The following is a 72,089-nucleotide window of genomic DNA, read 5'->3' on the forward strand; positions in this document are numbered from 1 at the left end:
AAAAGGAGGCCACCTAAATAACCAATGAACATATGGAAAGGTGCTCAACTTTATTAGTAATCAGATAAATGCAAATTAAAACCATGAGAATACTGTTCTATTATCAGAATATTAGAATCCATAACACTTAAAAAAATACCCAAGGATGACGATGATGTGGAGCAGCAGGAATTTGCACACACTGATGGTAGGCATGTAAGTTAGTTCAACTGCTTTGAAAAATAATTCGATATTGTCTCCTACTGTTGGAGATATGTATATCCTATAACTCAATAAGTATTTTTCCAACAGAAACACAAGAACGTGTGCTATAAATAACATGTCTAAGAATATTTATAGCAGTATTATTAGTTATAACCCAAACCAAGGAGAAACCCAAATAACCATCGCAAGTAGAATGAATGTACAAATTATGGTAGATTCATAGAATGAAATTTCTTTATAATAATGAAAATGACTGAATTATATCCACACAAATAAGCATGAATTAATCTTATGAAGCTGAGCAAAGAAGGCAGACTAAAGAGAATATATAATGTCTTACTCCACTTATACAAAATTAAAAAACAGGCAAAACAACTGTGGGTTTAGAAGTTGGGATAGTAGTTGTCTTGTTAGAGGAGTGAAGAGTTGTGATTGAAAGGGGGCACAAGGGAGCCCTCAGGGGTGCTGGCGTTTTAGTTCTTGACCTGCTTGTTGGTGACAAGGGTATGTTTGCTTTGTGATCATACACTGAGCTATGCACTTACCTGAATGTGTTTTACCTCCATAAAAATGCAAATTAATGAAAAGAACAAATTGGATGATAAAAAGTAGCCTGCAATATAGACTAAATGTAGAGATGAAGACATTCATGTCCAATGTGTGAGGAACATGCATTCTTTTCAGCAGTGAGAAGCAGTATTATATCCTTGCATTCGTATTGCTGTCCACGTCCATGTCAGATCCAGGTTTTGGCTGATAGTGCGGGACCCACAGGTGGGTTAGCTCAGCTGGGCAGCAGACACTGTGAGGCAGGCTGGCAGGTGGGAGCTGGTATCTGGGAGGCCTGGCAGTGGTCGGCAGGCAGATGTCCTGGCTGGTGGGTTAGGGTTCTCAAGCTGGCAGCAGGCAGGCAGTGAGCGTCCAAGTGGTCAGGTGGTTGGTGCAGGGAGCATGGGTAGCAGGTAGTACTGACCATGCCAGGCAATAGGCTCAGGAACTGGCATCCGTATCAGGAGAGGAAGGGGAGGAAAAAGAATCCAAATCCCGCAGAAATAGGAGACAAGGCAGGAAATCAGGTTGCAACTCAGTTCATGAAAATGGGGTACAATGTGGAGTTTTGGTCATAGAATCTCAGAACCTGGAGATATTTTGAGTCTACAGGCGCGAGTCTAATATTTGTCCTATGCAGCTTGGTGGCTAGGAGAGGGCACCAGGTTGGTAAACAACTAGTATCCAGGGGAAAAGAATAGAACATAAATGTTAGCACCAGAAGAGAGCTCCACATTCACCTAATTAAACTCCTTCATTTTACAGGGAAGGAGGCGAATATTACCAAACACCTGTTAATTGCTTTTTACAAGTGAATCCATTTGATCTTGTAGCCCTCCTGTGAATTAAATAGTATTATCTTTATTTTACAACTGGGTCAGAGGAGTTAAGTCACTTCCTTTGTGTCAGCACTGACATGCTATTTCCACTTCATCATATAGCAAGCTATGGCTGAGCTGGGTTCTAAAATTCAGCTTTTTTGACTTCTAGGTTTATTCTATTTCCAATACGACAGAAATGACTGTAATTTTATTTACATGGATTGACGGTAACATTTCAATACCTCTCCTATCTCACTTGAGCTGAAACATGGGTTGGCTGACAAATTACACGGGAAGCATTGGTTTCCTGTATTGGAGGGTCATTGAAAATCTGATGTGCACCTGAAATGGCCTCGAATACAGAGGGATGCTTAAATGGATCAAATTGTATTTTCAGTTTCCAGTTGAATTTTCCTATGTACAGCCTTAGTTCAGGAAAACCAGAGCATGCAAAGTAAAAAAAAAAAAAAAAGAAAAAAAAAAAGAAAGAAAAAGACCAAATAGAAAACTTCTAGTCAACCGTTCAGAAGCTCTTTGTGGATGAGAGGTTAGCTGATGGACTGGGGAGAGGCTAATGACACCCTCAGAGCCTACTATCACAGACCTATTAGCCCTGCGGCTGGAGTGGGGAAGACAATGGAAGCACTCTGCTGGGAGAGAGGAGGAGGCATTGCCAAAGCCACCTGAGAAGCGAAATAATTAGAGAGTCCCCTGAAATTCAGCCAGAATCGTAGCATGGACAAGTCACCTAGCACTTTTATTCATCCTGTCTGAATTGCAGATAAAAGCTTTTTATCTACCTACCTTACGAAGACATAAGAATACATGTAATTTTTGTTGTAAGATTCTTTCAACTATTTCACAAAGAATCCTATCTCAAGACAATGTATTGTTATTATCAGTTCTTTCTGCTCTGTGTCTAGGGAGATTCTGAAAGATGCTACAAATGGATTAGGTGAGTCAGGGACAATACAGTCCCCATCCTCCAGGAGGTTGAAATCTGTAGATGGAAAACCATTTTCTCCCCAGCACCTACGTGTAGAAATGAAAAGGAATGCATATCAATATGTATATAATATCTAGAGATGTTATTGCATTGTTAAATTGTTTTAAGCAGTCTTGCATTAGTCATATGAGGTTTCTTATTCTCTGTCTTGCTATATGTTTTGTCCCCTTTCCCCTTCCCCTTCCTGTCTATCTCCGTCCCTCCCTCCCTCCCTCCCTCCCTCCCTCCCTCCCTCCCTCCCTCCCTCCTTCCCTCCCTCCCTCTCTCCTTCCCTCCCTCCCTCCCCTCTTCCCTCCCTCCCTCTTTCCTTCCCTCCTTCTCTCCCTCCCTCCCTTCCTCCCTCTCTCCCTTCCTCCCCTCCGCCCTTCTCTTTTATTTTCTCCCCTTTAAGGCATTTATTGACTGAGATGAGAAGTGAAACTCATGGATGTTTTCCTTTTCTATGTGATGCAAAATATCTAAATATTCTTAAACATCTGCAATTTGGAAGAGTCTGGATGGTATGTTACTGAAAAACAGGTGGGCATTCTATCTCAGTTCAGTTTTGAAATGGGTGTCATAAATAAACAAAATATCCAGGGTTAGGGAACACATAGTTCTCTCAGTCCAGATTTCATTTTCTCATGTAGTGAAAGATACTCATAGAAACACGTCCATGACATGAAAAAGAGACTGTGCACATGCACGCTCGATGACAAAGAGCTACTGTTGCGCTGAGTGGGGTCTGAACATAAACTGTAGTTATTGCTCACCACGTGGAAACATGGGTCCAGTTTAGACATATTTCAAATTTTCAAGGAAATTCAGAAATTCTCATTGTTAATGGCAATATCCCCCTTCTCAAATACTGGTATGGATTAAAATTTTTTTGAAACACTCTTTGGGGCAAACAAAACATGTTTGTGGGTCAACTATTCACAGGTCCTAGTCCATAGTCTTTGAAGTGAGATCTTGAAGAGAAATGTGGATTTTAATATGCATGCAATGGGACATCATTGAATGGTTTCAGTAGCAGTAACATAATCTAATTTACATTTCCAAAACCCCTCCTGTGACTGGAGATTGGCCTCTCCGTGTGCCAGAGTGGAAGAAGTTTGTTGCTGTGGCCCGAGGGAAAGATGCTGGGCCTTGGTATGCGAAAGTGTCAATGGAAGAGGAATTTGGAAAAGGCAGAATCTAGGATGTCACATAGATATGGGGCTGAAGCAATTGGGAAGATGGTGGTGATATCTATTGAGATGGTGACAAGGGGAAAGGACTAAGTTCCAGGTAGAACTAGAACTTAATTTTGAAAAAGTTCTTTCTTTAATTTCTTACATTGAATGCTTAGTTCAGTTATTATTTCTTTAAAAATTGATAGCATTTCTGTTTAACCCTATCAAGATTGTCTATTTTATTTTTTGGTAGTTTCCCTTCAACAGTCTATTATATTTTTAAGTTTTCTTTGTGATCCAAATTTGTTTAAGAGAATATTTTAAAATATCTGAATCTCTGGCTTGGTTATTGGCTTCTTTTATTGCATTGTGGTTAGAAAATGAAGCCTGTCCAAATTCTGCTTTTCCAAATTAATTGAGATTTTTCTTTGCATCTAGTATAAAGTTGGTTCTTTTGGAAAAGGAATCTATTTTATCTCAATTTCATTTTACTAAGGTTTTAACACCTCAGAAGGCCAATCAAAGTTTCTTATCCAGACTACTTCAAAAAGAATTCTTCTTCTTCTTAAACTAATGGTTGATTTGCTCTGTCAGTGAAAAGAGCTCATACAACATTAATCTCATGAGAAGGGAATGCCATCTCATTTTTTACATATAAGTGTTCAAGTGAACACAGTGAACATTTGCTACAGAAGCATCTACTTTAGATCTGACTGTGACAAAAGGCGAGTTCATTTTGGACCTTGTCCAAGGGAGCTTGACCTCTTCCAACGGTTTTAAGCGACTGAAGACCAGCGAGTTACAGAGTGTCTCCGGGACTTTCTCCAAACATAGCCCTGTTCCAGCCCTGCTTGGCCTGCTAGTTCCGGGGGCCTGCTGCTCTTCCCATCACGGATGCTTCTTAAGTGTTCACTTACTTTGATTCCCTCGTATGCTCTCAGCTCCTCTTTCCCAAACCCTCACTTCTGTGAGTTCTTTGATAGCATCTAAGAAGTACTGACTCTCATGCACATACATTTCTTAGGACTTCACTCTCTGAAATACTGTGCAGCTGCTCTGTGAGAGGGATAGTCTTGTTCCTGCCACCTTTACAGGCTATTGTAGTTTCATTTCTCTTCTTTAAAAAAAAATTTTTTTGTTGTTGATTTCAAAGAGGTAGAAAAAAATCAATGATGAGAGAGAATCACGCCTCCTGCTGGGGATCGATCCTGCAACCCGGGCATGTGTCCTGATCAGGAATCGAACCATGACCTCCTGGTTCATAGGTCGATGCTCAACCACTGAGCAACACTGGCCAGGCTCTCTTCTTTTTAATAAGTAGTCAAGCAGAGAAAAACCTTGCTAAACTCCTATTTCTCATTGTAGTCATCTGTTTACTCATTTATTTTTCAGTTTTTCTTTCTCTGTAGGTCCCTACCTAAAGCTACTTGGGTAAGTGTAAAGTGTGTATTTCACAAGCATAAGGTAATATTTTTATACTAATAGTTATTACTAGAGGCCTGGTGCACAACATTCATGCACTTGAGGGGGGGGGTGGTCCCTCAGCCTGGCCTACGCCCTCTCACAGTCTGGGAGCCCCTGGGGGATGTCTGACTGATGTCTCCCTGGGGAGAGGGCCTAAGCCGGCAGTGGGACATCCTTAGTGCTGCCGCGGAGGTGGGAGATGCTCCCACCACTGCTGCTGCGCTTGCCAGCCGTGAGCCTGGCTCAGGGATTTCTGGCTGAGCTGCGCTCCCCCTGTGGGAGTGTACTAACCACCAGGGGGAAGCTCCTGCATTGAGTGTCTGCCCCCTGGTGGTCAGTGCGCATCATAGTGACCGGTCATTCTGCCGTTCGGTCGATTTGCATATTACGCTTTTATTATATAGGATATGTATACTTATTATACTTACTATAATAAGACTAGCGGCCTGGTGCATGAAATTCGTGCATGGAAGGGGGTTCCCTCAGCCCAGCCTGCACCCTCTCCAATCGGGGATCGGGCCTAAACTGGCAGTTGGACATCCCTCTCACAATCTGGGACCGCTGGCTCCTAACCGCTCACCTGCCTGCCTGCCTGATCACCTCTAACTGCCTCTGCCTACCTGCCTGATCGCCCCTAAACTGCCTCTGCCTGCCTGATCGCCCCTGACTGCCCTCCCCTGCTGGCCTGATCTCGCCCCCAAGTGCTCTCCCCTGCCAGCCTGATCTCACCCCCAAATGACCTCCCCTGCTGGCCTGATCTTGCCCCCAACTGCCCTCCCCTGACGGCCTGGTTGTCCCCAACTGCCCTCCCCTGCCAGCCTGGTTGCCCCCAACTGCCCACCTCTGCAGGCCTGGGTCCCCCCCAACTGCCCTAGTTGGCCTGGTCTCCCCCAACTACCCTCCTCTGCCTGCCCGGTCACCCCCAACTGCCCTCCTCTGCTGGCCTGGTCACCCCTAACTGCCCACAACTGCCCTACCCTGCCGGCCATCTTGTGGCAGCCATCTTGTGTCCACATGGGGGCAGCCATCTTTGACCACATGGGGGCGGCCATCTTGTGTCTTGGAGTGATGGACAATTTGCATATTACTCTTTTATTAGATAGGATAGTCAATAGTAAACCTGCTTGTCTATTCTACACTATTTTGGACTTCTATGTACACATTTGTATATTGCCTTATGAATAGTTGAGCTCAACTTTCAGTAGAAGGAAAATATTGAAAAGAAGTGCATTACAGCCAAAAGCTCTTATAGGAAGAGGGCCTTTCTTATGCAGTTTCTGAGATATCACCAAATGAAGGTTGTGCTAAAGGTGAAGCAAGATAAAAATAATTAAATTTATATTCTTTCCCAAATGGTAGGAAATATTTCTAGTGCACATAGAAAATAAACTAGTCTACCAGTTACTACGTAGGCTTGAATATATTATTATAGGAAGAAAATGATATGGGACTTAAGTGCCAGCTCCGAAAGAGAGAGGCCTAGGCTAGCTTTCTCCCTCCTCTGGTCCCCATTTAGCTGCAGCTTGCTTCTAAAAGAAGCAATCAGCAGTGGTTTATGATGTTCAGACATTTCTCTGATGCACACTCCCTGAAAATCATTGATGTTTCTGCTTTAACTAGATTTAGCAACTTTGAGTTGAAAGCGCTGCGCTGCCTGAAATCCCATTTAACTAAACCCACCAGTGGGTCGAACCACCGAGTTCTTCAGGAAAATTCCGTTGCACAGTGAGGGGAAGCTGTTAATTACGGCTACCATCAGCTCTACCTTAAAGGTACAGGAATCCTGCCTGCTCCAGCTATCTTTGCATCCAGCCCATGTGGTGTCATTCAAGTGGTACCATGTAGTTTAGCCTCTTTTGATGTGTTTCCTGGGCTCTTATGATTTTTGTGTCCCTGCAAAATGCTTAGCGAGCAAGGCCACGGATCTTTCAGACATATCCCTCCTTTTCCATTCCTGAGATTCCAGGCGTTTCCCACCCGCCATCTCCCCCTCCCCTTTAGCAGAACATCTACTTAAGAAGTAAATCTAAACAGCCCCACACTTGATTATGTATAGAAATGGCCCCGTTGCACAGAATATGTTACCTTGGGAACTGAGACAAATTGTAGGCTTATGGATTCTAAAGATTTTTTTTAACCTTAATGAAAATTTAATTTGTTATGAATGGTTCATCATAACATATGCCAAGAAGAGCGTGCCAGAAATAACAATCTGAAGGAGCACACGGGATCTAATGCTTCCATACTTTTCTGAGAGTGAGAGAGATCACTGAAACAACACATGTCAGATGCTATTACTGTCATATTGTTGAGGCCATCTGTTAAAAACCAAGATCGGGACCTGCTGCATTCATTGAATTTGCAGTACTGGAAAGGACAATGTCAAATGAAATTAAGTTGATTCTGTTAAGAAGAATGTACCTGAGGGATTAAACTCCTTTTTCCCCTCTAGAAAGATAAGCTCATTTTATTTGTGTAGATGTCCATAAAAACATAGCAGCCTTTTTAAAAAAAGCACTAAAATTCATATCATGTGCTATTCAGTTTTTAAAACACAAAATTGCAGTAATCATTTGTATATTTAGATATTTGAATGTATGCATGTAAAGATGCAGAATATGGATACATATCCAATAAAGTTGGCATTTAGAATACTTAGGGGCTTCCAGAATAAATCAAGGATGACTGCAAAAGAATATCTGATAGTTTATAAATGAAAAGCATATGCTGTTTCCTTTGATATTCTGATGAGGCCTGAAAAGTGGAATTTAAGAGTGGATTTTAATGAGATGCTTGCTCACTTTTCAGCCATTCTTGCTTTTATATTGAAACATCAAGCTGGTTTTATTAAACAATAACTATGTGGGCCCCCTTTTTTGGGCAGTATTTCAAGTGTCCCTGCTAACATTCCATTTGTCTGCATTCTATGCTTCCCCCCCACTTCTCCCCCAATCCACCCTCCCCTCACATAGATAACAAAAGAGTAAAAATTTCCTTTCTCATTCTATTTCTTAACTGTGACCAAGCTCTGTGGCTGGGGCTTTTTAGTAAAAGCATATTTGCCTAATGCATCAGCTCTTAACTAGTGGCTAAATGCATTAGGCAACTCATAGGCAACCCTTTGATCTTAGTTTCCTCATCTTTTAAGCTCTTGGAGTGGATTTAATGATCACTAATGCCCTTTCTATCTCTAGAAGTCCAATATCCTAGGGGAAAGGAAGTCCTGTGTATAGCTATAACATGCCATATAACATGCTCTATTTTAATTTTATATCAGCAGATGATACAGTGTTAATGATATATAGCAACATTGCCAAGAAAATCTAGGACTTAGAACAATGTTTGAAATAAATTTTACTCACTGTAGATGAGGATATTATCTGAATAATTCTCTAATCTTTCCTTGTTTTTTTTTTAAAATCTTATTCCATGTTTTACCACAAATTCACATCTATCTATCTATCTATCTATCTATCTATCTATCTATCTATCTATCTATCTATCATCTATCATCTATCTATCTATCATCTATCTATCTATCTATCTATCTATCTATCTATCTATCTATCTATCTATCATCATCATCTTTGAATGAAGTTTCTTTTGAGATCACTAAGCAGCGTAGATGCATGAGGCTTGTTCCTCACTTATTTTCCCTGTGGGAAGCTCAAGGCTGTCCCATGTTATAAAATGTTCCCATGTTCTAAGCCCAGGGAATTGTTCCCAGTCTTCCCTTGCATGGAAAATAAGTCGGAGGGGAAAGGAAGTGGGCTTGGGGACCAAGATTAAATGGATGTGAACCCAGATGGTGAGAACGGATATATCAATGCCAAAGCAGTAAGGGTAGCTTTATCTAAGAGCATATTTCCAATTCCCTCTCACCTGATGGTTGACCAGCAGGGCAGACCCAATCTGACTCACCTGGTTATAAACTGAGACTTAATGTCTCTAATTTCACTCTCATGATCCTGTCCACTTGTGAAATGGATTCAGGGTCGGTCTCAGGCTCTGAGTCATCTCTGGTAGCATTTCATTCCTTTGGTGGGCTTTGGGAATGTTGTGGAGATGTGGGATTTAGCTAGCAAGGAAGTGGACAGTGGTGGAAGATAGACAGGTGTTATCCCTGTGGGCAGAGCAGAAGTACAAGGAGAGCGGCAGGAATGTCGCCAACTCCAGTAGTTTATATATAACTAGAGGCCCAGTGCGTGAAATCGAGTGGGACCTCAGACCTGCAGTGCAGCCGCGGGGCAGGACCCCAGACCCGCCATGCCGTGAGACCCATCAATGCACCTCCTGGTGACCGTCGTTTTGGTGTTATGGCCACAGGCCTTTTATAATATAGATAGCAAACATGACAAATTTGGTTGGTTGCTCACCTTCTTGGTTCTACATATGACTCTCAGGAAACCTGTTGCCACTCTTCCATACTGTTATGCAAATGGGTATTGGGGATCAGGATGCTTCATGCTTCTGGGTTTTATAATTCTAAGAGGAATCTGCTTATGTGTTTTATTGAAATTTTCTCTAAACCCATTTTATTCGAGTGACATTGTAAGATGCTGATTCATTATGACTTCATAGATTATGAGAGGGTCCCTAACCTGTTGGGAAGGTTTTAACTCTGTTTTGCATATATTTGATTAGATGGAACAAAAGAGCATTGTCTACTATAAACAAAGCTCTGGAGGGTTCACACATGAATTCTTTGCTCTTCAGGATTTTACAGTTTGGTTTAAAAATGTTAAAACTATACTTACTGATCCTAAGATAAACTAACATCTCTAAATTTGGGGTTCTTCTTATAGTGGATGGTATGATATAGTTTAACTGGCTGCATTTAAAATTTCTTGATGGTAAATAAAATTACATGTCTTATAGTTAATGTCTTTAGGTTCAATGAGATGGCAGCATACAAAATTTGGGCAAGTCTACCTGCCATTGTACTTGCTAAGCACATGCTGTGAGTGATTGTGGTTAGGAAATAGGAATCTGTTGTTCTGTCGGTTGATTTCAGTTTCCATCTGCCTTTCATTGTGTGAGCATTGCACCAGCTGAAAGTGATTCTAGGGTTGCTTTATTTTACTTCTTCTCCTATTCTTCCTTCTGCTTCCCTCCCCATCTGGCAGCCTTAGGGTCATATGCTGATGACTCCTACATTTTTATGTCTAATATAGACCTTTTTCCCAAACTTCAAACCCATATATTTACCTGCTTATTAGACATATCCCTTTGGATGGCCAATGTACATCTTTATTTAACTCAACATGTTCGAAATGGAAATCCTCAACTATCCATCAAACCTGCTCTACCCACAGCCTTCTCCACCTCACTGATGGCAACTCTATCCAGTTGCCAAGGCCCAAACATTTGAAGTCATCCTTGTTCTCTCTCTTCGACTCCACATTCACATGTCTCTGCCTAAAGAAATATCCTGAATCCAGCCACTTGTCACAACTTTGGCTGCCACCATTCCGATCTGCGCTCACCTCCTGTCCTATTTCTAGCATTGCCCTGTGCTGTCTTTTCTCCACGTAGCTTGAGCTTGCTAGAGAGATCTTTAAAAATGTTAAGTCAGGCCATATCACTCTTCTAGCACTGTCCAGCAGATTCCATTTCTCTCAGAAAGTGAATGTCCTTACAAAGGCCACCAAAGCTGGATGTGACCTCTACTCCTTTACCTCTTTGGCCTCATCACCCACTGCTCTCCTCCTTCCCACCCTGCCACAGTCTGTTTCTTGAACAGGTCATTTATACTCTCACTCCTAGCCTTTGTTGCTGACAGTTTTCTCTTCCCAGAATGCTCTTCCTTCAGGTGTTTTCTTGGCTAACTTCCTTGCCTTCAAATCTTTGCTCAAATATTACCTTCTCAATGAAGCCCGTGCAGACTATCCCACTTAGCAGTGTACTATGTACCAGTTCCCCTATGGCACTCCCAGCCTCCTAACCCCACTGTACTTTTTATTGTCACCTCCTTACATACTATATAATTTACTTATTATGCTTATTTTCTATTGCTCATATCTCTGTGCAATAAAAAATCTATATGAGCAGTGTCTTTACCTGCTTTTATTATTAATGTATATTAAGAACCTACTATGGAATTTAGCAATAAATATTTACTGAATGAATAAAACAATGAATAAATGAATGGATGACTATAAAGCTCTTTCTATATGCTGGAAATTATACTAAGTACTCCATTAATGCTACCTGTTACTGTTGCTATGTTTTAGTTGGGGGAGATGAATGAAGAATAGGTTCTAGAAAGGTTTGAAAAAAGGAAGGAGGATGGAGAGGAAGACTGTTAGGTTGACATAGGCTAGAAAGTGGATTATGACTTTAAAATAAACCCTAGCAGCGCGGCTATTGTGGTTCAGTGGTTGAGCATGGGCCCATGCACCAGGAGGTCACTGGTTTGATTCCAGTCGGGGCACATGCCCGGGTTGCAGGCTTGATACCCAGTAGGGGGCATGCAGGAGGCAGCCGATTGATGTTTCTGTCTCAATGATGTTTCTATCTCTCTCTCCTTCTCCTTTCCTCTCTCTGAAATCAATAAAAACATAAAAAAAAACCCCTAGCAGACTATTGGTTTCTCTCTAAGAGTTCTCTGAAAGAAGGCACCTTGGGGAGAGCATAGTTAGGAAATAATTTACCCAGGGATAATTATTACTAGCAGGAATGAGTCTTTTCCTATTCTGACTCACCAATGGAGACTACTTTTAAGTAATTACCTTGGTTAAGTTTTATTAATCTTTTGGCACTGAGCACAGTGGTGCACTTTATTGGAGGACACTGTTCGCCACTGAGGGTTTAAAGCTCTTGAGGGAGCATTTGAATGAGAATAGAATTTGATAGCAGGATTGACTTAGGAGTGATTAGTCACATTTTCCTTACTTTTCTTTTTTTTATATCTTGAATGTTTGCACAATTAGTGAGTTTAAGAGAAAATTGCAAAATTTAGTTCAGAGATTCTGAGATTTTTTGATTACTTTGAGTGAGTTTTTATGCCTTTTGAATTTTGATGCTTCCTTCTTCTACTGCCCATTGATTTAAATATTGAAATGGCTTAATTGCTATGTTGAACCTGGGAGTTTTATGGTTGACTAAAGGATATAGTTAGATATTTTTTTCCCCTTAAATTAACCTTTTGTACAACTGACATAATTCATGTTCATCATAATGTAGACAAGGCACAAAGAAGAAAAATTATCCTTTTCACCAGAGATAACCATTGTTAACCTACTGGTATATTGTGTATGTTCTACCTTGAGTCATTTCAAAAGTTGGGTATATTTCCCTTGGAACTTGTTCATTAGGCATCAAAACCACCTTACAGTTTATGAGGCAGTGATTTCTCACCCTATTTTGCATTATGGACTCCTCTGAGAACCTAATAAAAACTATAGATTCCCTTCCCCCAACTTTGCATATTATCCTGCATACAAATTTTGTGTTTATTGTTAGGGGTTTTATGCACAACCTAAATCCTATAATAATCTATGTATTCTAAGTTAACATTCTTAATATGAGGCAAAAACCCCTCTTAAAAAATTTAAAATCTGATAAATATTGAAAAATTAAAATGTTTTCCCATAATACTCACACTTGTTCTAGGGTAACGACAGTGAATGTCTACTGCTTTTACCTGCCTAGCTCCCATTTTATCCCTCTCTTCTGGTAACACTGTCCGATCACCTTCTTACAAGGATGGGCATATAACCTAGCTTGCAGCAAGAAGAATGTCTGACCCTAGAACAGCTAAAGTTGAGTTAGAATTAAACAGAGACTGCCATTATATCAGGTATGTAGCAATCTATGTATCTGAATTTTTTTTCTATTGTAATCACTTTGGGAGGTTTTATTTCAATTATACTGTCATGGTTCAAAATATTAGTGTATAGCTCCTCTGGAATTTCCTTTAAACAAATTTATGACCTACTTAAGCAAGTCACATGATTAAACTTTTGATTGAAAACCTCATTTAAGTGATTTAAGCAATATCATGTCATCAGGATCTCGTTAGTCTCCTTGTTCCCGAGTCCTGCTTCCTTTGTGTGGCCTCCCTTCTCAGACAGGCTTTTCCTGCATGGTGGCAAAAGTGGCTCTAGCATCCTTTCAGGCTCAAGTCCATCAGAAGCCGAGCATCATTTCTGGTAGCTCCCGAAACTTACACTGCTGCCCTCCGTGAAACCATCCCTGAGGCCAAGGGAAGGAAATCTGGTTTTTGGTTTAGTTCTGGGGTATGTGCTTCCCCATGGAGTCTTAGTTCCACCCAATATGCATGGGCTAATTAAGAGTAAAAATAGGAGGGTATTGTTGGAAGAAGGGTAAAAGGATACTAAGAATACTCATTCTACAGTCACTATGATTTCTTTTATAAAAGTACTAGTGGCCCAGTGCACAGATTCATGCACATTGAAAGGAAATTAATTAGAAGATTCGTGTGATAATTATGTTATTGCAAAAAATTACATGTCAAAATAGTATATATAATATAGTGTTATAAAATTAAAATATAAAATATTTTAATATTGCTATTTGCCCTTTCTCTATAATAGAAGTGTCAGAGATGAAAGAAAATTAGTAAAATGTATATAAAAATCCTCTCTAATAAAGGGTAACATGCAAATTGACCGTCACTCCAACACACAAGATGGCCACCCCCATGTGGTCAAAGATGGCCGCCCCCATATCGATACAAGATGGCTGCCACAAGATGGTCGGCAGGGGAGTGCAGTTGTGGGCAATCAGGCCAGCAGGGGAGGGCAGATGGGAGGAACTAGGCCTGCAAGGGAGGGCAGTTGGGGGAGACCAGGCATGTAGGGGAGGGCAGTTGGGAGGGACCAGGCCTGCAGGGGAGGGCAGTTGGGGGGGACCAGGCCTGCAGGGGAGGGCCATTGGGGGGAACCAGGCCTGCAGAGGAGGGCAGTTGGGAAGGACAAGGCCTGCAGGGAAGGGCAGTTGGGGGTGACCGGGCCTGCAGGAGAGGGCAGTTGCGGGGGGGACCAGGCCTGCAGGGGAAGGCAGTTGGGTGGAACCAGACCTGCAGGGGAGAGCAGTTGGGGGTGACAAGGCCTGCAGGGGAGGGCAGTTGGAGATGACCAGGCCTGCAAATTAACCCAACCAAGATGGCTGTGACCACAGAGAGAGCAGGAGGCTTGAGTTGCCCCCGGCGACGGAGGAAGCCAAGCTTTCTGCCAAGTTTCCACCCATTCTGGCCTGCCTTGGCCTCCACTCAAGGCAACTGCAGGGGAAGGCAGTTGGGGGGAACCAGGCCTGTAGGGGAGGGCAGCTAGGGGCGACCAGGCTGGCAAGGGAGGGCAGTTAGGAGTGACTGGGCCAGCAGGGGAGGGCAGTTGGGGGCGACGAGGCCTGCAGGGGAGGGCAGTTAGGGGTGACCAGGTCGGCAGAAAAGGGCAGTTAGGGGCAATCGGGCCGGCAGGGGAGCAGTTAGGCGTCGATCAGGCTGGCAAGGGAGTGGTTAGGGGGTGATCAGGCTGGCAGGCAGAAGCAGTTAGGGGCAATCAGGAAGGCAGGCAGGCAAGTGGTTGGGAGCCAGCAGTCCTGGATTGTGAGAGGGATGTCCGACTGTCTGTTTAGGCCCAATCCCACTGGGTTCAAGCCCAAACGAGAAGTTGGACATCCCTCAAGGGGTCCCAGATTGGAAATGGTGCAGGCTGGGCTGAGGGACACCCTGTCCCCCTGTGCACGAATTTCATGCACTGGGCCTCTAGTAATATATAAATTGATTAGTAAATAAACAATAACAATAGATATAAAAACAACAAAAACATGTTATAAAAACATTGATAAAAACAATGACTGATAAATTGATTAAACTTATTCTAATATCTCCCTGTATACCACATTAAGAGTAAAAACACTTTCAGAGTGCTTGACTAATTTCCCTTGTGATGAAGTATTTACAACTTTAACTTTAATGTTACACACTCTTTGAACTCAAGAGAAAGCAACATATAACTGACGATGTCTAAAAATGGGTTCAGGTTAGGAATATTCCTACTCTGTATAGAGTTTGTCCTTGTGATTTATTAATAGTCATTGCAAATTCTGGCATCACGGGAAACTGTTTTCAAATTAATTTAAATGGGAGGCCTGTGTCAGATGAGGACAAATCAATTCTTGGAATCAGAACAACCTCTCCTTCTGCAGATCCTGTTAATATTTCAGCCTCAATTATGTTAGGTTGCAATCTTTTAATAATAAATCAAGTACCATTACAAAGACCCCATTTACTATTAAGATTTCTCATAGCATGATGATTGCACCTATTTTCTGAAGACATATTCTGTTGATGACATCACTTTCTTTCAGCTTCAGAGGTATGTTGTGCCAATAGTTAGTCTTCAGATACATTCTGGCATCACGTGTCATTGGCACCAGCGAGAGCTTTATATGTATCACACATGTGTGAGTCAACATTTATTTTTAAACTAGTGGCCTGGTGCATGGATTTGTGCACATTGAAAGGAAATTAATTAGAACAAATATTTTAATATCGCTTTTCGCCCTTTCTCTATAATAGAAGTGTCAACCAAATTCATGATTGACAATGACAGATTGAAACACAGGTGTGCGATTGGCACCAGCCAGAGCTTTATATGTATTACACATGTGTGAGTCAACTTAGTATTTTATCCTATCTAATAAAAGAGTAATATGCAAATTGACTGTACCTCCGCTATAAACACAAGCCACGCCCACCATCCAATCAGGAGTGAGTATGCAAATTAACCCAACCAAGATGGCTGTGGCCACGGAGAGAGCAGGAGGCTTGAGTTGCCCCTGGCGATGGAGGAAGCCAAGCTTTCCGCCCACTCTGGCCTGCCTTGGCCTCCACTCAAGGCTACAAAGTTTCAATTATAGAAGATAAATAAATCCCAACAAAAATGGCAGCAGCCACGGAGCTGGAGAGAGCAGGAGGCTTGAGTTGCCCCCGGGATTGGAGGAAGCCAAGCTTTCCGCCTGCCCTGGCCTGCCTTGGCCTCCGCTCAAGGTTACAAAATTTCAATTATAGAAGATAAATAAATCCCAGATACTAGGGCCCCCGCTTTGGTCACCGGGGAACATGGCCGGCCTGCAAACCACCACAGGCCCCACGCCCAAGCTGTCCCATGCCCCAAGGGAACCCCCACCCTGATCCGGGACACCCTTCAGGGCAAACCAGCTGGCCCCCACCCGTGCACCAGGCCTCTATCTTATCTAATAAAAGAGTAATACGCAAATTGACCATCACTCCAGCACACAAGATGGCTGCCCCCATGTGGACACAAGATGGTTGCCACAAGATGGCCAGCAGGGGAGGGCAGTTGGGAGGGACCAGGCTTGCAAAGGAGGGCAGTTGGGGGCGATCAAGCCTGCAGGGGAGGGCAGTTAGGGGTGACCAGGCTGGCAGGGGAGCAGTTAGGCATCAATCAGGCTGGCAGGGGAGTGGTTAGGGGCAATCAGGAAGACAGGCAGGTGAGCAGTTGGGAGCCAGCAGTCCTGGATTGTGAGAGGGATGTCCGACTGCCCAGTTAGGCCTGATCTTACTGACTGCCTGTTTAGGCCCTATCCTACCTGGATCGGACCTAAACGGGCAGTCGGACATCCCTTAAGGGGGTCCCAGATTGGAGAGGGTGCAGGCTGGGCTGAGGTACACCCTCCCCCGCCCCCATGCACGAATTTCGTGCACCGGGCCTTTAGTATATATGGAATAAACTTGCTTAATTAGTCCTTCTTTCTGATTTAGCTAAACTTTTTCCAGCCCAGTTAAGCACCCCAACTTCTCTTTGAGGTAATTGTTAGCAACACAGCAGTAAATATCCACATGAAGCAGATTATTATTGTAGATCATGCAGGGAGAACAAAGAGTAAAATATTTAACTGGAGCAGTGTTTGACTATACTCAAGTTGAAAGAAAATAGTATTCTACCGAGTCTCCTATCTACCTACTCCAGGACTTTTGTGAGGATCAAATGAGATGAGGCATGGGAAAACGCTTCACAGATATTTGGTTAAAGTATAAAATGTTTCTACCTGGCTATAAAGCAAGTCATGTTCCTGGGCTAAAGAAACTGCAAGGAGGCTAGTCGCTAGAGAGAGGAAGCCAGGTGTTGCTACGTGATGTCATTACTCGGTGCCCACAGTGACTGTTTCCGGGCTGGGCTGGGCTGTGGGCTGCATTTTGTGCCAGGGATCTTGGCAGCATTGGCTGCGATTTGGTGGGCTGTTGCTCTGGGGTAGTGGCGGGGCCTTTGTCCCATTTGGGGGAAGCTGAGTGTTGCTTTGTCAGCGCCAGGTCTGTGATGTTGTTTCTTTGTAAATGGCCAGTGCATGTCACAGCGGCTCCTGTGTTGAGTGTCTGCCCCCTGGTGGTCAGTGCACGTCATACTGACCATTCGGATGGTCAGAGGGACACTTAACATATTAACTTTTTATATATATAGATTGCCAGTGTGTGTCATATATACTGACCAGTTGGTTGGTCAGACGGACGGACGGTTGGTCACTTATTAGCCTTTTATATATATACTAGAGGCCCAGTGCACGAAATTCGTGCACAGGGTGGGGGGAGGGGTGTTTTTCAGCCCAACCTGCACCCTCTCCAATCTTGGACCCCTTGGGGGATGTCTGACTGCCTGTTTAGGCCCGATCCATGGGATCGGGCCTAAACAGGCAGTCAGACATCCCTTTCACAATCTAGGACTGCTGGTTCCCAACTACTCTCCTGCTTGCCTTCCTGATTGCTCCTAACCGCTCTGCCTGCCAGCCTGATCACCCCCTAACCTCTCCCCTGCCAGCCCGATCAATGCCTAACTGCCCTCCCCTGACACCCTGGTCACCCCCAAATGCCCTCCCTTGCATATTCCCTCTTTATTAGATAGGGTTTTTTCTTTAGCATATTGGACAGCTCTAACTGGTTTGGCTCAGTGGATGGAGCACTGGCCTGCAGATTCAAGGGTCCTAGGTTCGATTCTGGTCAAGGGCATGTACCTTGGTTGGGGGCACATACCCAGTCCGGAGTTTGCAGGAGGCAGTTGATCGATGTTTCTTTCACATAGATGTTTCTAGCTCTCTATCCCTTTCCCTTCCTCTCTGTAAAAAAATCAATAAATATATATTATAAAAAAAGAAACATTTAAGATTCCTCCATATCTGCCTGGCTGGTGTGACTCAATGGTTGAGACCCCAGGATGCCACTGCTGAAGGGGTTCTGGCCCTGGCCAGGCTGAGACCCCAGCCCAAGGCTGCCGCCTCAGCCCACCCAGATGATACCCCATCTCAGCCTGGCTGTGGATAGCCCGGTGGGTGCCTTCCCTGGCCTGAAGATCACACATTGGGGGTGCGCTGTGCTGCTGGCCTGACACCCCAGCCCCAAGCCCCACGGCCCGCTTAGCCCCAGAGGGCGCGCGGCCTGACACACCAGCCAAAAGCCCTGTAGCCCGCTTCGCCCCAGATCCCGCGTGGCTCGGGGGGCGGGTTGCTGCCCGTCTGACACACCGGCCAAAAGCCCCGCGGCCTGCTTCGCCCCGGAGGGTGCACGGCTCGGGGGAGCGGGTCGCTGCCGGCCTGACACACCGGCCAAAAGCCCCACGGCCTGCTTCGCCCCGGATCGCGCGTGGCTCAGGGGCGGGTCGCTGCCCGTCTGACACACGGGCCAAAAGCCCCGCGGCTTGCTTCACCCCGGAGGGTGCGCGGCTCGGGGGGGGCGGGTCGCTGCCGGTCTGACACACCGGCCAAAAGCCTCGTGGCCTGCTTCGCCCGGGATCACGCTTGGCTCGGGCGGCGGGTTGATGCCAGCCTGACACCCCAGGCAAAAAGCCCTGCGGCCTGCTTCACCCCGGAAGGCGCTCGTCTCAGGGGTGGGTTGCTGCCGGTCTGACACACCGGCCAAAAGCCCCACGGCCTGCTTCGCCCCGGATCGCGCAGGGCTCGGGGGGCGGGTCGCTGCCAGCCTGACACCCCAGGCAAAAAGCCCCGAGGCCGCTTCGCCCCCATCACACGCAGCTCGGAGGCGACTAGCCAGACACCCCGGACTGCCACCACTGGGCAGGAATTGCTGTGTGTGGGGTGGGCGCCTCCCAGCTAGATACCCTGGACTGCCACTGCTGGGCAGACTTAGGGACTCCGCTGGGGCTCGGGGCTAAGAGGACTGGGCGCCGCCATCTTGTGGCCATGGGCGCAGCCATTTTTGTCGCGGAGTGATGGTTAATTTGCATATTACCCTTTTATTAGATAGGATAGATAGTTGACATATTAATTTCAGATGTACAACACAGTATATTTATATACCTTACAAAGTGACCACCATGATAAGTCTAGTAACCATCCATCACTGTCCAATGTTACTATGATATGATTGACTATATTCTTGATGCCAGACATTATATCTCTGTGACTTATTAATTTTCTAACTGGAAGTTTGTATATCTTAATCCCCTTCATCTTTTTGCCCATTCTTGCCCCCTTCTCTCTTGAAAAATCAATTTATTCTCTGTATCTCTAAGTCTATTTTTTATGTTTATTCACTGTTTTTTTTTTAAATTAAATTTTTATTGTTGAAAGTATTACGTATGTCCCCCTTTTTCCCCATTGACCTTTCCCAGCCCGTCCCCACCCCCCAGCCCAGACCTTCACCCCCCTATTGTCTGTGTCCATTGGTTATGCTTATATACATACAAGTTCTTTGGTTGATCTCTTACCCCCGCACCTCCTGCCAAGCCTCCCCTGAGAGGAAGGGAGAGGGAGAGAGAGAGATAGAAATATTGATGAGAGAGAAACATTGTCAATCAGCTGCCTCCTGCATGCCCCAAAGTTATCTTCTTCCTAAAGAACATGCTCAAGTATGTTTTTCAATAAGACCCTATGAGTAATAAATTTTATTTCTTCGATTAAAAAAACAACAACAAGACAAAGAATGTATTTCAAATTATAATATCTACTCAAAGGGAGACAGTTGTCATACCTGGGAAAATAAAGTTTACTCAGAGGAGTTATCTACTAATTTAAGTAAAATAGAAGGAATAAGAAGTAAGACAAATAAATCATAAAATAGCATGTAGACATGTTGACTTATAGCCTGTATTTTTGAAGACCCTGTCCTAAAAAGTGATTATGAAATTTTTAATGGGTGTCTACAATATTGAATTACAGACAAAATATCTACCTAGTAAATACTAGTATATTAAGTTTTGAAAAATGTACTAAAATATGAATTGTTTGAGTATTCTTGTGGTTACAAAAAATTATATGCAATCTGTGTTACTGGTTATAATGTTCTATGTGATCAAGCTTACTTATTGTGGAATTTATACATTTTCAACTTGGCTTTTTTTTGTCCTTTGGTGTAGCACTTTCTGAGATGAATATGTTAAAATTCTCACAATTATTGATTCAGTTATTTATCTTTCCAAAATTTTCAGTGACTTAAAAAATATACACCTTTCAAGGCTACATACATACATATATCCTTACTTCCCACAGCTCATTACTCCAACAAACATGTCAAACACCTATCATGTGTGAGGCACTTCACTGAGTGAAGTGACAAGCACAAAGGATTTGTTCCTTGCCCTTAGGGGATTTGTAGTCAAGTAAGTCACTGGAACAGCCATGAAATAATTTTGATTCAGAGCATCCTATTCACACTTCCTCCTTTGTACTCTATTGGCACATCTTCTTTGTAATACCTGCTTGCCACTTGTACATGTTGTTTTTGTCCCCTTACAATGTATGTCTCTTAGCATGTACGGCTCCTGTCACTCTCTTATTAAAAAAAAAAGTCTTTATTTGTAGCAAGAACACTTAATATGAGATTTACCCTGTGGACAATTTTTTAAGTTTACAATCCAGTATTGTTAACTATAGGCACAATATTGTATAGCAGATTATTTGTATTGTGTAACTGAAATGTGCTTGTTGATTAGAAATTTCCCATTACCCCTCCCCCTAGTCCCTGATAACCACTATTCTACTCTCTGATTATATGAATTTGATTAATTTAGTTACCTCATATAAGTGGAATGATTCAATATTTGTTTTTCTATGACAGGATTGTTTTGCTTAGCATAATGTTTTTAAGGCTCATCCATGCAGGATTTCCTTCTTTTTAAAGGCTGAGCAATATTTCGTTGTATGTATTTACTACATTTTCATTGTCCATTATTCATTAATTGACATTTAGGTTGTTTCCACATTTTGCCTATTGTGAATAGTGCTGCAATGAACATTGGGGTGATGATAATCAGTTTGTGATCCTGATTTCAGTTCTTTTGGATAAATACCCAGAAGTGAGAAAACTGCATCAAATGGTAGTTCTAGTTTAATATCTTGACAATTCTGCATACTTTTTTGCACAGCAGCTGCACCATTTTGCATTCCCATCAACAGTGTAACTCTATTTGATTTTTAAAACATGAATGTGCTGTTACAGGAATTACAGAGGATAAAAGAGCATTGCTGGGTTGCCAAGAATAGTGAAAATGCTATTTGAAGTGAGTTACTCTTTGGTTTTAACTCAAATCCTCTTTCCTCAGGTGTCCTTTCAAACCTTTTGATCACCTTGAAATATCTTTTCTCAAGAACACATCAGCTCCAAGGGAAGGGCTAAATGTTTTCATCATCCTCCATGTCTTTTGGATCCAATGTGTTTTCCATTGAAAAAAGCAAAACTTGCCGAAACCGGTTTGGCTCAGTGGATAGAGCGTCAGCCTGTGGACTGAAAGGTCCCAGGTTCGATTCTGGTCAAGGGCATGTACCTTGGTTGCGGGCACATCCCCAGTAGGGGGTGTGCAGGAGGCAGCTGATCGATGTTTCTCTCTCATCGATGTTTCTAACTCTCTATCTCTCTCCCTTCCTCTCTGTAAAAAATCAATAAAATATATATTAAAAAAAAAAGGAGAAAAAAAAAAAAAGAAAAAAGCAAAACTTTCACCTGATATAGCTGAGAAAACCTGTTCGTGTGGGCTGCCTCTAGCAGTTCAGTGTTACCTTGGCTAGGCTGCTGCCAACACCCACGGACCCCCGTCATTGCTATTCTCAGCAGCACACGTCCCACTTTTATTTAAATAGCAAAAAGGCTGGAGCTAGAAAAGAGAATAATATCCAGTTTGGCTTTTAAAGTAAGCATTATAAACATAGACTGAAGAGGTTGTAGAAAGGTGCAAGGTTGGGGTCCTGATGAAAGAGGAGATTAGAACCATTGACTGTTAGAAGGTGCCCTGCAGGTCATTAGCTCTACTCTCCTCACCCTAGAGATAAGGAAACTGACATTCAGGTTGGTGAAGTGACTTGGTTAAATTAGCAGCAGATCTGTAACTGCATCCTGCCATATTTTAGGGCCATGTTCTTCCTGCCATATTTAACTGCACGTTCTGTGTATTTCAGTCAATGATAGTGTGCTGGTAGAATATTTTTCTATAGATCTGGATTTTGTAAGTGGAAAAAAATTTATATTTGATAACATGGAGACATTTGCTAAGACTTCTTCCTATACCTAGTGTGATGGCTAATTTTATGTGTTAACTTGGTGGAACATGGTGCCAGATATGTAGTCAAACATTATCCTGGATGTTTCTGTGAGGGTGTTTTGGATGAGATTAACATTTAAATTGGTAGACTTTGAGTGAAGTAGGTTGCCATTCATAGTGTGGATGGGCTTATCCAATCAGTTGTAGGCCCATATTGAACAAAAGACCAACAACCACCCTCTCCTCTCCTGAGCAAGAGGAAATTCTGCCAGCAGACGGCCTTCGAACTTGAACTGCACTATTAGCTTCTCATGGGTCTCCAGTGTGATAGCTCGCTTTGTAGTTTTAAACTTGTCAGTCTCTCTAATTCCTTAAAATAAATTTCTTAACCTTTTGCACTCGGATGTCAAGTGTGACTCCACACGGTTAGCATTAGAATAAAGGAATCAAGAAAAAAGCAAGCGAGTGCAAAGGGTTAATATACACACACACATTCTATTGGTTCTGTTACTCTGGAGAACTTGGACAGACACTTAGTAAAATTTTTGTTTCTTTAATCCAGTATTTGGACCTTAAGTATTTGTATGCAGAACATATTGTCTAATATTTTGGGTCACCATGTGCTACTATATCTCTCTCTAATGCTCTGCAGACACAAAGATACTTCTCATTTATTTTGGTACTAAAAGAAAACCTTTAAACCTTATGCTCTTGTTTCTTCCTCAGTATTGAAGATCATTTAATAATAGAATCCTGATGTTTCTTTGTCAAATTCTGAGAGCATTGCTGTTGGCTCTACCTGGTGAAGGGTGAGGCACGTTTTTGGCTTACATGCCAGAGAAGGCAAGAAAGCAAGCACACAGCAACTCAGTTTTCATTCTTTCTCTGAAAAACAGGTAATTATTCTGCTGTCAAGCCCTCCATCCGGCTTTCCTTAGACATTCCCAGAAGTATGTCTAAGTATGCCCCTGCATACTCTTCCTTCATATTGGTCAGAACACTTTCAGTCACAAATGCAGCAACCCTGCTTAAACTAATAACTCCAAGAATAGTACTTGCTTTTGTGATAAAGTCTGAGGGAAGTTATGGGGTAGGTGAATTCAGAGCCTCAAATATTGTCATCAAGACCCAGTTTCTCCCCATCTCCCCAGCTTGGCTTTGTGTGTTCATGCCATTTTCGGGCTAACTTATCCTTCGTATTGGCTAGATGCAGTCAGTAACTCCTAGCTCCCATCCTGTTCACTTGCCACCACAGGAGAAAGGAGAGTGCCTCCCAAGAGTTGTAACAAAGGTCCTGGTCCTGACTCTCATTGGTCAGTTAGGTCATATGTCTGTCCTTGAATATGCTGATTAGCTGACTCCCAGATCATCTGCCCATCTTTATACTGAAGTTAGTGCTGGCCTCAATCCACCCACATGTACAAAGAACAGGAAGAGGCAGTTTTCTTAAAGAGAAGGAGAGAATGGATGCCATGTAAACAAAGTAATAGAATATACTGCATCATCCTTGTCAAGTTTAAGCAGCCAGATTGTGTTTGACAGGTGGGTAAAGAAATGTGGAGAGGAGAACTAAGGAGCTGTCTTGCATAGTTCAATACTTTTTAATCTTTAAAAAATTTAACGTATTTTTTTAGCTTTATTAAAGTATAATTCACAAATAAAGTTGAAATATATTTAAAGTGTGCAATGTGATGAGCTGATATACCTATACATTATACATATACACACATATATACAAGTATATATATATGTGTGTCTATATATAAGTCCGTGTGGAATATCTTGTGGTTCTGGATAGGTGAGTTGTGGAAACAGTGAAAGAAGACCAAGCTACAGAGCCTCCTCAGTATTTTAGGAACAAATTACATTTCCTGGAAGGTTTTAAAGTTCTAGAATGGAGGTTTTGAATACAGTTAGTCTCTCCTTACCTTATAGTGCCATTTTCTCATTGACTATTTTTTTTGTCAGCTCCTGGTCTTTTCCTTTTAGTCTTTTCTGTGGTTTGTTGTAATTTTCAGAATGACATGTGAATTGCGTCCAGCATGGCCAATGGTGAACCTGAGGAGGGGTGGTGAAGGATTAAAGAAAACAGACAAGAGAATATAGTTGGGGCCAGGTGGATCACTGCACCTGGATGAGGACACAGTGACCCCACCCATTAGCCAAATCTTCATTTTATAGTCAGATCACACAAAGCAAAACAAAGGAGTGGTCAAGATATTTACAATGTTCTTGTGAGTTTCAAATCTGCTTCTTTCCTGTTATTGCAATTCTCTGAACTCTATCAAGCTTTGTTTTGGCAGCACTTACTGTGCCTCCTGCAGCCCACATCCTTCAGCTAACTAGGACCACAAGGTTGGACTATAAGGTCAAGCTTACATACACCATAGCCTTTGGCTATAATTGTGCTGGTAGGGCTTTGCCCTCCAAGCTGGGACTTGTATGTGGCTTTGCCACAAGAGGACCATGTCCTCTCGGCAGTCTGAGGCTTGATCCTGTCTAAATGCTGTAGCCGCTCTCCACAGACATGTAGAAAGTATGCTCCATGAAGAAAGGGCTTTGGTCCTTTTGCTCGTTGTTAAACATCCTTGGCCTAGAAGAGTACCAGGCCATGATAGGCAGCCAAGCATATTTGTTGAGTAAATGACTTGATAAATTACATGTTATTTTATATTTGGTCTCATCATGGATTGGTAAAATGTCATGGTAATGAATTCTGCTTTGTTTACTGTGCTCTTTGTAATGACTTTTCCACTTGATTTTTTTTACATTAAAATTTTAATTTGAGATAATTGTAGATTCATAAGTACATGTCAAAAATAATAGAGAAATCTCATGTATTCTTTATCTTGTTTTCCCCAAGGTAACATCTTGCAAAGCAATAGTATAATATCACAAGCAGAATACTGAGATGTTGACACTGATATAGTTGATCTGGGTGACCGTGTACGTGTGTGTGTGTGTGTGTGTGTGTGTGTGTGTGTGTGTGTGTGTGTTAATTTGTTTCATGTCACAAATTCTTCCTATCAAATATACGTGCTGTTTTGAAACATGACTTTGCTGTTCCTAAATCCAGAGGTAAAGTCTCTTGTTCCATCCCCTTGAATCTGGGCCAAGCCGCCAGAAGTTACCTTGTGTGAGTCCTAGTGCCCCGGCCTCAAATGGCTTCACATCTTTTACCTTCTCTCTCTTGCTATGTTGCCTGAGACCCCCATTTGAAGAAGATGGCCTAGTCTACTAGAGGATGAGAAACAATGAGGAAGCAAGTTGAGGTACCCCACCAACCAATAGCTAGGACCAACTGCCAGAAATGTGAGTGAGTCTGCCTACTATCTCTAAATGCATGAGTAAGCTCTGGTGAAACCGACAGAATTGTGAGAAATAATTATTGGTGCTTTAATTTTTAGAATATTTGTTACATATTAGAGGGTAACTGAGATAGCAGCAGCTCACACTGAGAGTCTTTGGGTATGCACACTCAGATTTTATTCTTGGACTATGATATGGTAACTAGCAGGTAAAGATCAGCTATGTGTACCTTCAGTTTTTCCCCCTTTAATACATTACCTGATGGTTGTTTTTTTTTATTAAATTCTTTATTGTTTAAAGTATTACATATAGTATTACATATGTCTCCTTTTCCCCCCATTGATCTCTCCCTGGCCACCCCCCCCCCATAGTTGTTTTTATCTTGTCATGTTTCTACTCAGTTACATAACAAGAAAACCTGATTAATAACAGCCTTACTTCATCTCCCTTTTTTGTTAGCATGCAGAATTTTTAGTGGATCTGACAAAGCAATTTAATTGTTTCATGTAGATATAGGCCCAAATCTGGTTTTCTAGGTTAATATTTATGGAGACTCAAATCTAGCCAAATAGATGTTTCAGTAGAAAAATCCACATTACCATATTGTAAGATAAGTACTGAAACCCAGAGTTCAGACTCAAGAAGATAATTCAAAGACTGTTTATATTTCTGAAAAAACATTCAGTTCCTATCACTCTCACTTTTGTGTTGATCCCAATGTTAATACCAATGATAAATCTTTAACTAGATATGGTCTGAAAGGATACATTATTTTAGAAATCCCAAGAAAGTATCTGGACATATAGAGTTTTTAATAGCTAGTGAAAATATAAATGCGTTAATATTTACTGGTTCTTTACAGCATTTCTCTCTTAGATATATTAAAGCTAAATAAAATAATCTAGTGAGTAGATCTCTCTTTTCATAGTGGTGAAGAAATCAGTCTGAAGTTAGACTCCTGGGTTTAAAGTTAATTATATCATTTACTGTATATATAACTGTAGGACCTTGGGTTGCTTAATCTCCTTGTGCCTCAGTTCCTATATCTGGAAAACAGGGATGATAATAGTATCTATCTCAGGTTTGTTATGAGAATTAAATGGGAAAATACTCAATCCCTACCAGACACTAATCACTCAAGTTTCACTTAATACTATACCTCCTTTTTACTTCTTCGCCTCTGATTGCTACCATAATAACTCTTTATTCTCTCCTTTGTTGACTACTAATATGGACTGCCTTATTCCTGGCGTCTCATAATGCTGGGACTCTGAACATTTAACACAAAGCTAACAACTTGTTGCCTGGTTCAAGCTTGTGGTTGTTACAACTAATGGATGTTTATAATGAGATCAGCCAGGTGCAGAATGGGAGAAACTCCATAGGAACAACTGGATCACCATGGTGTGTTTGTTGTTGTCCTACTAATTTCTTTTTCCTGGATATCCCTCTACTTTCCCTGAGGAAGCAGATAAATAAATAAAGATTTATGAAAATTTCTGCCTCGTAGTTCCTTTGGGATCTTTGTAAAGGAAATTACCCCCTGGCTGTACTGACCTCTCCAAGACATATTGCAATCATGACCTGTTCATTCCACCGAAGTTCAAGGCTTGTTTCATTTATTGAATTATAGGCTGGGTCATTGACCCCTCTCACATACATGGTAGGGTTGTATCAGTCTGGGAATCGATGACAGCTCAGTTCTTAACAAGAGTCCTCATTCTTTCTTCTGCATAGCCATGATTCTTTCTGGCTGCTCAATTCATCACAAGGTACATACATTCTGGGTCTTCTGCATGCAAATAAAGCTGCATGGGATGTATCCAAATTCAAAAGTAAATGAAGGGTAAAATGGTATGCTGGTGTGACTGCAGTTTGACTAATTTGGATCTATTTGCCCTCCATCATTTCTGTGGCAGCGTAGCCATACCAAAGTGGATTCTGTGAAGCTGATTGAATCACAGCATCTAGGAGTTTAATAAGCTGCTGAACTGTAAATACTGACCTGAGGAATTTTGCATGGCTAATGAAGTAGGAGTTTAGTGTCCATGATTATATTGCACAGCTTTCCTGAACACAGCCAATAAATGTTTACAAATCCATTTGATCTACTCAGTTTGCCTGCTCACAATATAGGTGGGGTGATTCTATTTCAATAAATACTTAGCTCTTTCAGGGAGAATGACATAAAGGGAATGAAGCAGTAGACACAGGATGAGTGTCTGCGTTGAGCCCGGGTTTTAAGGATGGTTGATGAACAGTTCTTAAAGTACTCTGTTTGGTGATTACGATATCGTCTTTATGAGCAAGGAGCTTTCTGCCAGTAAGTGTTACAAGTAATTTCGGTTCTGAAGAAAACAGAGGAGAGTGGGGAAAAGAGAATACAAATGCTTTGTGCTACAAATGCTAGATCTTTCCACCTGAAATCTGTAAATACAATATAGATTTTCCTGGCATTGAATTTGACTTGGCAGATCCTTCATCCCATTGATCTTGAGGGTAATAATATTTATCATAGTGTATTCCTTTATTAGAAGCAAAAATACTTTTGACTGAAGAGATGTTCCAATTACTCATGTCCCTTTGTTATTGTGATATTATATTTATGTTTGCTTTGTCTGACTGTTTTGGTGAAAAGAGAACAGACTGAGAAAAATGTGGAATTTGAAATGGTACAGCGTGAATACCCTAGAAAATGAGACATGCACACGTAATTTTTTTTTTTTACTTTGAATTAGAGTCAAAGTTCATTTTCAAACTAAACACATAATTAGCTATAATGACAGCCTATTTTGTTTAGATCATTTAAAATTTCAAAGTGTGTTGCCAAATGCACAGACTCTTTCTTTTCACGTCTTCTCCCGTGTGAATCTTCCCTTAAAGCAAGGACCTCCATGATGGAGCAGAGGGAGTCTTTATGAAGCAGTAATCAAGCATAATGAACACAATTGGGAACTTGGAGACTTGGTACAAATTATGCTTTTCACAGCCCTCAGGTGTATTTAGATAGCTGGACATGCTTAACTCACATCCTGGGTGCTAGGCAGTTTGGGTGCCCCACCTCCCCCCAGATAACAGCAGGGCTCTGAGTAAGGCATTCGGAGAGGGACAGAGTGACAGCTTGAGCTCAGTTGCCTCAAAGGAGCTTTCTCTAGGGCAGACAGGCTCAGTCATCCAGGGACCTCCCCAAATGTGGCAGAAGGGTCACAAGAAGTGCCAGTAATTAGATGGGCCTATTGAATACTCAAATAACTTGACTGTCTTTGAGAATGGAACCTGATGGTTGGACCTGACTCTGGTGGGCCATCTGATTCTATGTCTCAGACCAACACTAATCCTAACCTAAATTTAATTATTTATGCCATTAAATTCCAATCTTGAACTTTAACTAGTTCAGCTGATAATAGGCAGCTCATGGGATACCAGGAAGTGTGGTTAGAGATTGAATTTATTGGCAAAAGCTTTGGAAGTTTATGGGGAGGAGAAGGGAAGACCATGGGGAGTCACTGACACTGTAAAATTCTCCAAATTACAAAGTTTAGAAAATGCTCCTGTGAAGGAGGCCACCAGGCTAAGAAATTAGGCAAATCCCAGGGTATCATGAATTGTGGAATGCATTGTCCAGATCCCCTTTTAGGGAAAGGCTTGTTGCCTTAGCTGGTGCGAGTGCTCTCAACAGAGCCTGCAGGCATCGTCTCAGCAGCAGAGGACCCACTGCCTTGCCCAAGGCTGCCTTCTTGGGCAGCCCATATCTAATGACTGATCTGGACTTGAACTTTTGGCCCAACACAGGACAACTCTAGCTTCTGATCTCTCTTTGACATTGACCTGCTTTACCATGTGACTTCTTCCTCTTCCCAGTCCTTCTTTCTTCTCCCTCTTTCCAAATGTGCTATCTGCACACTGAATTCCATCTCAGAATCAGCTTCCCAGAGGGCCCAACTCGAGTCACTATTGAAAATACAGCTAGAGTTTAATGAGGAAGCGTGAAAGGGCCCTGATTTGAAAGGTAAAGAAGGTAGAAATTAAATCCTTTGCTCACAGATCCTTTGCTACAGTACCTGTGTCAGGTACAGTTTTTGAAAGCATTTTATCTTAGAGAAGTATCACACTAAAATATCACCAAAGAATTATCTTTTTCAATAAATTCATGCAGAAGTCTACCACTTGTAGGAATCCCACTTTAGGGGAGAGAGTTAAGAAGGCCCCAACCTGTCGCAGGGAAAAGAGACCAGGATGGCAGAAGGGAGCTAAGCATTAATAGCAGAAGAAATAAAAGACAAGGCCTACAGCATCCCCTGTCTGAAGCCCTGTTATGTGATTTCCATTTATGGTGAATCCTGTGGTTGGAGAAGTTCTTACAGTCATAAAGAAGAGAAGCATCTATCTTTCTGTTTCCATAGTCTCTACTCCTCTATTAAAGAAATATTATTTGCAGGCTGGTCTTTCCCACTAGAGAGTAAGTTCTCTAAGGGCATCATCTTAGTTTGGATTGCCCTGAAAACAGAGCAGTGAATAAAGATTTGAATGCAAGTAGTCCTCCCCACTACCCTGGGAGATACAGAGAACACTGACAGGAAGTGAACAAGTATAGAGCAAAGAAGAGGAGGCCAATTAAATGTCTATTATTAAGTTGGTTATAGTGGGCCACTCATGTGTCTCAACATAATGCCCCTCATGTGTCAAAGGAGCTGGGGTATTTATGCACCCTCTCCTGTTATTCACTGGCTGAGGGGTATGGAGGACAGAGCGATGGAAAGCTGAGGAGGCACAGGGAGGTGTTAGTTCCCTGGAAATTCTGGCCTACTGTCCTCTGGAAGAGCCACTTTCTAGCAGAACTCCAGGCTCAGGGATATAGATACCAGCAGATGGAAATTGGAGCACACCAAATTGGTGAAGTCCAAAATATCTGTGTGTGGGGGAGAAGCTGATAATGGCTGTCAAGCATGAATTATATTATACTATATAATAAAAGCCCAGTGACCGAATGGCAGAATGACAGGAATGACCAGAACAATCGCGGCCCCTCACCCTGGATGGCTCCGCCTCCAATCGGCCCCCATTGGGGCGGGCTGACTGGACCCCACCAGTGCATAAATTCGTGCACCAGGCCTCTAGTTCATTGTATTTCCCCTGACCTGCTCTGTGCTCAGTTGTTGTTTTTCGAATTCCTTAAAGATGAGACCAAGCTTAGCTATGTGGTCCTTGTGGGTCAGGGTCTAAGACCCACAGCCAGCTGGCGCTGTGGCTCAGGTCATCTCTTATGTCTGGAAGAGAGAATGAAGAGGGCCAAACACACTTAGGCTCAGTTCTTAAAGATTAATGCAATACTTGGATTCTCTGATAAGCTTTAAATTAAAGTTGGAAATTGCCTAATGCAATTCACAAAGGTGCATACGCAAGGAGGGAGAAAAAATTCTGATTACGGTTTTATTTGCTGACACTCCTTAACAATTTATGTTCAAGTGCTATTTTGCTAATTAATGGCTGCTCAAGAAATGCCATGTGTCAGCAATGAATCACTTAATTTGGTTGCTCTTCAATGGTATATGGATAATGAACAAGGACAAGTCATATAATTAAAGCTGAAAATAGCCTGGCTGTGGGACAAAGGCCTGTCAATAGGAAAAAAAGATATTATATTTGCCAGTATCCACACCAGGCTAACAGTTATACTTGTTAAAAGCATAAGAGGGAACTTTATTGACAAATAAAACTCAATAACCAAGGCACAGAGGACAGGTAGCATTAGCTTCAGGAATATTTGGGACCAGAGAGTAGAGTCCCATCCAAATTCCCACTTTCCATCCCTTATCTATGCATCTTTCTGTGCTTCCTTCATTCTCTCACACTAGCTTTTACATGGGTTTGGGGTCATGACTCTTGGTAGCTTTGGGCTCACAACTAACACCTCTGTGCCAGACAGGGAGAGGGCTCTTCTCCACTCACACTTAAAGTACTTCAAGGAAGAGCTAACTGGCTGTGAGAGACATTGACCCAGGAAGTGGACCCCAGTCTTTAGAGACCTTCCTGGAAGAAGGGAGTTGCCGCATGGATGAACAAGACAACAAACTGTTAAGTATAAACAGCACTACAATTGAGTTTCCAGGTAAACAGTCTCAATTAAAACTGCCATTATAATTCTGAGAAGGAGAAGAGGATGGATCCAGTGTTTGGGGAGGTGGGACTTGAACTGGAATGTGATGAATGGGTAAATAGGAGAGAAAAGGGCATTTTAGATAAGTGATGCTAAATAAATAAGGCACATTCAGGATTGAATGTAGGGCATTGAGGAGACTGGTCTTGTAGGAGCAGAGCTGGTCTGTGCTTGGGAGTAGAAGGGAAAATGTAGAAGAGAGATTCTGGACAGCTCTGAATGTTAGACAGGAAAATCACACTAGTTTGAGCTAGAGAGTAATTTGATAATAATAATGGTAATAATAGCAAATACTTCTATAGCACTTACTCTGTCTGGGTCAAGGACTATTTTAAGTGCTTTATATAATATAGTGTTTAGATAACCCATTAGGTACACTTATTCTCTTTTTGCAGTGGAATAAACTGAGGCACAGGCCTTATATGTTCAAGGTCATGTAACTAATGAGTGGTAGTCTGGCTCCAAAGCCTGTGCTTTCACTGCTATGCTACAGCATTTAAAAATCATGCATCTTAAGCTGAAAATGTAATAACACTAGCTATTTATAAAATGTTTTAACACTACAAAGCACTATTACTTAGATTAATTCATTTCTGTTTCATAACAATCCTGTGAATTCAGTAAAATAGGTATTTATTTCTACCTCCATTTTAATTTTGAGGCCATTGAAATACATCTCTCTCATCCCATGCAATTTCTCTAAATTCACATGACTGTTGAGACTCTAGCTCAGACTAGAGTTCAGAGCTCCTGAGTCTGGCTGGTGTTTTTGCCTCATTGCCTGAACATTAATGTATTGTGGGTAGACGACATTGTAATGAAGGCATGGCAGGAACCAGGGTGTACAGATGATCCAGGAGGCTGCTGGGGACATCCAGTGGAGATGTGGTAAGAGTCTGTTATAGTAATTCTGTTTACTTTGCAAATCAGAAGGCCAAAATTTTGTAATTTAAAAAATTAAACTCTGTGTTTATATTTCAATAAAAATTTATGAAAAATTAAACTCAATGTCTTCTGATTTTCTCAAAGAAAAACCCAATCATATGCAAATTTTTGTTGAGGAAAGACCATTTATAATATTGAAATTGCCTATTTTAAAAAGTTGAACATTGTAAACCTAAGATTTAAATCAATGAGTGTGAAAAATACTAAAAAATATTTTTCAGTTTTTAATTAATTTTAATTTAAAAAAGCAAATAAAAGGAAATATCAAAAGTAAAGAAAAGAGGTGAGTCAATAGGAAATGTACGTTGAGAGAATAACAGTGGGAGAAAGACATGAGAGGAAGGCAGAATGAATGAGATTATATATGTGAAAGAAAATAGCACAGACCCTGGTGCACACTATATCTATCTATCTATCTATCTATCTATCTATCTATCTATCTATCTATCTATCATCTATCAATCTAAGCTCAGTACATTTAGAGATGTGCTTTGGCCTGCAAAATTCCAAGAAAATGATTTTTGTCATGTTTTTAAAAAATATATGTTTTTATTGATTTCAGAGAGGAAGGGAGAGGGAGAGATAGAAACATCTATGATGAAAGAGATTCATTGATCAGTTGCCTCCTGCATGCCCCCCCCCCCCGCCCCAGTGGGAACTGAGCCTGCAACCCGGGCATGTGCCCTTGACCTGAATCGAACCCGGGACCCTTCAGTCCACAGGTCGATGCTCTAGCCACTGAGCAAAACAGGCTAGGGCGACTTTTGTAATGTTGATTCCTCAGAGATGTTTGCTTATTTGAACCCTGAGTATTTATAGGTCCTAATCTTAATATGATAGGCAGAAGGAGCCAATATAATAGACATTTGCACATTGTGAAAACATCGATAATTTATTCACTCTATTCACTAATTAATTAATTCATTCAGAAAACCTCTTCCATTTTCCATATACTATCCTAGGTGGTCCTGGTCCTCACTGAACTCTCAGTTTAGCAGAGAGAAAACTTCAGGTGTGTAGCCCTATAGAAGATACTTCCTGATGTGTTATGTCATCAACCCAAAGGTATCATCTTCTCCAAATGACAGATGAGGAACCTGAGATTTGGGCCTACAAATTGGGACTTGAATTTTTAAAGATCTACTCAGAGAAATATTACTCTGACTAGAGGCCCAGTGCACGAAATTTGTGCATGGGGAGGGGGTGTCCCTCAGCCCGGCCTGCACCCTCTTCAATCAGGGACTCCTTTGGGGATATCCAACTGCCGGTTTAGGCCCAATCCCTTCAGGTATCGGGCCTAAACCGGCAGTCAGACATCCCTCTCACAATCTGGGACCTCTGGCTCCTAACGGCTAGCCTGCCTGCCTGCCTGATAGCCCCTAACCGCCTCTGTCTGCCAGCCTGATTGCCCCCTAACCACTTCCCTGCCAGCTTGATCACCCCCAACTGCCCTCCCCTGCTGGCCTGATCGCCCATTAACTGCTTGCTCCCCCCTCGCCAGCCTGATCTAACCCCTAACTGCTTGCTCCCCTGCCAGCCTGATTGCCCCTAACTGACTCTGCCTCGGCCCCCACCACTGTGGCTTTATCCAGAAGGAAGTCATATGTTCGGAAGATGTCCAGTCGACCCAGTCTAATTAGCATATTACCCTTTTATTAGTATAGATACTGAAAGAATCAGGGCAGGTGCTGGAACTGGTCTGTTTGTATATTCACCATTCACATTATGAGTTTTGGCTAAAAGAATATTGTTGTAGCTATTATAATTCATTCTGCCATTGTCCAAAACATTCTTGAACTGAGTTGCTTTTTAGTCAGAAAAAATTATGAAATTTAAGCAAGGGCAACAGTAAATTTGGTATCATCTTTAAAAAATGTGATGGTCCAACCATATATTATCCCCACAAATTTTCTTGAAATGTGTTGGTTTTTCTCTTTAAACTTTATTTTTATTGTAATACTATTACAGATGCCCCCATTTTGACTTCCATTGTCCTCCTCCATCCAACCCCCCTTGCCTCTGGCCATTACCACACTGTTGTCTGCGTCCATGAGCTATGCATATATGTTCTTTGGCTAATCTCTTCACCTTCTTTCATCCAGTCCCCTCTTCCTCCTCCCCTCTGACAACTGTCAGTCCATTCCATGTATCCATGCCTTGTTTCTATTTTGTTCATCAGTTTATTTTGTTTGTTGGATTGCACATATAAGTGAGATCATATGGTTTTTTTCTTTCTCTGACTGGCTTATTTCACTTAGCATAATAATCTCCAGGTCCCTCCATGCTGTCACAAAAGGTAAGATTTTCTTATTTTTTATGGCCATGTAGCATTCCATTGTGTAAATGTACTGCAGCTGTTTTATCCACTCATCTACTGATGGGCACTTGGGCTGTTTCCTGATCTTGGCTATTGTAAATAACACTGCAATGAGTATAGGGGTTCATATATTCTTTCAAATTGGTGTTTCGGAATTCTTAGGATATATTCCCAGAAATGAGATCACTGGGTCAAATGGCAGTTCCATTTTTAACTTTTTGAGGAAACTCCATACTGCTTTCCACAGTGGTGGCTGCACTAGTCTGCATTCCCATCAACAGTGCACTAGGTTTCCCTTTTGTCTACATCCTTGCCAGCACTTGTTTGTTGATTTATTGATGGTAGCCATTCTGGCAGGTGTGAGGTGATATCTCATTGTGGTTTAATTTGCATCTCTGATGATCAGTGACATTGGGCATTTTTTCATATGTCTATTGGCCATCTGTATGTCCTCTTTGGAGAAGTATCTATTTAGGTCCTTTGCCCATTTTTAAATTGGATTTTTTGTCTTTTTGGTGTTGAGTTGTATAAGTTTTTCTATATATTTTGGAAATTAATCCCTTATCAGATGTATCATTGGCAAATATGTTCTCCCATACAGTGGGTTCCATTTTCATTTTGTTGATGGTTTCTTTTGCTGTGCAGAAGCTTTTTAGTTCAATGTTGTTCCATTTGTTTATTTTTTCCTTTGTTTCTCTTGCCGTAGGAGATATATTGGCAAAAATATTGCTACGAGTGATGTCTGAGATTTTACTGCCTATGTTTTCTTCTAGGATTTTTATGGTTTCATGATTTATGTTTAAGTCTTTTATCCATTTTGAGTTTTTTTTTCCCTTGTCTGCAAATAATTTTCAATTATCTTGAGACTGCTTCTTGTGGATAGAAATCTGTCTGCTATTATGAAGTGTTTGGTATCGGTGGAATTTACTTTCTACTGAACTTTGAGAAGCAAAATGCAATAATAACCTAAATATGTGCCAAAATACTTGGGAGCACAGGAAGTGAGAGAAGCCTCCAGGTTAGAGCTGTAAGCCTGTGACTCCATCCTCTGAATTCTTTTGTTGATTAGATGTCGGTAATTTGGTGAACTCACTCTTTCTGAACCCTTCAGAATTTCCAGTGGGACTATCTTCTGTTTTCCTTTCTTCAACAGAGAGTTCTACATTGGGGTAACCCAGAGCTAAATCCTTTGAAAAGGCTCCTGTGGCATTTGGAGATGCAGGATTTTAAACCTCCAAAGCTATTGTGGCTCTTGAATGTCTGATTAAACTGCCAGATATCACAGAGACACTGCAGGCCTGAGAATTATCAATGGCTTTGATAATTTGCTGAGAATTTAAAATGAACTTATTTTAGTGCTTATACATACATGGTTTTGAAATGTATCATTTAATGAATTGATTGAGGTAAACTTACGCTTCACTGTTTCACTTGTTGACTTGAAGGACTATATACCTGCTTCCTTAAATCTAGATAATCTAATAGTCCAATTTATAACATGACTTTTTGCTCTGCCTGATTTCCTTTGGCTATATTCCAAGTTACAAAATTATGACTTCCTGATAAATGCCAGGGGCACTCCAGTGATGGGGTAGCACTAATATTCAGTCAGCTAACTCTGGAAAGTGGTGTAACCCCAAACCAGTGAGAAAAACAAGCGTGACGTATTCAGGAAAACAAGGATGATTGATCATTAACAGGGAAGATACTGGTCTAGGACATAACTATCCACTATAAACTGCTTTTAAAGTTTTAATTTCAGACCATTGTTTGTGTTTACTTTAGGTCTTTGAGATTGCAAAATAGCCATGTAGGCCTTCCCTGAGCTAGTCAGGTTATCATGTGGCCTCCCCCTCCCCCACACCGCCCCCTATACACACAAAAGAAAAAAATATTTTGTAATTATGTATGGTTGTATGGTGATGGATATTAAACTTATTGTGATAATTTCACAGTATATACAAATATAAATTCATTATATTGTATACTTGAAATTAATATAATGTTATGTCAATTGTAACTCAATAAAAATGATTAAATAAAATATTTTCCTAAAACAAAACAAAACAAAACCAAAAACCAAAACAAACAGTGGAACTAATGATGGGAGGGTGATGAAACTGTTTTTTATCCAAATAGATGGATTTGTAGGAACAAAGTTAGTTAAGAGCTGACAGGCTGAATTTTCTTATTGTGGGAAATGCTCAAACAATGACCTTCATCCAGGTAGAAGAGAGAGGAAGAAAGATATGGATGGCTTTCGGTTTTTACAAACATTGACAGAGTAGTCAAAATAGAATATGATAGGACCGATGAACTCAGAGCAGTAATATGGGTTTTTTTTTCAGGCTAACATCCTATTTCCAAAATGGACAGACGCTGTTTATTTTTGCAAGTAGTTGACTAAGCTAATGTGTCAGCTTCTTCTTTGATGTTTCAGCTTTAAGAAAGTTGCATTAATGGAGGGCAATTATGGTAATTTGAATTAGGAATGGAATTATGGTAATTGAAAACTTCTGCGGTGACAGGTATTTGTGAGACCCCGGTGTTCTGATGCAGTTCAGAACTGCTATTAAGCCCATGGTAATTAGCATTTCCCCCCTGAAATGGCTGAAAGAATAAGGAAACATAAAACAAAATTTGACAGTGTGAGAAGGAAACTGGCAACTACATCAAAACCTGCAGTCAACACAAAGAAACACACACACTGATGGTCTTGGGCTTTTTAAAAATAGAGAATCAGAAGAAAACCTCAGCTTTGTATGGGGCACTGGGGAGGCTCAGCATTTATGTTGTGGGCCTGCAGTAAAAAGCCTTTTGCAACAGAAAGATGAAGCACCGAAAGCCATTCTTGTTTTCTGACTTCCTTTCCAAGTCTAATTGTTGTGGAGAGTGCGTAGGCCCCCACATCCAATGCCTTAGAGAGCTACAGCTAATTTGGTAAACCACTCAGTGTTCATGCAGTTTTTCAACAAATGCTTATTGACTACCTACTATGTGCCAGGTGCTATAGAAATAACTAAGACAAGATTTCTCCCCTCACAGAGATTTTCGAGTTGAGTGTGAAATTGAGACCTATTTGGCTCCATCTTAAAGGCAGGGAAGCCTTCTGTTAGATCCAGAGCTACACGGGCTCTCTTCATCCTGGAAGTATTAAAAATGCTCTTTTAGCTCTTAATCCCTTAGACTTTGCCTCTGTGTGGTAGTTTCTCCTGAGGGCTCTAAGGATCCTATATAATAAGAGAGGAATATGCTAATTATCTGTTATGCCTTGAGGCGTAACGACCAACCACGTAATGACCAGATCACAGATCTGCAGGAGGGTGGGGCAGCGAACTATAAGCGGGCAGTGAAAAGCTACAGGAGGGGGCAGGGCAGCAAGCTATGGGGGGGAGGGATGAGAGGGTGGGGGGAGATCCATGAGGGTGGAGCAGTGAGCTACGAGCAGGGGAGAGCTACCAGCGGCAGTGGGCGGGTGGCCAGCTGAGGCAAGTGGCAACAAGCCACTTGCGCACGGATTCGTGTGCAGGGCTACTAGTAGTACAATAATAGAGCGCTTACGAATTAATATTTGCTTGACTATAAAAACCGGATACCTGACCGAAAGTATAGAAGTATGGCTTACTAATCTCACACAATAAGTAGGAAATTTCAGAGTTAGATTAGCAGGTCAATGTATCACCAACAGTTCAGGCTTGTACTCTTTCCGATCCATCATTGTCTCTGTGTTGGCAATGTCTCCCTCATGGTAATAACATGGCTACTAACGCGGTAAACTAATGTCTTTACACAATAAAGCTCCAAGCAAGAAGAAAGGGGGCAGGAAATAAAGTAGTTTTATCTTTAAGGGGAGAAATCATTCCTAGGGGAGAATTGTTTTCCTCCCAGAAACCACTAGGAGACGGCCCCTATGTCTCATTGGTGAAAAATGGGTCACATGCCTACTCTTGGAACTTCAACTGGCAAATGGGAATAGTGTTGGCATGGCTGGCTTAAGAATCTCTACTCATTGCCTGTGGCTGCTTACGTCCATTCCATCCAAATCAGGCTTCAGGTAGAAGGAAGGGGGAACTGGCTTTGGTTGCACAGGCTTCGGGGTGAGGTCCCAGGTAATGGAAAAGCCTGGAGGCACTTTCCCTGCACGTGCACATTTCTAATGTTTCCCTCCGGGTCAAATAATCTTTCAGATATCTTTCTATAAAAATGCAAATGTTTCTGAGAATGCCAGCACATCGGGTCCCTAATACCTGTCTGTTGGGTAAACATTAATAGGAGAGAGTGGGATGCCATGTAACACATTCCAGATGAGGTTAGTCCTGAGAGAAGGGAAAATCATTGAGAAATTTGAGATTGAGACTGCTGAGAATACATCTTTCCTATATAATAATTTTATAAGTCTATGCAAAATTTGATTACCTTGTCCAAAAGAGGCCATATTTCTTGTGTTATCTGAGGAGCACTATATCCTGTGGGCAATTAATCCCTGCAACATTCAGGTGAGGTAAGACCATCTTGACAAACGAAGGAGATAAGACACAGAGAGGTTACTACATAACATGCCGGGTTTGCACGCACCAGGCTGGATAGCAAAGTCCACTTTTTCTCCATCGCACCACAGTTCTTCTCAGAGTCCAGCATAGGAGAGTCACTAGAATCTGAGGATGTGATTTAGTAGTTGTTTCTGTCTCTGCTGAATTTCCTTGTTATTAAGCGCTAATTTCTGTATAACATACCTTTCTAGTCCTGCAAGATTACAAACACATTGGGAGAAAAGGTTTAAGAATTCACTATCAAATATCTGAGATTAAATAACACTGGATTCTTTTGCTAAGATATAGGTAATTACCCCCAGACGCTGGGTAATGCCATCATCACCGTCCTTCAATGATTTATTTTATATGAACCATGGGAAGGAGATTTTATACCGAACAGAATTGTTTCGATATGGAAAGAGGAAAGAAATAGCAATCAGTAACTCCAGTAGGAAGTGGTGTTTTGTAAACATGTCCAAATGATTGGTGTTATTGGTTTAATGGGAGGAAATGATGGAAAATAGGGTGAAATCCCAATTTGCTCAAATGAGAGCTATGTCCTATTAAATCGGCAAGTTCAAGTCTGTCTCTTTCCCTGTCCCTCCTAAGCAATCTCTGTTTGTGATATGCATTGTACAGACTTCAGTTTAGCAGAGGGTAATTGACCACATCAGTGCTTGCTGTTACCAGTTTACTTGATGTCCTCTGCAAGGAATCGGAGACACAGTCTGTTATTGGAGTTCCTCTTTGAGAAAACAAATGTTTTCTTGCTGCCGAACATTAACTCATGTTACAGAGGTGATTGAAACGACGGAGTCGTCTATCTCAGAGAGGGGGAAACTGGTTCTATTGATGACCTGATTTCTGCATCCTGACAACTTGTGCCAGACACAGGCGTTCCCCTGTGTTTGACAGTCCCTGACAATAAAAGAACTATATGCAAAAGGAGAACTTATCTGTGCAGTTACTGTTTCCGCTGAGTTTTCATTCCATTTAACAAGCACACATACAAAAAGGTAAACCTTCCCTCGGTAATTCAGAAAGGCTACTAATTTTTTTTAAAGTCCTTATAAATAGAAAGCAGATGAAACAATTCATGGCACTGGGAGGAAAGTCTCATTTGGGAGTATAAAAGAACAATTTGAAATGGTCTCCAGAGTTCTAAGGTCTGAGGAAGAGAAATGACAACGTTTTATTATAAAGCACTTTTAATTGAAGTAATTAGGAGCAAGGATGCTAGTGTAGGCTGAAAGGCTGTCAGAAAGAAAACGGAATTCTGGTCAAGTGTGCTGAGCTCAGAGGCTCCTGATGAACTTGTGTGATAATAATAACATAATACTTCTGAGGTATTTTCAGCCTTTACCAGAAATTATTTTTCTCTGCCTCGTTCTTCTTTTAGATGAAATAATAATGTTTAGCACTTAGCTGGCATCTCTCATTTCGATGGGTCCCCTGGTTCTTAAACAATTTTTCTCTCTCCACATGTGTGAATATATGTCTACACAGAGACATTTCAGCAATTGCCAAAAATTTCAGCAATCCCACTGGGTAGCACGTTGCAGCTGTTCAGTATTATCCAGCAAAGCTACACAGCTTGAGGGGTATAGAAAAAAAAATGAAGAAAGAAAAGGAAAAGAAAGACAAAACCCCCAAGGTTCAAACTCAATGTTAATAGTCTAGGAAGAATCTGGAAGGCAGAAATGTGTAAATACACAAAAGGGTTTGCTCAGCATCTACCTATGCCTGCTTCTAATACCATTGAGCCAGGAATGATCTGGGTACCAGGAGGGGATTGTGAAGTCGGTTTTAAAGTATCTTTGAAATATGGTGTTGTCAGCGGCAGGGTTTCCTGATGCTGTACAGGGACATTCGTTCAGCACTGGCGCAGAGCGATGTATGCCACTCCGATGAATGAGCAATAGACTTCCTGTAGCATGCTGCGCTTTCCTGAGAGGTCTCACTCAAGGACTGGCCATGCCTGCTATTTAGGTTGTAGGAGCTGATAAGTAACTTTGATTAGCCATTCAGATTTCATTGGAAAAGAAATAAAATCATTTAATTGCTTTAAAAAGACATGCACATTCACAGCAATGGGGTAATTGGAGTTGGAAAAGTGACAACTGATTTTCCCCAGTAAACGGAGCATGCCTGGCACACAGTAGGCACCATCTATGAAATGAATGAATGGAAGCTTTGAATTACCGATGATAGTATTTGTGTGGTAATAAGTACTTTTCAATGCACTTTCATAGATACCAATTTTTAAAAATCTCATGGCTACTGTACTGGACTTAATTTGATATTGTTAATGTCAGAAGAATTTCATGTAGGAAGTTCATCATAATGAGATCACTTCCATTTCTCTTTGGCAAGCTATTACCAACTCTCAAAATGGATTAAACTTCCAAGGTCTGCCTTGCTCACACCCTATCGTATGGGTAACTGCCTAGTCCAGAGACCTTATTGCCAGTTAAGCCTTATTTTAAACTATTTTATCCCTCCCTCCCCTTCAAGTCAGCTTCCTGGGCTTATGTGTTCCTCAGAAGCAGGTATACTATCCAAGGGCAGCCATTGTATAAGCTGGCCAGTGATGTGTGACCTGTTTCCAAAGAGGAGTTGAATTAGGTGGTTTCTCTTAAGAATTTGGAATTAGAAATGTGGGGGAAAATTTCCAGCTCCTAAGGCAGCTGAAATGAAATGGGTCCATGAGTTAAGAGTTGGCTGTCGCAAGCTGAAGCCATGTGATGGCTTTGACAGAGTCCAAGGAGAACGCTGCTTGGTGGTAAAGAGAAAGGGATCTGAGACAACATGCATTGCTGATGAGGTAATAAGGACCCTGAAAAAGCGACAGAGAAGTGTTGTGACAGCTTCCTCGTCCATCTGTGTGCATTGTTATCATGCACCGTTCATTTCCTAATGTGACTTAAGTGGACTCTTGTTTCTTACCATCAAAAGAGTCGAAAGAGATGTTGGCATGATACATATTTGATGATGAAAATTGAGTGACCCATAGGAAAGATGACGATGAGCTTGAACTTCTTTTCCTGGGTGGGGTGTTATAGTAATTGATGTCATGGCTTTAGGAGGAATAAGCAAGTAATTGCCTTGAAAGCCAGCACCCACGTGGGTCCTCTTTCCTTATGCATTATAGTGTTCAGCATATGGTTTGAAGCAGATTCCTTGCCCTCTAGGAGTCTACATTGCAAGTCAGATAGCTACTTGTTAAGGCCTAACCTTAGGATTCTTTGACCAGGATCTTCACTGGCTCTTTCAGTCTTTGTGTGATTGATTTACCAGACCAGGTGCTGCATTTGGGGAAATTAGGGGCCAGGCATGATTTTCTTTGATTTCTGAGAAGCTTGGTTTTATGCCAAAGGCTCCTGAACTCTCATTTGTGAGATAAAGGAAAAAAGGAGAGTATGCTGGGGAGTTAACTCAGTTAGCTGGTCTCATCTTTCCTCTCCCATTGTGTTCTTTCCTAACGCTCCATAGCCTTAAAATTACTTGGGAAAATAGCAAAGAGTTGTCAGTAGCTACTTAACTTCACTGAATCATGTCTGCAAAAGGTGAGGAATAGTTTTTGTCTGCCCTGCAGAGGTGTTATGAGGTCCAAATGTTAGAACACATTCACTAAAATGTACTGAGCTCCCAAATAATGGACATACCAGATTACTCTACATGGCAAAAATATTTCCCCTTTCCTGTCCCTCTGTGCACCATGTGTTAGTGTTCTTGAAGTTTTTACCTTGGACCCATGGTCTTCTTGGGGGGACTCATCATATCTGCCCATGAAGGGTAATGCCACCCATGCTGGTCAACTCCAAAACTTTTACCACCAATGTGTTTTTCATCAGTTCTAGACACCAGTATCAAACTGTCAAACATTCCTCTCTAAATATTTTATGGGCACCTCAAGAGCATGCCAAGGTATGTGCAGTGGCTTAGAGGTGAAAGGGAAGATGGCTTGTAAATTCAATTTGGGAACCCCTAAGTAGTGCAGGACAGAGAGAGAGCAAGGGAGGAGAAAATGGGCTAAGGCAGTGGTCGGCAAACTGAGGCTCACGAGCCACACGTGGCTCTTTGGCCCCTTGAGTGTGGCTCTTCCACAAAATGCCACAGCCTGGGCGAGTCTATTTTGAAGAAGTGGCGTTAGAAGAAGTTTAAGTTTAAAAAATTTGGCTCTCAAAAGAAATGTCAATCGTTGTGCTGTTGATATTTGTCTCTGTTGATTAATGAGTTTTCCGACCACTGGGCTAAAGAGTTTGTTTCTGTGGTGGCTTCTTCTCTGTCAACCGAAATAAGCTGGAACTAATCACAGAGAAATTTGATGGAGATTTGGGAGGTGGGAGTGTAGCAATAGCCAGATGTCAGTGTAGGGCCAGATGCTGTTGCATGATCTGCCAGCTTACCTGGTTGAGGTGGAGCAGAAGTCAGGTTATCTGTGCATTCCCACCCTTCTTTAGATTCTCTGAACCCTATTCTGAGCCCTGTGGTGAAGGATACCCAATATCCTGCCTGTCACTCACACCATCAGGAATGGAGGTGGTAAGAAAATGAAGGTTCCTTTTTGCCCACGCTAGGTTCATTTTGTCCTCCCAGCTTCCAGGTGGTTTTTTGCTCTCTCCCCGCTTTCTTCTGTATTGTACTGGCTTTACTGACTTCAGGTCCAGCAGCAATTGCTTAGGTTTTGATATCTACTATCACACAATTGCTTAGGTTTTGATCTCTGCAATCAATTCTTTATCCTGTATAATTCACTGTGGTTCTACTCCTCTGACTGAACCCTATGTGGTAAAGCTTTATTTTATTTTTTTTTGGTTTAATTGATTCATTGATTAGCTATGACATTGAAATTTTGCTCCACACAGAAATTTTAGACAGGATTAACAGACTGACCAGTTTTAACAAATCTGTAGCAGCGATTTCTTTGCTGAAAATATTTTATTTTAAGAACTATTTTCCTGTAGTAGGATATTCTATTCAAGAAACTGACTATTATGAAAGGTAATTTTAATGGAGTTATGTTTCACATGATACTGTTTGTATTTTAATTGTTTTATTAAAGAAGATGATTTTTCACTGTGAGTCAAATTCAAAACAGCTAGAGCATCATATGTTGACATTTGAAAGGAAGTAACTTTGGATATTTGAGTCCAATGTGCACATTACTCTACAGATCATGGTATGCATCACCTATTCTAAAAATGGGTGTTTTAAAAAATGTAAGAAATTTCTGACGCTAAACATATCTTTTTTTTTTCGTTTATTTATAAGGAATTTCAAACCTAAATGTTGTTTAAAAATATATAATAAACAACCTTTTAAAATGTAGCTGTCAACTATTTCTCACCTTAAAGGTTACTTTGAGGGAAGAAAAAGTGAAAGCTAGTTAAAGACAATGCTGTCCTGAATTACACATCTAAAAAAGAAAAATATGCAGCTCCAATGCCTGGTAGCAACTGTTAGGCTGGTAGATAACCCAACATTTATGTATCTGAGGTTTAAAAAATTCTTAAAAATTAAGTTTAATTTATAATATACAAATAATCTATGGTTCTGCTTACTTCAACAGTTGAGACTTAGCAAACCTAGTGGGAACAAGTTATGATAGCACTGTGCACACCAGAATGAGCTGGACTTAATATGTGGGGCCATGGGAAGCCACTGTACCAGAAGGTTCTTCCTCCCTGCCCAGCTTTATTGTGATATAATTGACATAGAATATGTGTAAGTTTAAGGTGCACAACTTGATGATTTGTTACACTTCTATGGTGCAAAATGATTACCACAATAAGGTTAGTTAACACTCCATTATCTACATGACTAGAAGCCCAGTGCACGAAATTTGTGCACGGCGGGGGGTTGTCCCTCAGCCCAGCCTGTACCCTCTCCAATCTGGGACTCCTGGAGGGATGTCCGACCGCCCGTTTAGGCCCGATCCCACTAGGATCGGGCCTAAACGGGCGGTCGGACATCCCTCTCACAATCCAGGACTGCTGGCTCCCAACTGCTTGCCTGCCTGCCTTCCTGATTGCCCCTAACCGCTTCTGCCTGCCAGCCTGATCACCCCCTAACCACTCCGCTGCCAGCCTGGTTGATGCTTAACTGCTCCCCTGCCAGCCTGTTTGCCCCCAACTTCCCTCCTCTGCCAGCCTGGTCACCCCTAACTGCCCTCTCCTGCAGGGTTGATCACCTCCAACTGCCCTCCTCTACCGGCCTGGTCACCCCTAACTGCCCTCTCCTGCAGGGTTGATCACCTCCAACTGCCCTCCCTTGCAAGCCTGGTCCCTCTCAACTGCCCTCCCTTGCAGGCCGGGTGCCTCCCAACTGCCCTCCCCTGCTGGCCATCTTGTAGTGGCCATCTTGTGTCCACATGGGGGCAGGATCTTTGACCACATGGGGGCAGCTATATGGTGTGTTGCAGTGATGGTCAATCTGCATAGTACTCTTTTATTAGATAAGATAGAGGCCTGGTGCACGGGTGGGGGCCAGCTGGTTTGCCCTGAAGGGTGTCCCAGATGAGGTGGGGGTTCCCTTGGGGCGTGGGGCGGCCTGAGCGAGGGGCCTGTGGTGGTTTGCAGGCCGGCCACGCCCCCTGGCAACCCAAGCAGAGGCCCTGGTATCTGGGATTTATTTTCCTTCTACAATTGAAACTTTGTAGCCTGGAGCGGAGCCAAGCCTGCTGCTCCCTCCGGGCGGCAGCCATTTTTGTGGCAGTTAATTCACCTTCTACAATTGAAACTTTGTAGCCTTAAGCGGGTGAGCCCGGCCAGGGTGTGTGGAAAGCTTTGCTTCCCCTGTTGCCGCCGGCAACCCTGGCCTGCTCTCTCAAGCTCCATTCTGCTGCCATTTGTTTGAATTTGTTTACCTTCTATAATTAAAACTTTGTAGCTTGAGTGGAGGCTTAGGCCTGCAACGGGTATGGAAAGTTTGGCTTCCTCTGTTACCTGGGAAACCTTGCTCTCTGTGGCTGTAGCCATCTTGGTTTGGGTTAATTTGCATACTCGCCCTGATTGGCTGGTGGGTGTGGCTTGGCTGGTGGGCGTGGCTTATGCAGCAGAGTGATGGTTAATTTGCATATTACCATTTTATTAGAGAGGATTACCTTTTATGTGTGTGTGTGTGTATGTGTGTGTATGTGTGTGTGTGTGTGTGTGCGCGTGTGATGAGAACAATGAAGTCTACACATTTATCAACACTGTATATTCCTGAGCAGGGAAGTGAGAGGCCTATTTCAGAGTGATTAATCCTGTGGAGACACAAAAGATGGGTCAGAAATGATGCATGAGCACAACAGTAATTAAATATATTTTAAAATATGTTTTTCTGTTGCAAAATACATTCTCATTAGAGGAAATTTGAAAAATTCAGATAAGTAAAAGAAGGAACTAAAGCACTGTAAGTTGGCATCATTGAATGCCTAATAGCATTTTGGCCTATTTTTTTCTTGTTTATGTTTACATAGTAATAATCATGATGTATATATGATTTATTTCTGATGTTTTTTCATTTAACGTTGTTGAATACCCTTGAAATGTATGAGATTCATATCAAAACATTTAATCTTATTTTAAGTTCATTAATATAATTTGTATATATTTTTACCTTTATTTTTCTTAAATTTATTTAGGTGTAACTTTGTACAATAAATTTCTCCTACATCAAGTAGAGAATTTGAGGAGATATGACAGACATAAATATATACATGAAACTACCATCACAATCAAGATATTGAACATTTCCACACCTCAAAAGGTTTTGTCATGTCCCCTTATAATCATCCCTCCCTAGGCAATCACTGATCTATTTTCTACCATTGTGTGCATTTTCTATGAAAGACATTCTACAGAATATACTCCTTTTTTTTTTCCTGGCTGGCTTCTTTTATTCAGCCTATTGCATTTGAGACCCATCCATGTTGTTACATGTACCAGTAGTTTCTATTCATCACTGAGTGCTATGCTGCTGTGTAACATGTAATTTTCTCCATAAACTGTGCAGAGAACAACAAATCCACACTGAGATGCAGATGCCAGACACCTCATATACCTTTGGTTCATAGTGCCTGTAAATTAAATTCATGCCTCAACATAATTATATATTTTCATAAATCACAGAATTTGAGATCACTTACAAGCAATAAAAAAGGCACTGCATATCCCTAACATTAAATTCATTCATTGATTCATTTGAAATATGTAAATTAGCTAGGCACTTTTATTTTATTTATTTATTTTTTTAACAAGAAATGAGAAATTTAATTTCATTTTAGTTCAGGGTCAGTCATATGAATGCCTTTATTTTCCTTGTTTATGATCCTTTTAGAAGAACAAAATATGGCAGTGAGAGACCACAATGTGGAATTCAGATCCAATTTATACATAGGTAAGATCTTGAACATTTTTAGTGTTGGAAATCTCTTCTGATAGTGATGTCAGGTTCTTTATCTAACAATAGTCTTTGATATCTAATTACTTAGGGCTGGGTTTGCCAGTGAAAATTGCTGGTAATAGCTCTTCAGCCTTCAAGCGTGCTCATGTTAACCTGTTGTAAATGGTACTAACCTGACTGCTTTATTGTTACCTGTTCTGTAATGAGATTGAGATTATGAAACCTATTGCCAATAATTACTGAGTAATGGATACGAAGGCAGTACACAGAGTGGTCCTTTGTTTTTCTCTGTGGAAGGATCTCTTTTTCTTTATTGATTAAGGTATTACATATGTGTCCTTATCCCCCCATTGCCCACCCCTCCGCTCATGCCCTCACCCCCCTGGTGTCTGTGTCCATTGGTTATGCTTATATGCATGCATACAAGTCCTTTGGTTGATCTCTTCCCCTTACCCCCTCCCTCCGCTACCTTCCTTCTGAGGTTTGACGGTCTGATTGATGCTTCTCTGTCTCTGGATCTGTTTTTGCTCATCAGTTTATGGTGTTCATTATATTCCACAAATGAGTGAGATCATGTGATATTTATCTTTCTCTGACTGGCTTATTTCGCTTTTGCTAGGCACTTTTAGATACTTGAGATATATCAGTAAACTAAACAAAGAACTTTTTTCTTGTTGAGATCATATTGATATGGGAGAAGACAGGAGATTATATTTTAATAAATAGTAAATATAAACACGTAAATCATTCAGTCTGTTAGAAGTTGATAGGTTTTACATAAAAATGAAAAAATAGAACTGGATAAGACAGATTTGTAGTGCCAGGAGTGTGTTTGAGGATAGAGGTAGGTTGTAAGATTAAGTAGAATGATCAGAGTAAACCTCATTGAGGACTGAGTTTTAAAGTCTGACAATGTTAAGGTGTCAAGAATGTATTTATCACAGCATTTTTTGTGTAATTATTTGTAAACATTATACGATTCTATAATATTCAGTTGGGTGGTTATATCATAATTAATTTAATCAGAACTATGGTTGAAATTTAGATTAGTTCTAATTTTCACTGTTATATACAATATCACTATGAAGGTTGTTTGAATAAAGCTTTTGAATTGTCTGTTGTTTACTTTGGATAGATTTTTAAATACATTTATTACAATAAAACACATAAGCTTCCTTTCCTTATACTTTTTGAGATACAATGATGTTGAGTCATCATTGTATTTCTAAGATTAAATCCTTAGATATGATGTATTATTACTTCCTAAAACATTGTTAGATTCAATTTATTATGTTTTATTTAAAATTTTACATCTATCTAAAAAGTGACCTATAATTTATTTTCTACTCTTTTTTTTAGCATAGTTGTTAAAGTAACTCTGTAATGATAAAACAAACAGGTAGTTTCCCTTCTGTTTTTCTATTCCTAGGAAGATTCCTTTCAGATTGTTTATATCATTTTAATTTTTCTTTCACATATTTGGTTACAATTGTTTCTGTTATTTTTCTAGTTACTTCAGCTGAATGCTTGACTCATTGAAAACATTGGACCTCATGATCGTATTCCTGGGATCAGGGCAAACGATCATCACTAGGCAAGAACTTCACTCATTTAATTGCTTTACTGTTCCCATCATCTACCATCTCCAATTTCTCTTGTTGCTCTAACATCCACTGCTATTTAATTAAATATATGACCTTTCTTTCATTAGTCATACAGTTATTTATTTGTAGCCTTGAAAAGTATATGGTATTTTTTACGCTTTTAAATTTTATATAGATAATTTCTGGCCAAGATGAAGTAACATCCTTAAGCAAATGGAACCAGACAAAATATTTTAGCCAAATGGTTTTCAAGGCACTGGATATCAGACAATGACAAAGAGTGATCCCTGAGAGATGGGAAACAAACGAGGTGATTCCTATGACTCCCTTGGATTTCCAGGTCATGATGCAGGGGTGGGGAAACCAGGTGGCTCCTGGAAGACACCCTGAGTTGAAGAGATGAACTGAGAATCTGGAGAGACCAAGGTGGCTTGAATTTGCATGGCAGAGTCCTAGAGGGGAGCAAACGGCACAGAAACAGAACCCTGGGTGCCTGCAGAGGTTACCCCTTGACAATTCAGCAGAGTCCCCATCAGTGAGGCCAGGGAAAGAACCATCAGAAAGATTTAGAGGAAACGGTACCTTGCACTCATACAGGGCCAAGAACTGTGTCTATTCCCACTATCCAGTCGAGGAAACCTCGTAGTTCACAGAACATTGGGTAGGGTACTCAAGGGTTGGCCTCAGTAGTGGGCAATAGTTAGCCCTTGAATAATCACTGCCAAAGTCTTGACGAGTACATCTTAAAAGCAAGGCCTGAAATAATTAAAGTGTTTACATATAACTGCATTTCAGAACAAAATTCAACAACAATTAGGGGAATACAAACACATCCAGTACACAATAAGATACTGTGTACTGACACCCAGCCAAAATTACCAGGCATCCAAAGAAGCAGGACAACATGACCAGAATCCATTAATTGAAACTGAACAAGAACCAACGCAGGTGTTAAAATTTTCAGACAAGGATATCAAAGCAATTATTAAAACTATATCATATGTTCAAAAAGTTAAGTGCAAATAGATGCTATGTAAAAAAAAAAGACTAAATCAAGTTTTAGGGATTAAAACTAAGATGTGTAAGATGATGCCCTGGCTGGTATGGCTCAGTTGGCTGGGCATTGCACTGAAAGGCTGCTTATTTGATTCCTGGTCAGGGGACATGCCTGGGTTGCAGGCCTGATCCCCAGTAAGGGCTGTGCAGGAGGCAGCCTATTGATGCCCTCTCATGCCCCCTTCTAAAAAAATCAATAAGCATATTTTAAAAAAACGTGTGAGGTGAAAAATTCAATGAATGGGATTAGCAGCAGATGAGACATTACAGAGGAAAATATTAATGAATGTGAAGGCAAAGCTATAGAAATTCTCCAAAAGAAAACAGAGAGAAAAAGGAATTAAAAAAATATTATCAGCTGTGAGACAACTTCAAGGAGCCTAATGTACATGTAAACTGGAGTCTCTAAAGGGGGAATGGAAGAAATATTTGAAGAAATAATGGCTGAAAAATTTTCAAATTAGATGCAGATTATAAACCCACAGATCTAAGAAGTGCAAAGAACTTCAACAAAAGAAAGAGGAAGCAAATCACAGTCAATTGCTCAAAACCAGTGTTTAAATAGGAAATATTGAGAGCAGCCAGAAAAAAAATCTCACATATATACAGAGAAACAAAGATAAGGATGACAATAGATTCTCTTTGGAAATAGTGTAACATCTTTAAGGTACTAAAAAAAACAACAATGTTTAAAAACAAAGATGTAAAGACAAAAACTGAAAAAAATTTATCATCAGCCAATTTACACTAAGTGAAATGTTAAAGCAAATTCTTTAGGCCAAAGAAAAATGATTCCAATGGAAATACGGATATCCACAAAGAAATAAAGAGCCCTGGAAATGGTAACACGGGTAAATATATGAATTGTTCTTTTTATTTAAATGTCTTTCAACCAACTCTACTTATCCATTCCTACAGTATGAATTCCTAGATCATCTCCAACACTATCCTAACAGACAATTGCGATAAACCTCCTTGTATTCTCTTGTGTGTCTGTGCAGAAGTCCCTAGGATATATACTTGGAAAATTGGAATTAGAGGAAACTTCTAAATGATAAAAGCTCTTTACCAAGAACTTAGACATTTAACAGAGAAACTTTGGATACATTCCTCTTAATGTTGGGAAAAAGACAAGGATGACCACTTTGACTGCTTCTGTCCCACAGGGCGCTACAGGTTCTAGATGCTGCAATAAACAAAGAAAAAGGAAACAAGACTTTTTATTTGAATAGGCAGATAAAATAATTACTTCATAGGGAACCCAACAGGATTCAGTAAGATTGCTGGATGTAAAATTTATTAGTATTTCTCTATACCAGTAAAGAACAATTAAAAATGTAATAGATACCATTTTCAATAGAACGAAAACTATAAAGCACTTAGTAAATCATGTAATAAATGGTTCACGATACTCTAGTAGAGAAATATAAAAATTTTCTATTAAGGAACATAAAATAATAAATGGAAAGATACATTATATTCATAGTTGGAACAAGTCATTTTAAAGATTTAAGTTTTTCTTTATGTTATTACTCTATGAATTCAATGCTAAAATAATATTGAAAAAGAAGAACAGATATGCAGGGTTGCCTTACTAGATATTATGACATAATACAAAGCTACAGTTAAAGCAATAGTATGGCACTGGCATGGAGCCCAACCAATAGACCAATTGGTAAATGCTAGAGTATAAGAGGGGAAAGGATAGACAATTTAGAATAAATTCTTCAAACAAATGAAAAACCTAACAGAAGAAAATGCTGAGCATATCTTTGTGGCATTGAGATGTGGAAGGATTTGTGAGATGACACCAAATAAGTAAAACCACTAGTGAATTTTTCTACATCTAACTGAAGGATTTCTGTCCATTTAAGAACAGTACAAGGTTAATAATTGGGTGCAGGCTGGGGGAAAATATTTGTAAACTAATAAGAAAAGCTTAAGAAATGCAATCGAAAAATGGGCCAAGGATATGAATAATAAGTATATGAAAGATTCTCAACCTCATTACTAATTAGAAATACGTAAATTAATATGTGACTACAAACAGTATCACTGAACAAAAATGAAAACGGTAGGTAATATTAATTGCTGGTGAACAAAAAGTGAAACTAGAACCTTTCTGTACTCCTACTGAACTTATAAATTGGAAATGCCATTTTTAAAAATCATGTGACAAAAATAAGAATTTAGGGCTTTTTGTACATATTGCCAAACTGTTTTCCCAAAAGTGCAGTGTCTTATGATGTCTCTTTCTGTATCCGTTGTAATATATATATATATATATATATATATATATATATATATATTAAGTTTACGAAAAGATCATAGTTTCATTTTAAACTTTAAATTAACAGCAAAGCTGAATATTTTACCATCTGTTTAATTTAATTGATTTCCTCTCTTCCAAGTTATCTAACTCCTTTACCCATTTATCTTTTGGGAATTTGGTGTTTTTTTCTTATTGATTCATATAAGCTTTAATAGAGAAAGTATTTTCATTTTTATATATTTGCACTAAAAATTTTTCATCTGTCGTATCTATCGACCACACTACAGTTATCAATGACCCCCAACTATCAGTTATACATTGGCTGCTGGTTGGTGACAGCTCTTCTGGGATTGAGCAGATCTCTGTCCACATGTGCTCATCCTTCTAGGATCCCAGTGCCGGGAGCAGCCCCACTCCGGGACATGTCTTTTTTTACGGTGCAGGCTGAGAAACGAGAGACTGGTAGAGATATATACTGGCTCTTCCTGCTTCTGCTCTGAACTGGCATTTGGCACATGTGCGCATATATCATTAGCCAAAAGAAGGCGGGGAAATATTCTCCACCTACAGGGGTGCCTGGGAAATCACAGGATGCAGTGGTCTGAAGCGGATAATCCTCTCCCCAGGAACTGAGTAATGAAGGATAGGGAACAGAAGTACAATCCGCAGAAGAGTTTATTTGCAGTGACTAATTTCTTCAAAAGAATTCAGACCCTTCTATTTTTACCTTGCGTCGATGCAACAATGGAATAGGAGTGTCTTGGGAAGGATATTGGAGCAATAAGAATTATCCCTGGGAAAGTACCCAGTTGTAACTTTTAGAGGTTTTGGCCCGCAGCTAAGTTGGGCCGTTTCACTGAAGCAGGGAACGTGGCGAGCCTGCTGGGTTGCCTACTGGAGCCTGGGGAGGCTGGCTGGCTGGCTGCAGTGCTCCTGGCAGTTAATAGGCCGGAAGGAAGGAGCTGGGTTTTCATGCCAAAAAGGGGTTTGAGAGACACTGGCATTCCTAGTCTTTCGGGGTGAGGGATGGGGGAGTGGGGGGGCATTGCTTTGGGAGAAGTTTGTGCCCAACACAAACCAGACCAAAGAGTCAGGTCGGACACTTTTGGGCATAGGATTAAAAAAATAAAAAGGACAATTCAATAAAAAGGCAAAAATAAAATAAAAGGAGCACAAGCTCAAGCTAGAAGGAGTTCCTGTTTCCTGTCCCCAAACCTTTTCTGATTAATGAAGTTCCTTTGATGTGAGTGACCCTGAGCTCCTCCCCACACCCTGGCACCCACGCTCCAACCCTCCAAAAGCAGTGTTGCCAGAAATGAGCACGATCCTCAGCTCTAAACATGCCCTTCCCATCCATCCTTGGTGTTTGGGGAGATTATTTCAGTGAGTATTTATGGAGCGCGTTCTTATGCCAGCTCTGTGCGGGGTGCGGGAGACAGAGATGAATAGACCCTGTCCCCAACAAGTGGATATGAGCATAGATAATTTTCTCGTGAGGTAGACTGATAAATACTACAAGAGAAGCCAGAGGAAGGACATTTAAGTTTGGCTAGGAGGGCGGTGGGTTAGATGAAGTCTCATAGAAAAGCTGTCTTAACCTGGATCTTGATGATGAGGAGAGGTTCGCAAGCAGAGACAGCAAAGGCATGGAGCCGAAAAGGAGAGAGAAAACAGAACGTGGCTCAGGCAGACAAGTCAGAGGGCATGGGAGAGAGTGTACAAAGTGAGTCTGCGGAGGTAGCTTGCAGCCATGACAGTGGATTTTTATTTTTAAGCAGTGGGGAGCCACTGAACGTTTTTGTAAATGTACACATCGAGCAAAGCCCATAGCTCTGAGTTTAGAAAACAGTTTAGATGACCTGAAGACAAATGAGAGAAATACGAGTCTGAAAATTGGGAAACTGGAGGGAGGCTCATGCCACAGTCCAGAGAAAAATTAATATGAGTCCCAATGAAAGCAGTAGCCGTGAAAATAAAAAGGAAGGAGATGTACTCAAAGGATAGTTGAGAGATGAAATTGACAGGGCTTGACAACAATTAGGATACGGGGAGTAAGAGACGGAGGAGAGGGAGTAAGAGAGGGAGAGATCACAAGAAGAGCAGGCCTGGGCGAGAGGGAGGGGTGCTGGGGATGTTGATCTCTTATCTCAGGAGAAGTCCTACAATAGGATGCCTGGGCTCGAACATTAAGCACTCCAACAGCTTTCCAATCTCTCAGAGTCTTTTTCTACCTGGTGGTTGCATTTCGAGGTGGACTAGGACTGTACTGCCATCATAGCCTTGACGCTAAACTTGTGGCAAGGATACCAATTCAGAGGCCCGTAGCTGGGCACTGGGTGTTCCTGGCTGCATCCAAAAGGCTGCCCATCGTCCGACCTATGCTATGATGAGTGTGCTGGGTTCTCTATGGAGTATTTAAGGGACTTACTGTCCTGGTTGGTCCTGGGCTAGGTACACGGCTGGGACTGCAAAAGCTACCGCACCACTGCCCCCCCTTTTTTTTTTGACAACAGCTGCATCTCCTTTCACCACCTCCTAAGCTTTTCCCGGGGTGGCTGTTGTATATGCAGAGAGATAGCAAGCTCCGGAGATAGGTGATGTTGCTGACTGCAGGGGACTAAACTGGTTTCTCTAGACTCTTGTTTGTGCTGGCAGCGAATGTTGTTAATTCACTCCTTGTTCTAATTAAAATTAGAATTTGTGAGGTCTTTGGTTAAAAAAATTTTTTTTTTTTTTGGAAAGGAATACACATGAATAGCTTGTGATGATGCTGACAGGTTGCTTTAGTTGTTACTGGCACAGGGTGATTTCTGACTTTCTTCCCTCTGGGATTTGATCATACATTCAGCATAATTTAAAAAATTCAAATCAAGGACATAATTATATTGTCCTCAGTCTTTTTTGCCCCTTAAGGTTATTTTTTTGGAAGTTTCCAAAAAGAGGGATGCTCCCTATTAGGTTTCATCTACAAATAGGGTGGACGTGCTGACATACTTCAGAACCCACCTTTGCCCGGAAGACATGTAGTGGAAGAAGAGGATCATGGGGGAAAAGTGGGAGAGGGTCTTGGGAAGTAGGCTAAAGGCTGTGTGAAGAAGAGTGAGAGACATGGAAAAATCTAGAGGCAGGTTCATTTACAGCTTCAGGTTTCCTCCCATATAGATTTCTTCCAAGTTCCTAGCAATGTGTTGACCTGGATATATATATATTTTTAAAATTTGTGCATTTTCATTCTCAAAGAGGGCAGTCAAACTATATAATCTATAGGCTTCATAGAACCTGGATCTACTCTTATTTAGGGCCCTAGAAAAAGAAGACGACGGAAACAATTTTATTATGTTCTTGGTGCTCTTCTATGCTGTATGTTGCTTTATCTGGCCCCCTATCTTCCTATGATTCAAAATGTAGCTATTTTCAAAGCAGGAAAGTGTGGGGGGTGGGGTGGGTGAAGGGAAGGGAGTGGGAGATAGATTTCAGCGGGCCAGTTTGGTTCTGTCATTTTCATACTTCCAGGTAAACAAATGATGGAAGCAATGACTCATAGTTATTGCGATACTCCTTTAATTATTTGAAGCCAACAAAATGGTGCTAAGCCATTGACGCTAGACTCTTTCTTTATGCTTGCTTTGTTTTGGATATCTGTGTGAGCTTTAAAATGAGTCACCACAACATGTAAAGCACTGTGAAAAGAAGAAAAACGAGGATGAGAGTGTGAATGCGAAAATGCACCAAGCTCCAACATATAAGCAGATGAAAAGTGGGCAATAAGCCTAGTGCCTGTGGGCTTTTGGACTCTAGCTCAGTCACTCAAAATTGGCAGTGAAGTGTCATTTTCCAGAGGCATAATCCAAATGGCCAAGTCTCCATAGCCTCTTCAGCGTCACCAATTCTCTTCTCTTTATTATTAATTCGTCATGTTATTTCCAAGCATTTCAGCACAATCATCTCGTTTGAAGCACATTTCCGTTCGTTATGAGTTCCGCCGAACCCCCAGTAGGTACATTGGCAGCTTTCTCAGCCTCGTCTTTCCATTGGAGACATGGAGGCAGGGCCAGATGAAGCCTGCCTTGGGTCTCACATTCAACCAATACCGGGACAAAGCTCAGCAGTGGTAGGCAGACTTGCTAGCCTCCTACTCGGCTACTGCGACATCCTGCTCCCATGGTTTTTCCCTATAGTATGTGCGTGTGTGTGCATGTGTGTGTGTATGTGCATATGTGTGTGTGTGTGTGTGAGAGAGTGTGTGCGTGTGTGCGCGCGAGTGTGTGCATATGTGCGTGTGAGTGTGCGTGTGTGTGCATATGTGTATATGTGCATATGTGCGTGTGAGTGTGCGTGTGTGCATGTGTGTGCATATGTGTGTGAGTGTGTGCGTGTGTGTGCATATGTGTGTGCGCGCGCATGTGTGTGTGAGTGTGTGAGTGTGTGTGTATGAGTGTGTGAGTGTGTGTGCATGTGTGCGCGTGAGTGCGTGTGTGTGTGTGTGTGTGTGTGTGTGTGTTTAACCTTCAAGTTATTTTTAAATAAAAGGACCAGGGAAAAACATGTTCTGATCTTAGCTGCCTTGAGTCCCTGAAAAGACTCACCAGGGTTACTTACCGGTGATGAAATACAAGTGCCTTATTGCAGGATGAGATCAATAAGTAGTGTTCTCTAGACTTCCTGCTGAACTCCAGGGAGATTGAGCTTGTCGCCTTCTCTGAGGATCTTCCCCATCTAGAAGCAAGCTGCCGTGCTCCATCCAGGGCCCGGACAGCGCTATGCTGCTGGGACAGATGTGCTGCCCCCGTGGCTTTGACACTTTACATCTCCCTTTTTCTGATCGGTACTGACACCACACCACTGGACAGGGCAGTGATGGGAATCTTGGGGCTCGATCTTTCTGGATTCATCTGCTCTTCTGCATTTGCTGCTCGGTTTCATGTTGCTATAAGCATGCCATTCATTTGCATCCACGGGACCATGGATGATGCCTGTCCTTCATTTGGACCATGCATATGTAGTGAAATTCTCAGGACCCAATTAATTTAGATATGTTTGAAATTTCCGAGCTACAGCTGGCTGGGGGAAAGAGGATGTCTAAGCTTATTTTCAGTGCAGAATATAAGCAAGTCTGTGCTGTGAGGCTTTATGAACATCTGCAAAATGGGCTCTTTATGTTTTTTAAAAAACGTGCACTGTAGTGGAACAGAAGTATAATATAACCCATTAGCATTAGTGTCAGCGTAACAGCCTCTGAATTGCATATTGTTGGGGAAATATTGATAGCAAAGTGTAAACAACTGCAAATGGGAAATGCAATAAAGCTCTCTTCAAAGGACCCGTAATTTACAATTAAATAGGCTACCTCGAAATAATATGAAGTAGAGGCATGTATGTCCAAAGTAACAGGTAATTTGAATTAAGGCTTAAACTTTCCCATTGACCTAGAGGAGGGCACAAACAAAACAGAACAAAACAAGATAGAAAGAAAGAAAGAAAGAAAGAAAGAAAGGAAGAAAGAAAGAAAGAAAGAAAGAAAGAAAGAAAGAAAGAAAGAAAATGCACTTAGTGGATTGTCTGGCCAGTGTATGGCCGTTAATGGTGCAAAGACTACTTGTTAATCATACTTCGAGTTTGTGTAAAATTTTCAGTGCACCCCAGTGCAGTTTGATCTTGTAGCAATAAGGCATTCCATGGGCACAAATGTATTTATTACACATCAAGGAAATATGTAACTGAAGGGGAGTTTTCTCACACTCAGGCAGTTATATTTTCGGATGAGAAATGACTGGTTTAGTCAAGTGAATTTGCACTCACTTTTACAGAATTCTTAGGCTTCAGTCTCCTCATCTATACTGTAATGGTGCTGACCTAAATCAGTATTTTTCTTTTTAAAAAAATTATAGTTTTATTGATTTCAGAGAGGAAAGGAGAGAGAAAGAGATGGAAACATCAATGATGAGAGAGAATCAGTGATTGGCTGCCTCCTGCATACCCCACACTTGGGATCGAGCCCACAACCTGGGCATGTGTCCTGACTGGGAATCAAACCCAGGACCCTTCCGTTCACAGGCCGACGCTCCATCCACTGGGCCAAGCCAGCCAGGGCTAAGTCAGTATTTTCCATCTGCTTCTATCTTGTGTCATGTAAATAGGTAACAATCGGTAAGACTTACTGGTCTGAGTCTTGGGAAAATTGTCAACTTCAGACTATTGTATGATTGTCTGGAAACAAAGTAATGGTATTATAATTTTTGTCATTCTGTGGCCAAATTGGCACTGATGGGGGAAGGGGGAAGCTCCTTTGAAATCTGCTACCTGTGGTTAGAAACATTGCCAGGTGTGGATTTGGAGTGGAGGCAGATGTGCAGTAAATACTATCACTGAACCTCCAGGGTTCTTATTTTTTGCTCTGTTGGGCACCAATCGTGGAAGAAAGAACTTCTGTGTTTCAGCCTTGATATCAAAAGAGCATGACATGGGCCCAGCCCTACAAGACAGTTCAAAGAGAAATCATGACTGGCTCTTTAGTCCCAAGGATAAACATTGCTCTCTCCCTGAGGTTGTGGGGAGGCTGGTGTGGGCATGGATGTGACTGAAGCTCAGAACCCTTTCTACTTGGTATCTTGGTCTGTGGATATATCCTGAGAGAATGACTTCTGGTGTGTCTCAGTTGAGAGTCTACCACCAGTCTGTGACATTGACAAACCCCTCATGTTTCTGGATAACTGAGGGGGCAGTAGTTATATGGAGGAGAAAACTCCATACATCTGTTTTTATAGCACATGATGGTGGCCATACCCATACCCTGTTGCACAGTGTTCTAAGGCATGGTTACTAGCTGATTGTAACATTTGTGGGGGCAGCTTCCTCCTCCTGTACCCTGAGGACACTGCCATGCCTGTGACAGCTGCCCCTGCAACAGGTTTCTGCACCACCTCCTCTCCACTGTGACATCACAGGGCAACAAGGACAGCAACAGTGAGTGAGTGGAGGACAGATTTTCCCTTTCCTCTCTTGGAGCTATGTCCCTTGGAAAGAGCACGCCCATGGGTTCTCTGGGCGTGTCATAGGAAGACATTCTCCAGGTAGCAAGTTGACACAGAGTCATTCAAGTTGCATATTCCAGTGGAAGTGGTCTGATTTTTGAAGCCCAAATTTGAGAGGCAGGATCTTTGGGTAGATCCATACGTGGAACAGGCTCCCTTTAGTAACTGTGCTTACCATGGGCCACTGTATAGATAAATAAGATTGACTATGGGTTAGTTCCCTATATGCCAGGATAAATGTCTCCATTTTCTTTCTCAGGGATCCTGTAGTAGGAGGCTGAGGCTGAGAGCCTTGAGGTTCCTAAATAATTCCATGGCTATGGTTGTTTCGCCCGCCCTTTGGAGAGAATCAGTGGTGCCCTCCTCACCTTATAATGACTGCGGGGAGGAATATCAATAAGGGAATATTTCTTTAAGAGATGGGTACTGAAGGGAAATGGAAATTAAGTAAAGGACAGAATATGAGATGATCATATCTAGAAATACCATCTTTGAGTTTTTCTTTACTGTTTCTCAAAGTGTAAGACTGTTTCCTGATCAGTCACACTATCCTCCTTCAGGAGAATTAAGATTGTGATAAGAGAAAGGCAGAGACAAAGAAACAGCCGTTGTTCTGTTGGTGACTTCCAAAACAGGCCCTCGAAGTCCATATGAGAAACAGTAGTTTTGAAAATCAAAGCTTTCTATTTTCAAGAGCCAAGTTCTGCAAAAGCTAAGAAAACATCTTGAGATGCCAAAGGAAGACCCCGAAGGAAGTTTGGTCTATTGTTTATGCCAGAAAATAGATGTGAAAGTGAAAAAAACAACAACAGTGTATTAAACCCCGGCTGAACATTAGAATCGTCTGGGGGAGCTATTAAATGCCTCTTCCTAGGCCCCACCCCGGGGCAATTGAGTCAGAATCTCTCAGGGTGGTTACTGGGGATTCGTACTCAAAAACAAAACAAAACAAAAACCCCCCAAAACTAAACTAAACAAAACAGAACTCCCTGGATTTTTCTTGTGCAGCCCAGGTTGAAAACAAGACCCAAGACCATTCTGATCTGGGAGAGAGTAGTGTATGCACGTGGAGGAGGTGTTTGGGACTGAGATTAGGAGACAAGACCTGGGTAGACCCCATGGAGAGGATTCAGTTTCAGCTTGAAAAACGGTCCATTTACGGCGAACCTCAGGTAGTTGTGTGGGAGTTGAGGTACCATCCACAGGCCAACAATGTTGCCATTTGAGTATGTAACGCTGAGGAGTCACAGCCGCTTCAGCCCTCACTCCCTGGTGGGAAGGGCCAGGGGGTGATATTCCACAGCCCAGTGCTTGTTAGGTCATCCTGAGTTGAACTGCAGAAGTGGCACTTACCGGTGCCCAGACATTGCTGAATCCTATCCAAATGTCCCTGGCAAATTCCCATTTCCAATGGCCCTGAAACAGAAGGAAGGTGACCTGGGAAAAACCCGGAGGCACGGTGAGGTCATGCAAAGGGCAGCACCTGAACTTAGAGGCAGATGGACCACATTGAAATTCACTCTTTTATCTGAAGAAAGGGTATCTCAACAAAATCAAATGAGCACTAGGTATACTTTAGAAAGAAGAATTCCTTGAGCATAGCCTGTGACTTGCACTTCTTTCCCCTTATTAGGTATTCCCACGATGATTTTGAAACAAGGCTTGATGCACCTGGACATATGTTAGAACCTGGCCCTCCAGTTGGGTGGAGTTGAGTTGTTCTCAAAAGAACATTTAAAATTATAACTAGCACAGTTGAGTGTGAAAGGGAGAAATACAAATAAAGATGCTGGCAATGTTTCCATTTCTACTGTCAAATTTTAAATGGCAGAACTGATGTTTTATTTTTAATGTAGTAAAATGGCTTTTAAGGGTAAGTTCAAAAGACTTTTGCAGATAACATTTAGGTTTTTGAAAAATTTATAGTGATAAAAGGTTCATAAAGATGATAATTGTCATGCTTGCATGACTTTAACCTTAATAGGGCGATAAAATATCAAGATGCGTGTTTTATATAAAATACATCTAAAGAAAGACATAGAAAACCTCACTAGGGGAAAGTTGGAGATTACGGAATCCTCCTCAGTGTCTGTGTGCAGCCGTTAGCAATAGAAATGTTTTCAGCCCGAGCAGGAGGTTTAATTTTTATGAAGAGGGAACATTGGGAATGTCACAGGTGGCGGTGATGCTGAACAGGAAAACATCATTCTCTGTTCCTTGTGCCAAGTAGGCTGCCACCGAGATCAACAGCACTGCGCTTTCCAAAGCCCCGCTGGATCCGGTCCTTATTGGAGATCAAATTAGGCTATTATGAGAAATAGTCTAATTTAATGAGAATATGATTATTTTAATTGTGCCTGGTAACAACCATAATCCAAGTGACAGAGTGTGTTAAGGAGCTGGCTGGCTTGGTGAGCAGGCTGGGAATTCTCTGCTGCCACTCTCCCTGAACCTCAGCTTTCTCTACTCCAGGCCAGGCATTTCTCTAGGCCAGTCATTTCAATGGACATCACAGAGTTTTGGCAGAAAGAGCCCACGAACATGGTGCAAAATATATAATTTTCTTGAACCTTTCATTAAACTGGGGAGATGATGAGGTAGAGGTAGTAACTGCTGATATGAGTGGCTAAACTTAATCAGAAAACTCCTATAATATGAGTTTTTCAAGTTATTTTTTTTCCTTCATGAAATGAAAATACAGGATGCCCAGCTAAATTTGAATTTCAGATAAACAATAACAATTTTTTTTTAGTGTAAGTATGCCCCGTGCAATATTTGGGGCATTCTTAAGGTACCCTGTGTTTTGTCTGGGACCCTAATTAGGTGGTCACCTATAAGGTGAGACTTGAGCAGGGCCCCAAAGAAGGTCCCTATGTATAAAATATTATCTCCTCCCGCTGGTGGCTCTTGGCTAGACCACTGCACAGCTAGACCACTTCTACGAGCTAAGGCATAATATCCAGGATGTCTTTATTTACATGCACATGTGCCAAACATTATCACATTATTTTATCTTAGCTCAGCGGGGACTCATATTGTGAGTCCCCTCTATTCTGTAGCCTCCGAAGGAACAAAGAGAGAGTCCCTTATGAACTGTAGGCTTAGCTCTGTCCACTCGTTAACTAGTCCTGATGATGGGAGACAATATGTTTGAAAGCTTAGAATGGTCAGCAGTGCGCTCCGAAATTATGTTTGTGGCCATGATCCCAAATCTGGGGAGCCTTGGCTTCCTTTGAGCAGTTTTATGCCTCCAGAGCTGCAATCACTCATCACCACACACTTGCTGAGTGCCTGGCACTGTGCCCAGTATGATGGGTAAAAGGACTGATAAGTAATGGTCCTAATGAATTTATAGTCAGGAGCATCAATATAGCAGATAGCTGGGCTATAATGTAGGGGCTATGATAGAAATGGGCTCTGGATGTGATGAGAGTATGCAAGATGAACCCCCAAACCAGACTGGGGTAATTAGGGAAGACTTTTGGAGAAGGCGATGTTTTAATGGAGTTCAAATGATAACTAGGGATTAGGAGGGAGGAAGAGCGGGGAAGGGCCTTCTAAGCAAGGCTTAGCACATGCAGGGAAACAAAAGGGAGAGAACATCACGTGTTCAGAGAATTACAAGCAGTGGGTTATGCTGAGATTTAAGTTGTCTATTCAGTTTGGGGTGCAAGGTGTTGAGAGGTACTCTGGGCTAGCAGACAGTCATGAAGATGGCTTTGTCATGCTGAGAATTCTTCACCCAACATTTCCATGTTAAAGGGACTGACTAGGCCTCTGCCTCAGTTTCTCCTTCAGCATTCATGGCAGTTTTCATGGGAACTAGAGTGTTGTTCTAACTCTTTTGGCAGGAGTCATATCATTCTGCTTGGTCCTTTCTAGTCCCTCACTGGTCATGGTGGTAGTGGTGGTAACGGTATGTGTGTATGTGCATAGGGGGAGGATTACAAATGAGCAGGGATCCTATTTCTTGAATTACTGAATTGGGTCCTGATAGCCACATAGTATTCAGAAACCCAACACTCTATCTCAAATATATTTCAAGTGTTTTGACTGCTTTACTGCTGACCCCATGTTAATTAAATCACCACATTGAACCGTCTTTGTTACTGGTGATGAATTTACTGATACATAAATTGATTACCCACTCTTGGAACTAGAGATTGGACAGAATAACACTGTTTTTAAGGAGCAGCCTGTAGCCAGGTTCCTAGACTCAGTCCTTTGCAGTTCAAGTTCCCTATTTTCCTGTGAAATCTTGACATCTCATCTATCAATAAAGTCTAGGGCATGTTATCATATCTCAAAGCCGGGTTTCTGGAGCAGCCAGGTGAGAAACGGTGAGGAGAGGAGGCATCCATTGCTTCCAGGGAGGACATATCAAGTGGGAGAGGCTCAGTTTCTAGAGGGCCTGGCAGGACTCAGTGGGATGACCAAGGTTTTTGCAGGGCTCTCTTTGATTCTCTCTAACTGTCTCTCTGATCTCCCTGTTAAGGTCCTCGCTGGTCTGCCTCTATTGGCATCACATCCAACTCTTAGCTTCTATTAATTGCCAGCTGATGGCTCTATTGTTTTTGACAATGTCCTGGGGCACAGCTTGCTCTATAGTCTGATCCAATTAAAATCAGGCCTTTTTGCCCAGGTAGTCTTTGAGGCCTTCTCTAAGGCCTCAGTTTTCTCTTTCCCTGGTCTGTCTAGTGTTTTTCTGGTGGCTGTCAAAGAGCTGTCAGCCTCCTGTCAATTGCTCTGTTGTTTTCACTAATTCCCCTAGACTTGAACTCACCTTTCTCCTTACAAATAAAGTTATTCCCCTGAGAGAGAGAGCAACAGAGCTCTCTGTTCTGACAGCCTGCCTCTCTCACGGGAAGAATGTCTATTCCACGTGTCATGGAACTGGTGCCAGGCAAGTGGCCCACTTCTCTCAGAGTGACAATCCTGTTCTACGAGTGGGCACTGGCGATGTGCGGCAGGACCTGCTATTCTCCACATTCCACACCAGGAATTGTGGAATGTCCCCCTCATGCGAGAGTGGAGGTGAAGGTGATCAAGGCCCAGTGTTCTTGGCTTGCCCTGCCTGTGGTGGAGATTCTGCCCTACTAGTGAAGGCTGGTGGAGAAGGGCCTCAGACCTGTCAGCCACTCTTGGTTGGAGTAGAGTTTCTGCAGAACAGATCAGGGGAAAGGGATGGGCACGATACATGCTAACAGACTCCCCCCTTCCAGGGAGAAGCCAGCACCCTAGCCTGGGAGCTGGGGGAAGAAAGAGCCCTGTCTTCTTGGCTGCACCTCATCACACTGAGCTGCTCTTACTGCGATTTATTAGATTTTCTTGAATAAATGTTTTTCTATTTGCCCTTAGGACAATTTCCATAGACTTTAAATTGTTGTTTTTAAATTATATTTTCTCCAGTTAGGTTGTTTTGCTATGGAGAAGGTCTCCAGAGATCCTAACAACACTATTCAGAAGTGTTTCTCTTTTACATCATTAAAAAAATATGTCTTGGATGGTCTTGAGGAAGAATCATAATTTATTCAACCTCTCTTTTTGGGCATTTTAATGACAATACTGTAAAAGTACTGCAGTGGTCATCAGTGTAGCTTGATCTTTGCATAAATTTGGAGTTATTTTTTTAGTATTAGTCCTTTGAAGTTTTATAGATGATTATAAGCTAGCATCTGGCTGGATTCTCACCAGTGATTCACAGAGCTTAAAGGTAAGTAATTTTTTTCTTAAATTATATTTCACAACATCAGTTCTGTGTAACAGTCAAAAGCAGACGCATTGGCCCCTCCAATTTCAAAGACTCCAGTCTCTACTGTGTGACTCATTTTATTCTGTTTTGATTATGAAAGCCTTTTTCAATCCTCAGCTCTTTTGGGTAGCAAAGGTGAATTTTGAAGTCAGCAAGTGATTAGACTTTTCTAGTTCTGATAACGAATGCTTTCCACATCTACAATTTCTCTTTGATATCTTTTTTCTCAGCGGTTTCCCTAGTCAAGCAGTACTTAAACAAAAAACTTAAAACACATGACTCCCACTAAAAATAAGACTTGTTTCTTCATAGGTTTGGAGAGTTAAAGTGGGAACTCCTAAAGTAAACTTTTCCTACTTAAAATTTTCTTCTAAGGTCATTCCTGATGCTAAGCATATTTTAAATTTCTTATCTCTTATTGTTAGGTATTTCTCTCTACCAGAAGTGTGCTACAATAATAATTTGCTATGAAGACTGTGTGCTTATTAAAGGTATTTAGGAGTGAGGTGTTTTAGTTATATGATTAGCTAGATTAAATTGAGAAACCAAACTCCTGTCTTGGTTAAACACTTAATAAAACATATGTGTTCAGCTGTCACCCTATCCTTATTTTCTTACTTTTATACTATTTTAATAAGCTGCATTCTTTATTTTTCATTTCTAAATTATTGAGGAAATGATAATATAACAATAAACCTCACAGAGACCTTTTTGGTCATGTTGGTTCCCTATTCAAAACCCTTCAATGTCTATAGGGTAACACTTTTTATTCCACATGTAACACTTCAAATACCTCTAAGTTTCCTGTTTCCAACTCCCTTGCAGAAGCTCTCTTCTTTAGCTAGTGCAGTTGATTCATTTTCTCCTGTGTATGTGATGTCCAGTCTCGCCCCTTGTTCCTGTTTTGCCAGCTCCCCCTTCTGGATTGCCTTCCTAATCTTTTTCCATTTGTCACCTATCAGTTGGCTTTGAGCTTGGAGTAGGAAAGGAATATGATTATTTGTCAGTCTAAAATCTCAGTATACAAACCCCCCAATCCATTAAAAAACACACGTGTCCATCAAGGCTCAACCCCCCTCACCATGGAAGGTCTTGGTGAAATTTTTCACTTCCATCTCCCAACCCTACCAATTGATACCCATCACTTGGCACTTATTTATTGGCCTGTTTTTATAGTGTTAGTTGTGCTACGTAGTCTTCACTGGAGTGTGAGGCTGTTGCAGGAAGAGAGTGTTTCAGTCACCTTTGAACCGCTGAAGTGCTTTCTGGAGTAGATGCTCACCCGACGTTGAGTGATATCAATTGTGCTGAATAGCTCTTTTATAATTACTTCAATCTAGCTCCTGAACACTGACTTCTCTTAAATATGTTATTGAATTAGTTTCGTACTTTACAATTTTCAAACTGCATTTCAAATGACATGGCTTACTTTATTTAATCTTTAAAGAATCCTATGAGATGGGCAGAACAAATCTCATTTCCATTTCTTAGATGTGACAAAAAGATCTCAGAGAGGTGAGTTACTTGCTCAGGGTCATGGTGGTTATAAATTACAAAACCCAGTTCTTCTAATTCCTAGGAGATCATGCTTTTATCCTGCCACAACTGTCTCTCTTATGATCGTGAAAACCTCAGGTGACTTTCCAGAAATTTTTAAGGATCTCACAGCATGAGGAAATATATGACATTTCCAAGGCACGAGTTGAAATTTGATGTGAAATTCCATCTGACATGTTTGTAGCAGCTTTAATTATTTAATCAATTTAAAACAGAATATTTAAAGCAGCCACAAAAATCACTGGGCATAACCAATTTCATCCATAAATCAGACATTTTTCACCTCAACTTTCACTCTTCAGTTCTATTTTGTGAAGTAATTGGCAACACGATGAAAATTTAAGATTGTAGACAGACTATAACAGGTGGAGCAATCACACCTTCACAAGGAAATTAATTTATACACATGCACAAATACACACACATATTCATAGGCTCTGATCCTGCCAAGAGAAGAGCCCCAGCAGTGTGGTTAGCTGCAATTATGGCTAAGTGTCATAAAACAATTTTGGCATATCATGGCGCCCACAGGAATCGCAGTGAGCTCTCAGTTCTTGGTCTTCTAAGCACGTTTCAATCTCATGTGAATTCATCCTTGCAAGTTTTCTTCTTTGTTTGTCAGAAAAGAAATTTGACTGCATCTGCTACTTGTTTTGTGATTTTGGGATGTCATGAAAGCAGCTATCTTGCAACCTGGACCAGAGCAAAGTGTGTCAGAATGATTTACAGGAACTGCTGTGATTCCGCTGTGATGAAGACACAGCTCCACGTATGACAGCATGTATGCACAAAAGCCCTTTTACAGGAATGATTTCACTCTAATTTCGCGAGATTGTTTTAATGCTTCTGTAATTGCATGGTTATTATTGAATATTTGAGTAGAAGCAGTCTTTGATTATTTTGTGCCTTATTTTTGGCAAACTCTGACATGATTTTTCTGGGTTGGCAATGGCAATAGATGCATACATACATAAAATAAAATAAAATAAAATAAAATAAAATAAAATAAAATAAAATAAAATAAAATAAAACTCTCTGAGTCCAGGCTATTATATAAAAATAATCCTCACAGAGACCTTTTTGGTCATGTTGGTTCCCTATTCAAAACCCTTCAATGTCTATAGTGTAACACTTTTTATTCCACATGTAACACTTCAAATACCTCTAAGTTTCCTGTTTCCAACTCCCTTGCAGAAGCTCTCTTCTTCTTCTTCTTTTTAAAATATATTTTATTGATTTTTTTACAGAGAGGAAGGGAGAGGGAATAGAGAGCTAGAAACATCGATGAGAGAGAAACATCAACCAGCTGCCTCCTGCACACCCCCTACCGGGGATGTTCCCGCAACCAATGTACATGCCCTTGACCGGAATCGAACCTGGGACCTTTCAGTCCGCAGACCGAGGCTCTATCCACCGAGCCAAACCGGTTTCGGCAGAAGCTCTCTTCTTTAGCTAGTGCAGTTGATTCATTTTCTCCTGTGTATGTGATGTCCAGTCTCACCCCTTGTTCCTGCTTTGCCAGCTCCCGCATCTGGATTGCCTTCCTAATCTTTTTCCATTTTTCACCTATCAGTTGGCTTTGAACTTGGAGTAGGAAAGGAATATGATTATTTGTCAGTCTAAAATCTCAGTATACAAGCCCCCCAATAAATCAGACATTTTTCACCTCAACTGATTCACCTCAGGAATGATTTCACTCTAATTTCACGAGATTTTTTTAATGCTTCTGTAATTGCATGGTTATTATTGAATATTTGAGTAGAAGCAGTCTTTGATTATTTTGTGCCTTATTTTTGGCAAACTCTGACATGATTTTTTCTGGGTTGGCAATGGCAATAGATGCATACATACATACATAAAATAAAATAAAATAAAATAAAATAAAATAAAACTCTCTGAGTCCAGGCTAGACTAACAGACCTAGCTAAAAAGAGCCCTGTGACTAAGTAGAATTTTCTCTAACATGTAATTTGGAGTATACTAGATGCACTGTATGAGGTAAGATGTATAATGTGTACTAAGTAGAAAAATTTAAAATTAGTGCTATATACTCAGAGTTCTTTCTTCATAGAGCAAGATTGAGAGGAAAAAAGAACTTAGTACTATGAAGTGTTCTATTCAACACTTCAGTCAATATAGATTGGGAAGAGGGCAGTGTACATGAGCCCTCCAGTGATTAATTTTGAAGCCAATATAGTTTCAAATAGAAAGTAGTATGTGTTTGAGAAATTTCCACTACTGTTTATCTAATTTTAAAAATTAAACTCACTCAGCTTGGCATTTGCATGTTGTTTTAAAGCAAGAATATTAGAGTTGTGTTGTACATTCACAGAAAAAGATACCTATGTGTTCTCTCCTTCAAAATAAAAGCTGATTATAAGTAATACATGCTCATTGTAAACAAACAAACAAACAAACCCAAACTATGAAAAAATATAAAGAAGTTAAATAGTACTAGTATGTGAAGTCATACCACTCAAAGACAATAATTGCTAATATTTTGGCAAATATTTTAACAGACTCATAACTCTCCAGTCATAAACACAAGCATACATACTAAAATTGGATTAAACAAAATATGTAACATTTTTCATTCATTAATATATTATGATCACTATTTCATATCAATAAATATAGGTTTGTATTATTATTATTGATCATTGCAAAGTGTTGCAGTGTATGAATACTTCATAAATGCTTTAATTCTTCATTGGTGGATTATAAATTATTTTCAACATCTCCAACATTGGAACCACTATTCACCATCTATAGCAGAAAAACAGAGTCTTGCTTGACTCATTTCTTTCTCAAAGATTCTATATATCCAATCCATTGGCATCCTGAACAGAAGGAAAACAAGAGGAGAGAATTTTCCAAGGAATTGCACCAGCCTCGATTAGGGATGACCTTGAGTGTTTTAAGAACAGAAATATGGTTGATGTGGCTCCAGTGCAGTGATCAGGGGAGAGGGAGTGGGGGCATGAGAGGGGGGGGGAGAGAGAGAGAGAGAGAGAGAGAGAGAGAGAGAGAGAGAGAGAGAGAGAAGAAACTAAGAATGGAACAATCAGATTATCCTTCAGGGCCTCATGGCCTATGCATAGGAGTTAGATATTATTATAAGCAAAATTTTTTCAATGCTCTAAAATGCTTTTTGAGAAATTTAAATGGGGTGGGTGCTGATTTTAGGTGAAAGACCAAGGGAACCACTCACTTATTCAACCAATCTTTCATCAAATATTTATGGAGCAATTCTCTCATATCACCAAGTTCCAGGCCCTAGAATACAGGGAATGCCGTGAATTCAGTAATGACCAAGATAGAGGAAGTCCCTCCCCTTTTCAAGCTGATATACTAGCTTCATATAGTAGAATGTCAGGTAGAAATGTATGTAAAAATTAAAACAGGATAATGGTGTGTGTGTGTGTGTGTGTGTGTGTGTGTGTGTGTGTGTACACGTGTGCATGTGCTATTTTAGGTAGGATGGCCTGGAAGATCTTTTAGAGGAGAGGATGCTTAACAAAGATCTGCAAGAGGTGAAAAATGAATCAAGCCAATAGATGGGGAATGATTGTTCTGACAGAGGGAATGGCAGGATCGGAAAACACATTGGTTTTCTAATTGATAGGCCTAAATAATCCAAGAGACCTGATTGTAGACACAGTACTGAGGAAAGTACTACACGATGAAGTCAGTGAGGTAGCCAGGAGCCCTGAAGGCCATGGTGAGGATTTTAGTGTTCTTTTCTTTTCTCTTTTCTTTTCTTTTCCTTTTCTATTCTCTTCTTTTTTTTTTCTTTTTCTGAATAGAATAGGAATAAATTGGAAGGTTTTGAGCAGAAAAGTGACAGGATCTCATGCTTTTAAAGATCACCTTAACTGTTATATGAAGGGGGAAATGACGGAAGTAGGGAGGAGACTATTATAATAGTCCAGGCAAGGACGATGGTGTCTTTGGCATGGGTGGTAGTGGTGGAAGTGGTAAGACATTGTTAGGTTCAGCATGTACTGATATGGAAGGGCTAATAGGATTTGCTGATGGATTGGAAATGGAGTATTTGAGCAAGTCAAATAAGACTCCAATAGTTTTGTAGTATATGGTGAATGGTGATTCCAGTTTTGGGGATATGAAAGACCAGGAAAGGAGAAGTTCTGAGGGGAAAAATAGAGTTGTATTTTGTGTAATAGAAGTGCCTATTACACTTCTATAGGGAAATGTTGAGCTGGCAATTGAATATACAAGCCTGGATTCAGGAGAAAGGTCAGGCCTAGAGACATAAATTTGGAGATATTAACATTCAGATGATATTTAAAGCTGTAGGAATGGATGAACCAGGTGGATAGTGAGTAAGAAGAGAGAAGATAAGATATCTGAGGAAGGAGCCTGGGGCATTCCAACACTGAGAGATCACCTGGAGAGAAGAGCTAGTAAAGGAGGAAAGGCAGGAAGTTGTGATATCTCAAACACTAAATGAATAAAGTATTGAGAAAGGAGGCATCA

The sequence above is a fragment of the Cnephaeus nilssonii genome (genome assembly GCF_951640355.1).
Source record: "Cnephaeus nilssonii genome assembly, chromosome: 6".
In the NCBI taxonomy this organism is placed as follows: domain Eukaryota; kingdom Metazoa; phylum Chordata; class Mammalia; order Chiroptera; family Vespertilionidae; genus Cnephaeus; species Cnephaeus nilssonii.